Source organism: Pipistrellus hanaki (assembly GCF_964339955.1).
Source record: "Pipistrellus hanaki genome assembly, chromosome: X".
Taxonomy (NCBI): domain Eukaryota; kingdom Metazoa; phylum Chordata; class Mammalia; order Chiroptera; family Vespertilionidae; genus Pipistrellus; species Pipistrellus hanaki.
This window is the reverse complement of record NC_140524.1, coordinates 53,055,591-53,118,618: the sequence shown is the minus strand read 5'-3', so window position 1 is coordinate 53,118,618 and position 63,028 is coordinate 53,055,591. Positions and strand designations below refer to the sequence as shown.

The following is a 63,028-nucleotide window of genomic DNA, read 5'->3' as shown; positions in this document are numbered from 1 at the left end:
TCACCTACTATCTACTAGATATATAATCTTGAGGAAATTACTTAAATTTTCATTTTGAAAATGGGATGATCCATTTTGAATTGTTTTTTATACATGAGGACAAACTGTAATCTAATTTCTTTTTTTTCTTTTTTTGCATATGGTTTTCCAATTTTCCCAGCACCATTTATTGAAGAAGCTTTCTTTACTCCATGGTGTGTTTTTGGCTTCTTTGTCAAAAATTATTTGCTCATATAACTTTTGCTCCATTAGTCTGCATGCCTGTGTTTCTGCCAATACCATGCTGTATTGATTATCGTAGCTCTGAGGTCAACTAGCTATAAGGTAGTGTAATACCTTTGACTTTGTTCATTTTTCTCAGGATTGCTTTGGATATATGAGTCCAGAAATAACCTACATATATATGAGCAAATAATTTTTTACAAAGGAGCCAAAAACACACCGTTGAGAAAAGATGATGCTGGGAAAATTGGATGCTGGGAAAATTGGAAAGCCACATGCAAAAGAATGAAACTAAATTATAGTTTGTCCCCATATTTAAAAATTAATTCAAAATGGATTAAACACCTAAATATAAGATCTAAAACAATAAATTACATAGAAGAAAAGATAGGCACTAAACTTATGGACCTTAGTTGTAGAGAACATTTTATAAATTTGGCCCCAAAGACAAGGGAAGTAAAGGAAAAAATAAATGAATGGAACTATATCAAATTGAAAAGATTCTGCATAGCAAAAGAAACTGCCAAAACAAAATGACAATCTACCAGAATGGGAGATGATATTTGAAAACAATAGCTCTTACAAGAGGTTAATATCCAAAGTATATGAATAACTCATACGACTAAATTCCAAACAAACAATGCAATTAAGAAATGGGCAGAGGACCTGCATAGATACTTCTCCCAAGAAGACATACAAATGGCCCACAGATATATGAAAAGATGCTCAACTTCACTAGCTATTAGGGAAATGCAAATCAAAAGTACAATAAGATACCACCTCACCTGTTAGAATGGCTATTATCAACAAGACAAGTAATAATAAACGTTGGAGAGGTTGTGGAGAAAAGGGAACCCTCATTCGCTGCTGGTGAATGTAGACTGGTACACCCACTATGGAAAATAATCTGGCAGTTCCTCAAAAAATTAAAAATAGAGTTACCATATGATTCATCAACTCCTCTTCTGGATATCTACCTGAGAAACTAAAAAAAACCCCACGTTTATTCGCAAAGAATGTGTGCACCCCTATGCGTATTGCAGCATTATTTATGATGGGCAAGACAAAGTGCCCTTAATAGAGGACTGAATAAAGAAGAAAAATGAGGTACATATGTACAATGGAATACTACTCAGCTATAAGAAATAATGAAATACTGCCATTTGTGACAGCATGGATGGGCCTTGAGAATATTGTGCTAAGCAAAATAAGCCAATCAGAGAAAGCTAAGAACAATATGATTGCACTCATATGTGGGCTATAAAACTGAAACTCATAGGCACAGACAATAGTATGGTAGTTAACAGATGGAAGAGAAAGGGGTGGTTGGAAGGGTGTAAAGGGGGCCAAATATTTGGTAACAAGACAATTTGCCTTTGAGCGGTGGATACATAAGGCAATATATAGATCATGTACCATAGAAATGTATGTACACATGTATCATGAAACCTGTATGATCCTATTAACCATTCATCCCCATAAATTTAATGCAAATAAATAAAAATAAAAATGGGATGGTGGTAAGTGAACCAAACCTGCTGGGTTGTTATGATTTTCACTGTGAAAATCTTTAGGATCATCTAAACTCTTAGGGATTTTTAAATAAACATAATCATTGTTCTGCTAAAAGTTATCAATTAATGGAGATATTTGTACCTTCTCTCTTATGAATTTAATGTTTCTTTTTACATAGTCATTGAGGAGGAGGAGTATAGGAGTGTACACTTTAGGAGTTATGTATACAGCATCTCATTTGATCTTTACAACCAATCATGAAATGGATATAATTTTAACTTTTCATACAAGAAAACTGAGGCTGTAGGGAGGTTAATTTTTTTGCAGGTAACATAGCTAGTAATTGGACAAATCAAAGCGGCTTGATCACCATTGCATTAACTACACTTATTTGCCGGAGGATGATGAACAAATATGTGCAAATAACCACAGCAGTGGGCAGTCAAATAATAATGCGGGATTTAGAGCAACTGACACCAGGACACGTCATATGATCCACCCTGGCACAATCCCCAGCTCTTTAACACCCATCCCTTGTTTCCAGAAAGGTCAGAGGAAGCTGGAGAGACCTCTGATTGCCTAGAACTCTGACGTTATGCCGGAAGGCAGTGCCGCTGAGTCACAAAGGCAGCTACTAGGAACCACCCGGGACAAAAACAAGGGCGGTGTCTCCCTGGAGGACAGTGCGCAGCCGCAGAGCTCCACCCGCCCATCGCTCCGCCCCCGGGAGAGTCGGAAACACGATGGAGGAGTACCATCGCCACTGTGAGGAGGTATTGCTGCTCTGCTGCCTTAGAGCGACCCCAGCCCCCGCCCGTCTCAGTGCCGTGCTCTCCCAGCGCCCGGAGGCCGGGAGAATTGGGTCTTCTCCGCCAGGCCGGGAATTCACCCCTCCTGTCTCCCACACCTAGGCCTGGAGGGTGGGCTGAGAGGCCTGGGCGGTCAGTGGGGATTGGGGTTGGCGGTGGGGTTAGGCCAAGGGGTGGAAACCTGACTGGGGATGTGTTAGGTGGGATGGGTGCCGGACACCGCTGTCTGCAGGGACAAGCTTTGTAAACCCGTCTTCCTGGGCGCTGCCTCTGTCCCTTGGCTTCCCCAAAGTAGGTGCCGCTGCCCTGCTAGTGAGGCCCTGGTTGCAGAGCCGCTCCAGCTCCCTGTCTCTCTGACCTGGGTGCCTGAAAGGAGGTGCTTTATGGATTAAGAACTCTTATTTACTGACTCAGACTTCCTGAAACCTCACCATAATCCTATGGTGTCGGTTATTTTCCTGTTACTGATGGCAACTCTGACTTTAATGGTGAAGTTAAAACTGCAAGGAATGCCAGAAGCTCCATTTTGAACTCAGGCCTCTGATCTCCTCCCAACAACTCTTACTTCACATTAACCAAGACAGGCCTGCAAGGGCAGAAGAGACAAAGACATTTTCTGTCTCACAGAAAATACAGCCACAGTTGAATGGTGCGGTGAAAAGAAAGTAGGCGCATAGTGGAGGGACAGCATAAAATAATATATTATTAGACCCCCCGGAAGGGATTTATGGTTTATCCATCTTTAGGATGTGGGCTCCTATAGAAGTTAAAACTACATTTAAATTAATTAGTTCTGTGATGCAGGTAGCAAACATACTTACAGATTAGTGCTAATTTATTCTTATTTTAGAAATTGAGCCACAAAAATTTCACCCTCAGGCATATACCCCAGCAAGTGCTACTCTGACTTAAGAGGCTTCTGTATGGCATTACTTCCTAAATACTTATATTTAAAAAGAAATGAAATTACTTGTCACCATGACCATACCATACATCCTGATAATATATTTGTGACCTTCCAAATCAAAGTGAAATGGACACCCTTTCCTTTGTAGACCACTTTAAAAAATAGATGACCTATTTTAAGGTGAAATTAACATTTTAAAAGGGTCAAAATGTGTGGGCTGTTTTCATAATATTCCTAATAACTTAGGGAATTTTTATTCCTTTAGTGGGGAAGTCTATGGTGTAACTGAGTTGAAAATATCTATATTCAAGATGATACTTATTTTCAGAATTTACTTGTTTTTTAAACCATTTTTGAATTGTATAGTGGGATTTCCAAAAATGCTGATGTCAGAAAGCTCCATGGATTAACCTGAAGTATTTTGGTGTAAATTTCAATCTTATTGCATAGCCTAGATCTCTACTATGCGACAGACACTTGGATGTCATTAATAATTGCTTTTAACTCATGAGTCAATCAAGTCACTCCAAAGGAAAGACTAAGTTGCCAGACCTATTATATAGTACTAGAGGCTCGGTGCATGAAATTCGTGCACAGTGTGGGGGTTCCCCCTGCTCTGCCTGCACCCTTTGCAATTCGGAACCCCCTACACTTTTTTCTTATCTAGCTAACCTCTTCACATTTAAAAAAAGTAACTGAAATATCACCTACTCTAGCAAATCCTCTTTGAACAAATGTCTTTACAATCTGTATGAAGTATTTTCATAGTATAACATTCTTTTTCTTTAACAGCTACTTAGAGTGGATGCAATATGGTTTTCATTCTTGCATCTGAATTTTTCTTCTTGCTCTTGTAATAGCAAAGCTTATCCAATTTACATTTCCCCTTCAAGGGCTTATGTTTGGTTCAGTTTCTAGTTGGCTCCCTGCTTTTTTTCAAGCAATAAATTTGGGTTGTGATAGTAAGCCTCACTTGTAATCAAGCCTGTAGGTCTCTCTGTAATACCTATTGCTTTAGCATACCAGAGATTGTGTTCATTTATAGAAAATAATAATAAATGTCAACTGATCATTTGATCTTATAGTAATATTTCATAGCTTAGCAAGATGTATTATTCTATTATAGTAATTTAACTATTACAAAACTGAGGCGTACAGAAATAAATTACATTGAACAATAAAGAATGACTCAAATACAAAGTATAGTACACTTAGGGCCTCCCATGTCCTGTGCCTCAGATATCATAGCATAGTACACATGGAACTCAGCTTCTTTTAAAATAAGAAAGGATGCCATACTCATGAAGCAGCTGATTTTTATTTAAGGGCCTCACTTGCTCTGCACCTTTACAGAGGGGTAAGTAGGGGCTGAGGGAATTTGAGGAAACCCAGACAGAATTCTCCAAAAAGATTTTGCTAAGCTGGCCACCGGGACCGCCGGGCATTTGTCCAATTAAAACCCAGACACAGCAATAACAAAGGCACTGGTCTCCTATTGCTAATGCATAAGGGTCAAACCTCAGCCTGCAGGAACTCACCCCCGCAGTCAAAACCAGGCTGCTTGGTAGACCTGGGCTGGTGCTCCTAACTCTGGGGGGAGGGAGACTTCCCATGGCTACAGGCTAGAGGGGAACAGGTCCATAGCACAGGTTGGTCAGCAGGGTGGCTTCTTCGCCTGGGATTGCAGGGCAGCTTGGCTAGGCTGTGCCTGACCTGTTCACCCCATGATCGTAGGTCAGCTTGGCCTGGCCTGTTCTCACCATGATCGTGGGGGTCAGCTCAGCCTGGCCTGTTCACCCAATGATCGCAGGTCAGCTCAGCCTGGCCTGTTCTGTTCTCTCCATTATCGTGGATCAGCTCGGCTTGGTCTGTTTGCCCAATGATTAGGGAGTGGCTTGGACCTGCGCTTTTTGCCTGCAATCGCAGGGTGGTTTGGATCCAGGCTTTTCGCTCCGTAATCACAGAGCAGCTTGTGCCCAGGCTCTGCCCCGTGATCGCAGGGTGACTTGGCCTGCCCTGTTGGCCCTGTGATTACAGGGCGGCTTGGACCCAGGCTCTTTGCCCCACAATTGCAGGGCAGCTTGGATCATGGCTCTTTGCCCCTTGATCACAGGGCAGCTTGGACACAGAAAGGTGGTATGCCTGCCTGGGTCCAAGCCACCTGATGCTGCCTGCCCAGGTCCCCATCTCAGCTTGGATCCACCGGTGGCTTCAGGCGCTGCCTCCTGTTGCCTGTCCATGTCCCCAACTCCATCAGTCGCATAGGGCCTCTGCCTCCTCCACTGCTTGCTTATGCAAATTTACCTGCCATCTTTGCTGGGTTAATTTGCATATTACTCCTGATTGGCTGTGGGCATAGCGAAGGTACGGTGAGTTAGCATTTTTCTCTTTTATTAGTGTAGACTAGAGACCCATTGCATGAAGATTCGTGCAATAAGCCTTCCTTCTGCTGGCTGACAGCACCAGTTTTCCTCCAGCACCTGGGACCCAGGCCTTCTCTCTGGTGACCACCTTCAGTCTTCGCTCCCGCAGGAGCCTTCAGTCTTCTCTACTCCAGCCAGAGCACCATTCCTGTAGCTCCCTCCACCCCCGTCCTCCCCCTCATAGCTGGTGTCTCACCCCACCCTGCCACTCCATGCCTATGTATGCAAATTAACCCACCAGCTTTGTTGAGTTAATTTGCATACTTGCTCTTGATTGGCTGGTGGGTGTTGAGGTATGGTCAGTTTGCATATTTCTCTTTTATTAGTATAGATTAAAGGGTCATTAATTTACAATGGTCACAGTATTTTCATAATCCTTAATTCTGACAAGCCATATTTTTGCCTACCATGTTAAAAACAAAATTAAAGTAATAAGCATTCTGTTCTCATTGACCACCTCATTCTCACTTCACTGCAGCCATATCCTGTATACTGATGACACATCTTTATATCCACCTCCTGCAGTTTCCTGCACTCTCCAATTCAATGATTCTCAATCTAGTGTGTTCATCAGAATCACCAGTAAAGCATTTTTAAAAATGTAGTTGCCCAGGTTCTGCCTCAGACCAAATGAATCAAAATCTCCAGGGAGGTAGGTGTGAAAAGCATTCTATAATTTAAGTGTTTGAGGTAGGATTAGTAGCCTCAGTAGAATGGATTTCCCTTATATTCACTAACATCTGTCTAGGCCCACCTAGGGAATTCTGTTTACTACCAATAAGATGAAGTCTGTGTTACAAGCAGGTTTGTCTTTTATTTTCCCCCTTTAGGTTGGCTTCAATGTGGATGAAGCCCACAACCTTGTTAAAGAGGTAAGTTATACATCTTGTTCATTTTGAGGGCTGCTGCATTGGATTGCCCTTTAGAAAGCTGTGTTTGACTTTCAGTACAAAGAAACTTTAGTATTAAAACAAGATTTTTAAAAGTTTTTCACTAACTCTTACAGGAGTGCTCCTACATTCGTTTGTTTTTTAATCCTCACCCAAGAATATGTTTTTGTTGATTTTTAGAGAGAGGGGAAGGGAAAGAGAGAAACAGCGATTGGTTGCCTCCATGACTGGTGATCGAGCCTGCAACCTTTCAGTATATGGCATGACTCTCCAACCAACTGACCCACCCGGCCCATGATTCTTTGTTTTATTGTATGCTGCCAGGCATCCTGGAGCTTATTCTGAAAGTGATGTTTAAGTATGAATCTAGAAAACTGATTTACTGTTTTCTAAAATTAATGTCTTTTGAACAAAATAACTTTATCTCAGCAGGCCAAATATTACTTTAAATGCTAATGCTATATATATATATATATATATATATATATATATATATATATATATATATATATACATACACACACACACACACACACACACACACACACTTTTATATATGTAAATTTATATATTTACTAGTGGCTGGATGCATGAAATTCATGCAAAGGTAGTGCTTCCTTCCCCCGACTGCCACTCTCACAGCCCCTGTTCTTACAGCCCTAGCGCCTTCTCCCCACCCAGACCCGCCCTAGCCTAGCACTGCCCCAATCTGCCATCACACACCCTTAGTTCCTGGGTTCCACAGAACCCCCCAATCTATTGCCCTGAAGAGGGTGGCCTAGGCCTCCCTCAGAGGGGCAATCATGGGGTGATGGTGGGGCCCTCTACCAATCACATGACACCCACCTTGGGTGGCCTGGCGCCAGTATGTGTCATAGTATGATCATCAGAAAGGTTGTCTAGATCAGCGTTTTTCAACCGCTGTTCCGCGGCACATTAGTGTGCCGCGAGATGTTGCCTGGTGTGCCGTAGGTGCAGACAAGACAAGAATTTTATAATTTTTCACTATTTTGTTTACTTAATATTTCATAATAAAGTAATTATAAAATACTTTCTTTGTGTTTATTTGATTCCTATTCAAGAGAATTACTTTATATATAGTCAATATAGGCACAGAGTTAAATTTTTTAACATTTTCTAATGGTGGTGTGCCTCGTGATTTTTTTCATGAAACAAGTGTGCCTTTGCCCAAAAAAGGTTGAAAAACACTGGTCTAGATGGTCTTTCTGCTGTTCGATCGTTTAGTCAATTTACATATTATGCTTTTATTGTTATAGATATATGTCATATATACCAAAGAAATAAGAGACCGTAGAAATATCTGCCCTTGGTCATTATATGTGTTTTTTTTTTTTTTAGCATTGTATTGGAAATTATATTATTGGAAAAATAATCACTTGACATCTTTTAGACACTATGTGATGGTAAATTAAAATATTAAGAATACTTGAAATATCAACCTGGCCCTCCTGTTAGGTAAATAGACAAGTAGTTCTCTTTGGGAATCAATTCTGGCAGAGGAATTAGTCTGGTGGCATCTGCACTATGGGTAAGGTATTTATGAACGCTTTTAATAGTCCTGAGTAATTTTTAACTGTGCCAAATCCTAGGGAAAGAATGAGCTGGCCTAGGAAGCAGGCTTGTTTTGTGGGTATGGCTCTTAGGGTCTGTGTCCTAGCCAAACCTACCTGCCTTTAGTCTAGGCATTGAACACCTTATTAGCCTGTCCTGAGACAGTGCCTTACCTATCTGAAATTTCTGGTTTACAAGTTCACCCAGAACTCAGTCAGTACTGGCTTTGTACAACTAGGATCAGCTTGAGGCCTAGATAAGCACCTGAAAATCCTGCCATATTTTAATAGTTCAGAAACATGTATTAGAACTATTAACCCAGGAATATTTAATTTTTAAAACAATACAAATGTTTTCAATGCATTAACAGTACAAAAGCAAAATGTGGTCAGCTGGGAGGAACAGGAGGGCAAAGAGGTCATGGGAAGGGCAGGAGTGATAAACTCATTTTTTCAAAGTGTTTGTGGTTGATGGAACATAAATAAAATGATGCTGGATTATTTGAGGAGCCTTTTAAATAGACCTTGTTCTTTACTAACATTCTGAGCCAAATGAAAAGACAAAAGTCATTAGAAAGAGGATAAAATATTATCTTTATTATAAAGATAAAGAATGGTTTGGAGATTGGACCTTGTTTTTGCTAACTGTCTACCTGTTCAATTCAGACCTCGGTAGACGCATCCAAGGGAAAGATTGAGTCAACAGAGAGAAACACTTAGCCAGGCTGTTGCCTTTTGTTGGTCTGGATAGAGAGGAAAGAAGAAAACAAATACTTAAGTCCAAGGCATTTGGGAGATTAGTTTTTCCAAATGAGAATGCTGGATCAATGGTTGTCACTCGTTAAACAAGTAATTCGCTGTACCTCCATGAGGAATAATGACAGGTGGGCCAAGAAGCCAGGAATGTTAAGGAAAAATCCTGTGTATGGAAGGAAACGCCAGGACTAGAAAAGAAACATGCTCCTAACAGTATAAATATATTGAAGTAAAAATACTGAATTCACTATTGAGGGAAGAAGCAGGTGATCTGATGAAACTAAATTTTCATCTCTCATAGCAAGAACTCTAAGGATGTTGTCTATAATTCATAAATCAAGAAACGGTGGTATAAACATTATTTGGAGATATGTAAGTAATCGCTTAGAAAATAAAAACAGTTGTGCACTGATGGGATTTCCTTTAGGGAATGGTACTGAATATGGGAAAGGGTGGGGAGGGGATTCTTGCTTTTCATTGAAAGATTTTCTGTTCTGTTGGATTTTTAAAACTATGTGCATGTGCTGTTTATTAAATAAAAAGAACTATGCTTCATAAACTGGGATACGCATACTTGGTGGTGGCTAGGTAGAGCTATGAGCCACTAGGTGTGTTTTAGAGCATCAGTTTTACTTAAGTACTTGCAAGAAGGAGTTAAGTAATGTAAATAATTTCACCAAAAACATTTTAAACAAAAAACAAACTCTGATACATTATAGATTCAAAAGCAGGCTTCATTTGAAGTTTTTATATGAAATAAGAGACTTCAAACAAATCTCAGGTTTGCTCCAGGTGACTTTCAGCTCCATGTCTATCCTCTTCTCTGTTCCAGCATTGGAAAGGCGAGAGAGAGAGAGAGAGAGAGAGAGAAGAGAGAGAGAGAGAGAGAGAGAGAGAGAGAGAGAGAGAGAGAGAGAGAGAGAACTATTTTAAAACATTTAAGTACTTTCTCCATAGTTTCAGCAGGTTTTTATGTTTTCCTTATTTCTTTCTAATCTTTATTTTCTGTCCTTAGATTTCTTACTCTGAGCCCCTATGCTAATATGTTTCTTTCTGAAGTCTTAGGACCACTCACTCATCAGTGATATGCATACATTTTATCTGTTGTCAGTAATAGAATTTTCCCCCACATAAATTCTCATGGAACTTAGTCTAAAGTAGATTGATTTAGGATATCCAACAAATATATAAAAGCCAATATTCAACATTTACTGAGTGCCTGCTATGTGTCCACTTTCTCAGTTTGACCCTGGGAGTAGACAGGTTGAGGACCTCATTATGTAATGGGCCTCCTGGTTAATGCTAATTAAGAAGTCTAAATATTAATTAATAGTAATTAGCTATTTACAGGGGGATCCAGAGCCCCATGATGTTTTTCTGTTGTTTAGATAATCTAAAAGAAAAATGAGTGCTCGTAGTTTCCCATTAAGGAAAAACAGTCTAGGGAGAATAGGAGGTTTGCCTAAAGTTATCAGCTTGGGATGGTAAAGACAGAATTAAAACCCCGTTGTCCTGACCCCTGGTCCACTGGTCTTCCTAACTCTTATGCTATTGCTTATTCTAGGAGAATAATTTGAGCCCCGTTCTTTCTTAAACTCCTCTAAATTTAACTTTTCTTTCTACACTTTATCATTAATGAAAATTTCATACTTCCCAGCTTAACATTTCATATTAATTTGTGCCTTTCTGGATTTTAATTACAACTGTGGTAAATGAAAGCTGCATATATGCACATGCTTGTGTGTGTGTGTGTGTGTGTGTGTGTGTGTGTGTGTGAGATTAAGCTGGATTCTACAAATTAATTGAATGAGTGCTTTATTATCCAGGCTCTTATCACTCGAATATAAAATAATAGCAAAATTAGGGAAAGACAAATACTGTATACTCACTTATATGTGGAATATAAAAAAGTTGAACTAATAGAAACAAAGAGTAGAAAGGTGCTTTCTGAGATCTAGGAGAGCCGGGCGAACAGGGCAATGTAGATCAAAGGGTATAAACTTCCAGTTAAAGATGAATAATTTCTGGGAACCTAATGTACAGTATGTAATTACAGTTAACACTGTAATGTATACTTCAAAGTTGCAGAAAGTAGATCTTAAATGTTCTCAACACACATGCAAAAATAATAACTGTGAGAAGATGGGTTTGTAAATTCACCTTGTCATAGTAATTTTTTCACAATGTATACATGTATCAAATCATCATATTATATACATTAAAGTTACGTATTATATGTCAATTATATTTCAATAAAATTGGAAAAATAAAATAAGCAGTAATAATGATAATAGTAATATCTAGCATTAGTTATTGTGCTTACTCTGTGGCCATCGGTGTGTTTGAGCACATGGCATTTATTATCTCCTTCCAGTCTCACAACAACCTGCTGAGATGAAGCTGTTATATCTTTAAACATTAGGAAAATAGGGGCTTCAAGAGATTAAGTCACTTGCAAAAGGATACACAGGAAGTAGATGGCAGTGGTGATCTTAAAACCTAAGATTGTGATTCTAAACCAGTGCTCTTAATCAAATATCAGAAGTGAATAGAAGTAAATATTGTGGGAAATTATTTAACTTTCCCTTTACAGGGCACCCCCAAAACAGTGTTTTGTTTTGTTTTATGATTTACTTTTAATAGCAAATATTCTAGTTTTTTAGCTAAGCAATTCCGTAACATGAAAGAGAATGTAATTATTAGTATACACTAGGAGCCCAGTGCATGAATTCCTGCACCTTGAAAGGAACTGTGTGCTGCAAGGCTGCAGTGGGCACAGGGAAAGGTCTCGGCCCATCCTCCATGCCCCCACCCAGTCCCTCCTGCCACTGCCCCTAGTCCATTGTCTAGCAATCCTGCTCTGCTGCAGCTGCTCCCATGCACTGACTGTGCCAGCCCGCTCGCCCCTGCTGAGGGCGCAGAAAGTTGGAGCTGGCACCAGCAGCGCCAATTGCCTAGGAGCAGTGGGAGGTGGAGAAGCCCAGAGGGGCTATCAGGGATGGCAGCCATAGCTCGCACCCACTGATGGTGCCAAGCGATCTGGGCCGGTGCGAGCACCAGGCAGGACCGTGGTGTGCATGTGGGAGCAAAGAATTTTCAGTAACCACCAGAGGCTCTCCCTATGACAACGACCTGTGCCCCACCTTTGTCTAGCACCCCTGCTCACCTGCTTCACTATCCTACCGCGGCTGCCAGTTGCCAATGCCCACCATGTTTCATGTGCACCCCCTGGTGGTCAGCACATGTCATAATGACTGTGTGATTGTTCCGCCATTTGACCTATTTGCATATTAGCCTTTTATTATATAAGATAATTAAATTTTAAATTGGTCTCACCCTTTGTTTTCAGCATCTGAAACATAGTTCAAATCCCAACTGTTTGACCTAGCCACTGTGGTTCAGTGGTTGAGCATGGGCCTATGAACTGGGAGGTCACAGTTCGATTCCCAGTCAGGCCATATTCCTAGGTTGCAGGCTCGATCCCCAGTGTGGGGTGTGCAGGAGGCGACCAGTCAATGGTTCTCTCTCATCATTGGTATTTTTATCTCTCTCTCCCACTCCCTTCCTCTCTGAAATCAATAAAAATATATATTTTTAAAAATCCCAACTGTTTCAAAGCCATTCTTTTTTTAGTGTTTGTGCATATTGTTTTTATTCATTTTTTATTTATCTATCTTTTTATTTATTGTTTAAGGTCTTACAAATAGTAGTATATATGTCTCCTTTTTTACCCCCATTGACCTCCTCCTAGCCTCTTTTGCTCTCCCCTCCTTCCCCAGTGTCTTGCATCTTTTGGTTGTGGTTATATGCATGCATAAAACTCCTTCAGTTGACCTCTTACCTTTCCCTACTTCCCCCTGTAGTTTCACAGTCTATTTGATGCTTCTTTGCCTCTGTCTATTTTTGTTCAACAGTTTATAATGTTCTTTATTATCCATAAATGAATGAGATCATGTGGTATTTATCTTTCACTGACTGGTTTATTTCATTTAGCACAGTTGTCAGCAAACCGTGGTTCACGAGCCACATGTGGCTCTTTGGCCCCTTTAGTGTGTCTCTTCCACAAAATACCACGGCCTGGGCGAGTCTATTTTGAAGAAGTGGCATTAGAAGAAGTTTAAGTTTAAAAAATTTGGCTCTCAAAAGAAATTTCAATCGTTGCACTGTTGTTATTTGGCTCTGTTGACTAATGAGTTTGCCGTTCACTGACTTAGCCTAATGCTCTCCAGTTCCACCCATGCTGTTGCAAATGGTAAGAATTCCTTATTTTTTTACAGCAATTTAGTATTCCATTGTGTAGATGTACCACGGTTTTCTAATTCATTCATCTGCTGATGGTCATTTAGGCTATTTCCAAATCTTAGCGATTGTAAATTGTGCTGCTATGAACAGGGGTGCATATATCCTTGCTGATTGGTGTATTTGTTTTCTTGGGATATATTCCTAGAAGTGGTATTACTGGGTCAAATGGAAGTTCCATTTTTAATTTTTTGAGGAAACTCCATACTGTTTTCCACAGTGGCTGCATCTGTCTGCATTCCCACCAGCAGTGCACTAGGGTTCCTTTTTCTCCACATTCTTGTCAGCATTTGTCATTTGTTGATTTGTTGATAGCCATTCTGACAGCTGTGAGATGGTACCTCATTGTTATAATTTGCACCTCTCAGATGATTAATGATTTTGAGCATGTTTTCATATGTCTCTTGGCTTTCTGAATGTCCTCTTTCAAAAAGTGTCTATTTAGGTCCATTTCTCATGTTTTGATTGCATTGTTTAACTTCCTTTTGTTAAGTTGTATGAGTTCCCTGTAAATGTTGGAGACTAAACCCATATCGGAGATAAAATTGGCAAATATATTCTCCCATGCAGTAGGCTTTCTTGTTGTTTTGTTGATCATTTCTTTTGCTGTACAGAAGCTTTTTGTTTTGATGTAGTCCCATTTGTTTATTTTCTCTTTAGTTTCCATTGTCCTAGGAGCTGTTATCGGTAAATATATTGCTATGACAAATGTCTGCTATTTTGCTGCCTATGGCTTATAATATTTTAATGGTTTCCCATTTTACATTTAAGTCCTTTATCCATTTTGAGTTTATTTTTGTGTATGGTATACGTTAGTGGTCTAGTTTCATTTTTTTGAAAGTATCTCTCCAGTTTTCCCAACACCATTTATTGAAGAGACTGTCTTGTTTCCATTGTATGCTCTTGACTCCTTTGTCAAATATTAATTGAGCATAATGGCTTGTGTCGATTTCTGGGTTCTTTGTTTTATTCCACTGATCTATATGTCTGTTCTTGTGCCAGTACCAGCCAGTTTTGAGAACAGTGACTTTATAATAGTATACATTGATACTGGTATTATGATCCCTCCAACATTGTTCTTCTTTCTCAATATTGCTGCAGCTATTTTGGGTCTTTTTTTTTTTATTCCAGATGAATTTTTGGAAAATTTGTTTAAGTATGCTGTTGGTATTTTAATGGGGCTTGTGTTGCATTTATAGATTGCTTTGTGTAGTATGGACACTTTACGGATGTTGATTCTACCAATACATTAACGTGTTATATTCTTCCATTTGTTCATGTCTTCCTCTAATCTCTTTTTTCAGCATCCTGAAATTTTCTGAGTACAGGTCCTTTGTCTCCTTGGTTAAGTTTATTCCTAGGTATCTTAATTTTTTTGTTGCAATGGTTAATGGGTTGCTTTTTAAATTTCTTTTTCTGTGAGTTCATTATTGATGTATAGAAAAGTCATAAACTTCTGGATGTTAATATTGTACCCTGCTGCATTGCCGAATTCATTTATTTATTTTTTAAAATATATTTTATTGATTTTTTGTAGAGAGGAAGGGAGAAGGATAGAGAGCTAGAAACATCGATGAGAGAGAGACATAGATCAGCTGCCTCTTGCACACCCCTACAGGGTATGTGACCGCAACCAAGGTACATGCCCTTGACCGGAATCGAACCTGGGACCTTTCAGTCCACAGACCGACGCTCTATCCACTGAGCCAAACCGGTTTCGGCTGAATTCATTTATTAAGTCTAGTAGTTTTTTGATGGAGCCTTGGGGTTTTCTATGTATAGTATCATGTCATCTGTGAATAAGGACAGTTTTACTTCTTTTCCAATTTGGATGCCTATTATATCTTCTTTTTGTCTGATTGCAAAGGCTATTATTTCCAATACTATGTTGATCAGGAGTGGTGAGAGTGTGCATCCCTGTCTTATTCCTGTTCTTAGTGGAAATGGTTTTAGTTTTTGCCCATGGCTATGCTGTGGGCTGTGGGTTTGTCATATATGACTTTTATTATACTTAGGTATGATGCTCCTATTCCCACCTTGCTGAGAGTTTTTATCAAGAAAGGGTGTTGGATTTTGTCAAATGCTTTGTCTCTGTCAATTGATATGATTATGTGATTTTTGTCTATCAGTTTATGTGATGTATCACATTTATTGATTTGCGGATATTATACCATTCCCGGATAAATCCCACTTGGTCATGGTGTATGATCTTTCTAATGTGATGCTGGATTCGATTTGCTAAATTTTGTTAAGGATTTTGGCACCTATGTTCATGAGGTATATTGGCCTGTAATTCTCTTTCTTTGTATTGTCTTTATCTGGTTTTGTTATTAGGGTAATGGCAATTTATAGAATGAGCTTGGAAGTGCTGCTTTTTCTTGAATTTTTTGTAATAGTCTGAGGAAGATAGGTTTTATTTCTTCTTTGAATGTTTGATAAAACTCCCTTCTGAAGCCATCTGGTCCAGGGCTTTTGTTTGTTGGAAGTTTTTTTTATTACTGCTTCAATTTCCTCCATAGTTATTGGCCTAATCAGATATTTTTTATTCCTCCTGGTTATGTTTTGGAAGATTGTATTTTTTAAGGAATATGTCATTTCTTCTAGGTTGTCTAGTTGTCAGAATAGAGTTGTTCATAGTATTTTTTGACAATCGGTTGTATTTCTGTGGAGTCTGTTGTAATTTTGCCTCTTCTGTTTCTGATTTTATTTGTGTCCTTCTCTCTTTGCTTTTTGGTGAGCCTGGCTAGAGGTTCATCAATATTGTTTATCTTTTCAAAGAACCAACTCTTGGTTTCATTGATCTTTTGTATTGTGTTGGGTTTTGTTTTTATTTTGTTTTTGTTTTGTTTTTTTTGTCTCTATGTCATTTATTTCCACTCTGATCTTTATTATTATTTTTTTCCTTCTGCTCACACTGGGCTTTTCTTGCTCTCTTTCTAATTCTTCAAGTTGCAGAGTTAGGTGGTTTATTGCCAGTCTCCCTACTCTCCCTCCTTTTCCTCCCTCCCTCCCTCCCTCCCTCCCTCCCTCCCTTCCTTCCTTCTTTTCTTCCTTCCATGAGGTAGGACTGTAATGCTATGAACTTCCCTCTCAGGATTGCTTTCACTGTGTACCAAAGAGTTTGGATTGTTATGTTTTCATTGTTGTTTGTTTCCAGGATATTTTTTAGTTCTTCTTTGATCTCTTTGATAACCCACTCATCGTTTAATAGTATGCTATTCAGCCTACAAGTGTTTGAATTTTTGTTATTGTTTTTACTATAGTTGATTTCTAATGTTATGCCACTGTGATATGAGTTGGTACTTGATATGATTTCAATCCTCTTGAATTTGAAGAGACTTTGCCTGTGTCCCAATATGTGGTCTATCTTTCAAAGTGTCACATGTGAGCTTGAGAAGAATGTATATTTTGTAGTTTTGGGGGTAGAATGTTCTAAAGATGTTGATTAAGTCCACCTGTTATAGTGAGTCCTTTAGGATTGAAGTTTCTTTGCTAATATTTTGCATAGAGGATTTATCCAGTGATGTTAATGGGGTATTAAAGTCTCCTACTATGGTTGTGTTGCTGTCAATCTCTCCCCTGATATATTTTTTAATTTTTTATTAAAATATTATATGTGTACAGATCATACCATTGTCTTCCCCACCCCACTCCCATACATGCCATCATGCCCCAGTGTTTTGAATTCATTGGTTATGCTTATATGCATGCATACAAGTACTTAGATTGATCTCTTAATCTCCTCCACCTCTCCCTAAATTTTCCACTGTAACTTGATGCTCTGTTTGATGCTTTACTGTCTCAGTATCTATCTTTTTGTTCATCAGTTTATAATGTTCTTTATTATCCATAATGAGTGAGATCATGTGGCATTTTTCTCTCATTGACTGGCTGATTTCACTAAACATAATGTTCTTCAATATTATCCAGGTTGCTGCAAATGATAAGAATTCCTTCTATTTATGGCAGCATAGTATTCCATCGTGTAGATATACCATAATTTTCTGATCCAGTCATCTGCTGACGGTCACTAAGGCTTCCAAATCTTACCTATTGTAAATTGTGCTTCTATAAACATAGGGGTGCATATGTTTGGTGTTTCTAGTTTCTTAGGATATATTCCTAGCAGTGGGATTACTGGGTCAAATGGGAGTTTTCCATTTTCAGTTTTTTTAGGAAACTACATACTGTTCTCCACAGTGGCTGTACCAGTCTGCATTCCCACAAGCAGTGCACGAGGGTTCCTATTTCTCTGTATCCTCACCAACACTTGTCCTTTGTTGATTTGTTGACAATAGCCATTCTGACAGGTGTGAGATGGTAACGCATTATCGTTTTGATTTGCATCTCTTGGATAATTAGTAACTTTGAGCATGTTTTCATGTGTCTCTTGGCCTTCCTTCTGTCTTCTTTTCAAAAAGATTCTATTTAGGTCTGTTCCCATTTTTTTTTATTGGATCATTTATTTTTCCTTTATTAAGTTGTATAAGCTGCCCATAGATGTTGGAGATTAAACTTTTATCAGTGATAACATTTGAAAACATGTTCTCCCATATAGTGGTTTTTTTTGTTGTTGTTGTTTTGTTGATGGTTTCTTTTGCTGTGAAAAAAAAAGCTTTTTATTTTGATGTAGTCCCATTTGTTTATTTTCTCTTTAACTTCCATTGCCCTAGGGGCAGTATCAGTGAAGAACTTCCCTAGGCATATGTCTAAGATATTGCTGCCTGTGGATTCCTCTGGTATTTTTATGGTTTCCTGTCTTATGTTTAGGTTCTGTATCCATTTTGAGTTTATTTTTGTGTATGGTGTAAGTTGGTGATCTAGTTTCATTATTTTGCATGTATCTGTCCAATTTTCCCAACACCATTTATTGAAGAGACTGTCTTGACTCCATTGTATGTTCATGCCTCCTTTGTCAAATATTAATTAAACATAGTGGTTTGGGTCAATATCTGGATTCTGTATTTTATTCCATTGGTCTATATGTCTGTTCTTGTGCTAGTACCAGGCTGTTTTGAGAACAGTGGCTTTGTAATACAGCCTGAAATCTGGTATTGAGATCCCTCCTACATTATTCTTCTTTCTCAGGATTGCTGTGGCTCTTCGGGGTCTTCTTTTATTCCAGATGAATTTTTAGAGAGTTTTTTCTACAATAGGTCTGTGAAACATGCTGTTGGTATTTTAATGGGGAGTGCATTGAATATATAGGCTGCTTTGGGTAGTATGGACATTTTGATTATGTTGATTCTACCAATCCATGAACATGGTATGTTCTTCCATCTGTTTATGTCTTCCTCTATATCTTTTTTCAGTGTCCCATAGTTTTTTGCATATAGGTCTTTACCTTCTTAGTTAAGTTTATTCCTAGGTATCTTAATTTTTTTTGGTGTGATGGTAAATGGGATTGCTTTTTCAGTCTCTCTTTTCGTAAGTTCACTATTGGTGTATAGAAATGCCATAGATTTCATGGTGTTAATTTTGTATTTTGCTATATTGATGAATTCACTTATTAAGTCTATTAGTTTTTTTATGGAGTCTTTCGGGGTTATGTACAATATCATGTCATCTGCAAATAAGGAAAGCTTTACTTCTTCTTTTCCAATTTGGAAACATTTTATTGGTTCTTCTTGTCTAATTACAATGGCTAATATTTCTTTTACTATGTCAAACAGGAGTGGTGAGAGTGGGCATCCCTGACTTGTTCCTGTTCTTAGGGAAAATGCTTTTAGTTTTTGCCCATTGTGTATGATGTTTGTTATGGGTTTATCATATATAGCATTTATGAAGTTGAGGTATGATACTTCTATTCTCACCTTGTTGAGAGTTTTTATCAAGAAAGGGTGTTGGATTTTGTCAAATGCTTATTCTGCATCAATTGACATGACTATGTGATTTTTATCTCTCAATTTGTTTATGTGATGTATCACGTTTATTGACTTGCGGATATTGTACTAGCCTTGCATCCCTGGGATAAATCCTACTTGGTCATGGTGTATGATCTTTCTGTTGTATTGCTGGAGCCAATTTGCTAAAATTTTGTTGAAGATTTTGGCATCTTTGTTCATGAGGGTTATTGTCCTGTAATTCTCATTCATTGTGTTGTTTTTGTTTGGTTTTGTTATTGGGGTGATGCTGGCTTCATAGAAGGAGCTTGCAAGTGTTCCTTCCTCTTGGATTTTTTGGAATAGTCTGAGGAGTATAGGTTTTATTTCTTCCCTGAATCTTTGGTAAATCTCTCCTGTGAAGCCACCTAGTCCCGGGCTTTTGTCTGCCAGAAGCTTTTTGATGACTGCTTCAGTTTCTCCCAAAGTCACTGGTTTATTGATATTTTTAGATTCTTCCTGGTTGAGTTTTGGAAGATTATATTTTTCTAGGAATATGTCCATTTCCTCCAGGTTGTCCAGTTTGTTGGAATAGAGTTGTTCCTAGTAACAATCCTTTGTATTTCATCGGGGTCTGTTGTCGTTTTACCTCTTTCGTTTCTGATTTTGTTTATTTGGGTCCTCTCTCTTTGTTTCATGGTTAGCCTGGCTAGAGGTTCATCAATCTTGTTTATCCTTTCAAAGAACCAGCTCTTGGTTTTGTTGATCTTATGTATTGTTTCTTTGGTCTCTATGTCGTTTATCTCCACTCTGATTTTTATTATTTCCTTCCTTCTGCTTACATTGGGCTATTCTTGTTGCTCTTTGTCTAACTATTTGAGTTGTAGGTTTAGGTAATTTATTAACATTGTTACTTGTTTTTTGCAATAGGCTTGTAGAGCTATGAACTTCCCTCTCAATTCTGCTTTCGCTGTCTCCCATTGATTTTGGATTATTGTGTTTCATTGTCATTTATTGCCATGGTGGTTTTTTTTGTTTTGTTTTTTTATTTCTTCCTTGATCTCCTTGGTAACTTAGTCATTGTTTAATAGCATGCTATTTAGTCTACAGGTGCTTAATTTTTTTGGATTGTTTTTCTTGTAGTTAATTTCCAGTTTTATGCCATTGTGATCTAAGATGTTTGATATGATTTCTATCTTCTTGAATTTGAAGAGATTTTGCCTGTGTCCCAACATATGGCCTATCATGAAAATGACCCACGTTCACTTGAGAAGAATGTATATTCTGTGGCTTTGGGGTGAAATATTCAATTCCATCTGGTCTAGAGATTCATTTCGGATTGAAGTTTATTTGTTGATTTTTTTCTTTAGAGCATTTGTCCAATGGTTATAGTGGGGTATTAAAGTCTCCTACTAAGATTATATTGCTGTCAATATCTCCCTTGATATCCTCCAGGAGGTGTTTTTTTTTATGTATTTGGGTGCTCAAGCATTAGGTGCATATATGTATACCAGTTATTTCTTGTTGTATTGATTCCTTCAGTATTAAGTGCCCTTCCTTATCTCTTGTTACGTCCTTCACTTTGAGATATAATTTGCCAGATATAAGTATTGCTACCCCAGGTGTTTTTTTTTTTTTTTTTTTTCATTTCTATTCTCCTGGAAAACCTATTTCCATCCCTTCACCCTCAGTCTGTGTGCATCTTTTTTTCTGAGGTGGGTTGCTTGTAGACAGCAGATATATGGGTCTTGTTTTCTTATCCAATCCGTTACCCTATGTCTTTTGAGTAGGGCATTTAATCCATTTACATTTAAAGTTATTATTGACAAGTACTTATTTGTCACCATTTTTATTCTTTACCCTGTGTTCCTTCTTCCCTTCTGATTTTTTTTTTTTTTTTTTTTTTTTTTTTTTTTTTTTTTTTTTTTTTTTTTACAGCAGACACTTTAGTATTTCTTGCTTTGCTGGTTTGGTGGTGATTAATTCCCTTAGTCCTTTTCTATCTGTGAAGCTCCTGATTTTACCTTCAATTTTGATTGATAGCCTTGCTGGGTACAGTATTCTTGGATTCAGACCCTTCCTTTACATGGCTTTGTATATTTCATCCCATTCCCTTCTGGCCTAATTAGTTTCTGTTGAAAAATCAGTTGCTATTCTGATGGGGGCTCCTTTGTAGGTAACTTTCTCTCTCTGATGGTTCTTACTTTGTCGTTGGTGTTTGCCAATTTAATTATAATGTGCCTTGGCATCTTTCTTTTGGGGTTCATTTTGCTTGGGATTCTATGCATTTCTTGGATTTGTGTGTGTGTGTCCCCATATTACGGAAGTTTTCCGTCATAATTTCTTCAAACAGGTGTTCTCTTTCTTGATCAGTTTCCTTTCCTTCTGGCTCCCCTATTTTGTGGATATTGTTTGGTTTAGTGTTGTCCCAAAGTTCCCTTAGGCTCTCCTGTTTTTTTTGTTTTGTTTTGTTTTTTTCCCCTCTAGAAGCTATTTTACTTGGGTATTTTTCCAATCTTGTCTTCTAGCTCATTGATGCGGTCCTCTGCTTCTTCTAGTGTACTCTTAATGCTTTCTATTTAGTTCTTTACAGCAGTGATGTCATTTTTCATTTCTTCTTGGTTCTTCATTTCCTCTTTGTTCTTACTCATATTGTCAAATTATCTTCAGCCACCTCATGAACATTTCTCTGAATTCTTTCTCTGGCAGGTGTCTTGTCTCTGTTTCGTTTACTTCCTTTTATAGTGATATCTGCTTTTCTTTCATATGTGGGCTGTTTCTTTGTCTCTCCATGGTTTCTCTTTTCTGTATGTCTGGTTATGTAGTTCCATCTCTCCTGAATTGATTTAAAGGCACAGAATACAACACAACCAGATATAGCACACAAGGCACTGAACAGAAATGTATTCATGATATTAATAACCTCCAATAAAGGTGACCACCAGAGAAAGACAAATTAGGGGATAGAAGAGAAAGAAGAAGAGTTAAAAGAAAGAAAAAAGTAGTATCAAAATGAATTGGGGATAGGAAAAAAAAGTAAGAGAGACAAGAATGAGACTAAGAGAGAAAGGGAGAATAAACTATATGGGGAGAATACTCCAATAGAACAACCACTAATCCCAACCAATGCCAGCAACAGGTTAATACAAACTATAACACCACGGAATATTAAATGAGGTAAGGGAAATCAGAAGTAAAAAACAAATAAAAACAAAGCAAACAAACAAAAAAGAATAAGCAAAACAATCTCACAAAAGCATATAAATTCTATATAATCAACATTAAAGTAAACAGCAACAAAAGGACATAGAGAAATACAATTTTTTGGATAGTTAAGACAGTGAAGAAAGAGGTGTTTATGGACTTGGAGCAGTGGATTGGAAATTAGATATATAAGTAGCATGAAATTTTAGCATGGGGTAAACAGAAAGAATAGGGAGAATATAAAGCAGGAAAGGTTAAGATATACAGGACAGCAAAAGGGGAAAGGTTAGGAAGAGAGTGATGGTAAAAGGTAGAGTTGAGATAGGGTAAAATGATGCTAAAGGAAAGATGGAAATAGAATTTAGAACACTAATCCCAAAGTAAAATAAAGAGAAAATAAAATGACACTTAAGAAAAAGGTAAAATAGTAGTAGTAGTAATACTGATTGAAAATAAAAACGTAATGATTAAAAAGGTAAAATCAAGTGAGGAAAAAAGAAAAAAAAATTAGTTTCATAAAAGATGCAAAAAATGAGAATAAAATATAAAAATTATAAAATAAAAATAAAAAAAATAAAATTTGCAATAATGAAGGTCATTCACTTCCTCTATTGTTCTGTTTGGCACTCCTGTTTCCCAGTCTGGACAATATTGCAGTTCCCTGCGTTCCACTGTTCCTCAGTGTTGTAAGACAGTCCTAATTTTTAAGCAGGTGGTGTCTTAATTTCTCATATTCCTTTATTTTTTATTACACAAGAGTCAATTCGTGTTTCAGCCCCTGGGTGGCAGTGTTTTTGGATTGACTTCAGGGTCTCTATGCCTTCTCTAGCCTTCTTTCCCTATGGCACTCAATACCTGTTCGTGGAGGTGGGCTGCCTGAGAGGTGGCTCTCCAATAGTCACTCTCTGCTCCGATCCCCAGGTTTCAGAAAAACAGCTTCCCCCTGCAGTCATCCAAGGTGTCCCCAACTGGGTGATCCTACCCTGTTTCCCTGAAAATAAGACAGTGTCTTATATTAATTTTTGCTCCCAAAGATGTGCTAGGTCTTATTTTCAGGGAATGTCTTGAAATGTCCATGAAAAAGAATACGGTACACATTTATTGTTAAATGAAAATAAAGGAAGTTTATTACCTGTATACGGTAAGGTAGTATGGTAGTTGTCAACACAAACCAGACAAACTGTGAATCCTACAGTATCAAGAATTTACTCATTTATTCCATGACAATCATGTCATCATCTTCTGGAACATCATCATAACAATCCAATTCCTGAATTTCCTGGTGAATTTCTTGTGACTCCATTTCTTTCAGAATCAGTGGACCAAATCTCTCATGTTTAGCCTAGGGGGAGCCTTATTTTCGGGGGAATGCCTTACATTTCACTCAGAAGGAAACCTGTAAGTAGGTCTTATTTTCGGAGGATGTCTTATTTTCGGGGAAACACGGTATGTATTCAGCTTAGTAATCAGAAGCAAGGAAATGAAGAGGAAAAAGCCCAAGTGAGCAAATAATGGGTCGGCGCCCAAGACTAAGCAGCCTGCACTCCTTTGAAATTCTTAGGCTGTCCTTCAGAGTCAGATCAAAATGGGATGATTTGTAGAGATCCCTCCCATTAGCAGCTTGGAGGACCCCCTTCCACAATCAAGGATTAAGCCAGCCACAACAGCCACGAACTTTTCTAGGCACAGACTTCCCTAGTCCTCTAGCTCCTGGAAAGTACTCGTTTCTCTCTTTTGCTGGGACTAGTAACCTCACCTTACCCCAGGCAAAATATGACCTTTCTGTGGTGGTGTGAGGAGCTCCTTTGAATCCATGTGTTTGTGCCAGTTGAAGACCAGTGTTCTGGGGTTCCCAGGTGTTCGGTGGTTTCTGCAGTTGTGGATTTTCAGGCTTCCAAAAGATCTACTTGCCCTTTCAAGATGACACGGTTTCCATGGCCAAGCCTCTAGCTCCAGGAGGGGACCCAGCCCCAGTGGGGGCTGCCAGGTCAAGGGAATCCCGTCTAACAGTCCCCCCGTGCAAACCTTAGCTGTTCTTTCTTTCTTTGTTCCGAGACAAAGCTTGGAACACGTCTGTCTATTCTGCCTCCATTTTTAAAAGTCTCTCCCTTGACATCTTCAAGAAGTTTTTAAAATATATTTGGGTGCTCCTGCATTGGGTGCATAAATGTTTACCAGAGTTATATCCTCTTGTATCAATTTCGTTAGAATTGAAGTGGCCTTTCTTGTCTCTTATTATGGTCTTCATTTTGAGGTCTATTTATTTATTTGCCTGATAGACTTTTTTTTCTTTTCTTCCCTCTCAGTCTGTGTGAGAAACTTGTTCTGAGGTTGGTCTCCTGTAAGCAATATATATATATATATAATGGTTCATGTTTTCTTATCCATTCAATCACACAATTTCTTTTGATTTGAGCATTTAATCTATTTACATTTAATGTTATTGATTGGTACTTGTCTGTAGCCATTTCTGTACTTTATGCCTTTGTTCTTTCCTCCCTATCTATTTCTTCTTTTTATAGCATTCCCTAGCATTTCTTGCATTGCTGGTTTGGTAGTGATAAACTCCCTTAGCCTATTTTTGTCTGTGAAGCTCCCAATTTCCCCTTCAATTTTGATTGATAGTCTTGCTGGATAGAGTATTCTTGGACTCTGTCCTTTGCTTTGCATCACTTTGTATGCTTCTCTCCTGTCCCTTCTAGCTTGATGTGTTTCTGTTGAGAAATAATTTGATAATCTAATGGAGGATCCTTTGTAGATCCTCTTTCTCTCTCTTACAGCCTTTAAAATTATTTCTTTGTCATTAACATTTGCTATTGTAATTATGGTGTGTCTTGGTGTGGGTCTTTTTGTAATCATCTTTCTTGGGACTGTCTGTACTTGCGAAATTTTTTTCTTTCCCATATCAGGGAATTTGTCATTTTTTATTCTAATAGATTTTCTAATCCTTGCTGTTCTTGTCCTTCTGGCAGCCCTATTATACGTATGTTACTTCTTATTGTGTTGCCCCAAAGCTCCCTTAGGCTTTCCTCCTGGTTTTTAACTTTTTTCTCCAATTGCTGTTCAGATTGGGCTTGTTTCTGTTCCGTATCTTCTAATTCACTAATTTGGTCCTCTGCTTCTTCTAGTCTTCTGTTGAAACCTTCCATGGTATTTTTATTTTTTATTGTAGCTATATAACTTTTGATTTTTTCCTGATTTTTGCATAGGTTGTTGATTTTCTCATACAACCATTATTCTGAATTCTTTTTCTGTCATGCTACATGCCTCCATTTCACTTATTTCCTTTCTTGGTGATTCTTCATTTTCTTTCCTCTGGGAATTGTTTTGTTGCCTCCCTATTCTAACTTTCACCAGAAGGTTCAAATGCCAAGTTGAGGGGGCCTGGGCTTTGTGCAGTGGGAGCTTCGCACCACCTGAGTGTCACTGAAGAGCTCCATCACCAAGGCATGTGGCCACAATGAGTTGGTTGGAGCCACGTTCACCCAGGATCAGAGCCACTGGCTCTCAGTACAGCCTCATGCGCACACCTAGAATCAGAGATACCCCTCCACCCCCCCCCCACACACACACACACACCTTGCTGAAAAAGAGACCCTGCTGCTGTGTACTAAATATCAGAGTCCCCTAACACATGCCAGGAGTCATAGTCCCCCTGTGCTCATGCCGAAAATTGAGTATCAGAGTTTCTCTTACTTGGTGCAGCCGCATGCTGAGATTCAGGGTCCCTGTGTATGCATGCAACCAGAATTGGAGTCACTGGCTCTTATTGTGCATGCACTGGGAATCAGGGATCCCAGGTGTGTGGGATGAGAGTCAAATCACTTGTGCTCAGTGCTACCTCTTTTATGGAGAATCATGGTCCCCGGTTTGCTTGGGGCACCAGGTTGCACAGCCAACCTGTGTCAGCAGGAGTTCCACTCCTACACTGCGAAAAATAGACGTCTGTGTGCACTTGCCTAGAATCAAAGTCAGGACTCACTGCCATACTTTGTGTGTGTGGGTTCTTGTCATGTGTGTACATGCTATGGAAACAGCCTTCCAATGTCCACACACCCAGGCTCAAATTCAGGTAGTGGAGCTGCCCTGTGTGGGCATGGGGTCTGGTCATGGTAGTGCATGCTGTGGGAAACATCCTCCCAGTGTCTGAGTGTCCAGGCTCAAATTCAGGTAGTTGAGCTGCCCTGTGTGGACAGGAAGCCTGCTTGCATGGAGCGGGTCTAGCAGTTCTTATGGTGCTGCAGTGAGCCTGAGTGGTGGGGAGGGGCTCTGTGAGCCACAGAAATCTGTGGCCAGGATGTCCTGATTCTTAGTATCTGTGGGTCTGCAGCCAGGATGTCTGGATTCTTGGTGTCTGTGGGTAGCAGGTATTTGTCCCTAGAGGCTGTAAGGTCCTGGTTTGCATCTGAGATAAGATTGGGTGGTGGTGAGGCTAGGACCCTAGTCTCAAGCAGTTCTGTTTTTCAAGATGTGGTCTCTATACCTGCGCTAGCTGCCCCCGAAGTGTCTGCAGTGGCAGAGGGGTTTCCCCATTTAAGACTTCGCAGTTTAGCAGCCCCTTAGATGACTAAAGAATCAAACTGTCCCTAGCGCGTTCTCTCTCTCTCTCTCTCTCTCTCTCTCTCTCTCTCTCTCTCTCTCTCTCTCTCTCTCTCTCTCTCTCTCTCTCTCTCTCTCTCTCTCTCTCTCTCTCTCTCTCTCTCGTGCACACATCCACACACACCACACATCCACAAACTCCTCTATTGCTTCCTCACTCTCTCACAATCTCTCCCTCCCTACCTTCTTGCTGGTTGCCATCTTTTCTCTCTCAAAGTCATTCTTTAACCAATTGATATTACCCTTTTAAAATCTCTACTGGCCTAATTCTTTTATGATATAACTTAACATCCTTGATTAGTCTTCCTTGTGTTATAGAATTATTAGCTTCTTTGCTAGATTAAATTCTTTACAACTGGTCCATGTCATGTTTATCTGTATGTGACCATTGTATCTCATAGTGAGATAATGCATGTGGACATGCTTTGAAAATTCTTAAACAATTAGAGACACTGCTTACTAAATACTTACTATATGCATAATTTCTAAGATGCTCTATTGGGTTACAAATGCATTTTGTATTTTGCATATATTTTTGCTGCAATTTGTGTAATTTGTTAACTGTCCTTTGCCCTTTTAGTGTATAGATGGAGTTTTGGGTGGTGAAGATTATAATCAGAACAACATCAACCAATGGACTGCAAGTATCGTGGAACAATCCTTAGCACATTTGGTCAAGTTGGGAAAAGCTTATAAATATATTGGTAAGTGTTACTATCCTTCCTTAGAAGTTTACTCACCTTTGTTCTTGTAATTTTCTCAGAATTTAGAGAATATAACTGAATGATAGACACCATAGTTGGATATTAATAGGGTATAAAGGACTTCTGATATATTCATCTAAAGATAATCCTATATAATAAAGAGGTGATATGCAAATTGACCATCATGCCCTCATAAGATGGCTGCCTACAACCAGGTCAACAGTGGGGTTAGTGAGGGATGACTAAACAATTGAACAAGCAGGCTGCGTGGGGCAACCAGGCTAGCAGGGGGGTTAGTGAGGGACGACCAAACAACCAAATAAGCAGTCTGCATGGGGCGACCAGGCCAGCAGTGAGGGGCAGTTAGGAGTGACAAGGCTGGCAGGGGGGGCAGTGAGGAGTGACTAGGCCAGCAGGGGGCGGGGGGGAGCACTTGGGGGCAAACAGGCAAGCAGATTGGGGCAATTGAGGACCACCAGGCCAAAAGGGGGCAGGGGAGCAGTTAAGGGCAATCAGGTCGATACGCAGAGGCAGTGAGGGGCGATCAGGCCAGTGGGAGGGCAGTTAGGGGTGGCCAGGCAGGCAGGCAGGTGAGCGATTAGGTGCCAGTGGCCCAGGATTGTGAGAGGGATGTCTGACCGCCGGTTTAGGCCTGATTGTAAACCAGTAGTCAGACATCCCCTGAGTTGTCCCAGATTGGAGAGGATGCAAGCTTGGCTGAGGGGAACCCCCCTGTGCACGAGTTTTGTGCACTGGGACTCTAGTATATGATATCTAAAAGATAGAGATATCGCTTGCTCTTCAAAAGCCTTTTCTTGGTAACATCACCTTTTACATTTACATCAGTTAGCTCTTTCCACCATAACCTACTGGGCCCTACTATCTTCCTTTCAGTTACCCTGTGCCTCCTTACATGTAAGACTGTGAAGTACCACACAATAATTATTTCTAAAGTAGAATATTTTCTTTGACTGAATTATGCCCATGAGGCAGGGCACATAACCACTGGTTATGGAAATGGGCAACAAACAGACTGGATCTGGTGGGGACAAAATCGTGGTATTAGATAATTAAGGTGAGGGACTTTTTATTTTTTAAATTTATTTGCTTGCTAAATGCTTGGTTTTCTATTATTTTTGCACCTTTTAAAGCCAAAAATTCAAACACTTAGATCTTGGATATCTTTTCCTTTGTTTATAAACGTCCTTACTCTATGACTTTATTTTTAGTGACCTGTGCAGTGGTCCAGAGGAGTGCATATGGCTTTCATACAGCCAGTTCATGCTTTTGGGATACCACATCTGATGGTAAGAGACTATAAGCTGATTCAAACAAAATCCAACTACTAGCAAAGTAAAACAGTGTACTTATTATCAAATGCTTATTTATTTCTAATTCTGAAAAAAGCTTTATCAATAGAATTGCTTTGTATCTAACTATAATTAACAAGTATGTCTTTAGACAAATATGAAATATTAACATTTAACAGATTTCAGGAAATAAGATATTAAAACCTATGAAAATGCATAAATATATTATCTGGTAATTTCATTGTTTTGCTGGTATTTCAAATCCTTTTGTGTGTGTGTTTTCAGGAACCTGTACCGTAAGATGGGAGAACCGAACCATGAACTGTATCGTCAATGTTTTTGCCATTGCTATTGTCCTGTGACATACTAAAATTGTTTGGCTAAAGTCATTAACTTGAGAATTTGTCAGTGTATCCTTTCTAAAAAGAGTAAGTTACTTATTAATACTCTAGATGATAAGTGTGCAATATGCTTCAAAAATTGAATATTATAAGCAAGCAATCTCATACATAGTAAATTGGCAGATTCACACATATTCTATATATACAGAATCATTTCAATAGGAAAAAATTAATGTCAGCAAAAAACAACAACAACAACAACAACAACAAACAAATACAGAAACATGGCATTACTTGAAAATAGAACCTTATATTCACACCAGTTTTTCACTAACATTATGTACCTAGGGAGTTAGGGAAATACATTCAGATAATAACATTCTCTTTCAAAGAAGTTAACAGGGAAAAATATATGAACAAAAATCACTGCAAGGATAAATCTGGAGAAAATAATAATTAGTTAACACTTCTTAAGTTTGTATTTCTTCTCCTCAGTTGTACATATGATTTAGTAGAAATCAATTGTTCTTTTTTTTCTCTCAACTAATATTGCAGTAGCAACTACTATTAACTTGTTTACGTTTTTTGAGAACTGTTAAAACAGTTTTTAAAATTTCAAAATCTTGGATTTACATTTGAGGGCAAATTAAATCTGGTAACCTTGAATTCCCTTGTTAAACAAAATGAGTTATGGTGTATGGTGAAAAGTATCTGCCTAACAGCTGCCTTACAATTCACACATTCCATGTGTAATAAATACTATTGAATGCCTGTTTGTTATGAGCATATTTCTCTACTAGTCATTATGGTTATCAATCTGCTCTTCAAATACTAAGTTTCTTTTGGCACCTGTTCAGTTGGACTATTAACATGCTTGTGGGAAGAAAAAAACTTGTTTTACAAGAGAGGGAAAAGTGAATCTGGTTATTTATGTAGCAAAGTGAAAGGACTTATTGCTCACAGATAATCATAACTTTAAGAATTTTAAGAATTGCTCTTTAATAAGTAAAAAATGTATAAAACATGCAGCTATTAGTTAAAGACCTTATTAGGAGTCTTACTATACAAGTAGTAAACTTCATTGTTGCTTTAGTTGCAACCATCTGTAAATAATTTTAAATACTTATGTGGGGTTCAAATTAATTGTAAAGAAGTATAAATGAAAAGTATACAATCATTGGCAAGTTATTGAAAATCTCAGGATTTATGAAATGTAGTTAAATTTATTTAAAAAATAATATCTACAGCTGGCCACCAAATGCGAAATCAATCTGCTATTTAACCTTGAAAACAAATCAAGTTTCCATATTACCACTAACACACATAGATATGGGTAATAGAACCATGTTTCATTGAATGTGGGGGAAAGAATAGCTTGGTATAAATACTGACAATATTAAGATAGTATTCTTGTAGGAATATTATGTGCATGCTTAATATTTTTCTGAGTAGCAATTGTTTAATGTTTAAGAAGAATATTAAGAAAATACAGGGGTAGAATTTAATGCAGTGATATACATTTTTGGCCCATAGGAAATTTTCATAGTCATTACCTTTATATTAGTTTACGTTGTTGGCTTTTGTGCCCTTGAAGATTATAATAGTGACCAAAATATCTGTGCAACTGAGACTGTTTGATTAGTTATTGAAGCCTGATCGTAAAAAAAAAAAAAAAAAAAAAAAAAAATTACCGTGTGGACTTCCTATCTAGTCTGTTTCTGGTTACATTATAATAAAGATTATTTTCCTGTGCTGCACTTTTGCTTCTGGATGATTAATAAATAGTTAAAGAAATGGCATTGTGCTTTTAAGAAATTTTAAACTGGAGGAATGGGGAAGAGAAATGAATGTCAGACCATCTTATATAATAAAAGGCTAATTAACTGAATGGCAGAATGACTGGTCACTATGACACACACTGACCACCAGGGGGCAGAGCCTCAATGCATGAGCTGCCTCCTGTTGGTTAGTGTGCTCCCATGGGGGAGTGCTGCTTAGCCAGAAACCCTGATCCTGGCTCAAGGCTGGCAAGCGCAGTGGTGGTGGCAGGAGCCTCTCCACCTCTGTAGCTGTCAGACATCCCCCAAAGGCTCCCAGACTGCGATAAGCCTTGCTGAGGGAACCCCCCAAATGCACGAATTTTATGCACTGGGCCTCTACTATAGACATTATACAGAATAAACTTTGTTAAAACAGCAACCCAAACTCAGGATTCACCATTACAACATAATTAATGGCTTCTATTTTATGCCCTTTATTTTATGATTTTAATACAAATTTCATTTTAAAAAGTCAGTGTAAAATATATTATGTAACTATTAGATTTTAATGACTACTTTTGGCAAGGAATTTTGTCCTGTTTGTCAGCTTGCATTTGAGTTGTGTGTGTGTGTTTTGTTTTTTGTTTTTTTGACATAAAAATAAACATTTTATATTACTTTGAAATATGTAATGCCAGCCGAGACCGGTTTGGCTCAATGGATAGAGCGTCGGCTTGGGGACTGAAGGGTCCCGGGTTCGATTCTGGTCAAGGGCATGTACCTTAGTTGCGGGCATATCCCCAGTAGGGGGTGTGCAAGAGGCAGCTGATCCATGACTCTCTCTCATTGATGTTTCTAACTCTCTATCTCTCTCCCTTCCTCTCTGTGAAAAATCAATAAAATATATTTTAAAAAAAAGAAATATGTAATGCTAGATTATTTCAGTATTCCAAAAAGCAAACATCCACACTTGACCACTTAACGACATGCCTCAGAAAATTCTATTAGGTTCTCAACATTAATCTAGATGGAGGATGAGAGTGGCAAAGATGGAAGACCTAAGGAAAAAAAAAAAAAAAAGGGAAACAGAAATATATAGAACATTATGCATTTACAAATAATGAAAAAGAACTTGATCGCACATTTTTCAAGAAGTTATTTGTACACATTTTGAAATCCTATAAAAACAAGGTATATTGCAAACGGTTAAAAACAAAACCATTGATAAATGATAATTAATTTTAACAGAGTTCATGCAATTATCTTAACTGGAAAACTACTGTCCCAAGTCACAAGTTTATGTTCTGCCACATGACTACATATTAAAATCCTTTTTTTAAAAAATATATATTTTATTGATTTTTAACAGAGAGAAAGGAGAGAGAGATAGAGAGCTAGAAACGTCGATGAGAGAGAAACATCGACCAGTTGCCTCTTGCACACCCCCCACCGGGGATGTGCCCGCAACCAGGGTACATGCCCTTGACCGTAATCGAACCTGGGACCTTTCAGTCCGCAGACCGACGCTCTACCACTGAGCCAAACCGGCTTTGGCTAAAATCCTTTCTTAAAAGAAATTATATTTGTTCCTGACAGAGGTCTTGAGAAAGTGCTGTACAAATCAAAGGTTATAGAAATTTTTAAGCGATAATCTTAAAATACCATACAAAAAGTTGTAAACAAAAAAATGCTTTACAGTTGCAGAGCATTATAAAATCCATAGTGTGGATTACGACAAAGGATCACTTCTTGTGCATTTTTAAAAACTGTTAGCATAATCCTAAAAGTTCAAGGTTGCGTTTTTAGTCAGCAGCAAAGGCGCTTGGAAGCACCAGCGTGCTTCCAGCCTAAGGAGTAGCCGCAGACGTGCTGTGTCTGCTCCAGGACTTGGCCAGCACAAGCTCGCCACACTAAGAGGGACACGTGAAAAAGGTTTGCAACAAGGCTCACCTGAGAGATGACCTAGCACTAAAACATTTAAACTCTTTTATCTACCCCGTCAGAGAGGAAAACTGCTTTTAAAAGATATTATAAACAATATAAATTCGGATAGTAAAGCACTGTAAAAATTAGATATGATATTTTTTGGCACAAAACACTTTAAATCTCAGCTCTTTTGCAAAATATATGTCTGAAATTTCTTACTTGAAAATAAAAACTTTTAACATATACACAATGTGTAAATGATTCTATGAATGAATGAGATTCTGTTTCATTAAACACTGCACATACCTTCAATTTACTTCAATACCAAGTACCTGCATGCATACCTCCATACCCGAAATGGTACAGATATTGCACAGTAACATTGCCCAAGTACACACTAATGCAGTCTCACCAAATTTAGGGTTTACCTTTCGTTATTATTTTTTGTAAGTACTTGGGTTCAATACTATTTCTCAGAAAAGGTTGATGACTAATTTCAGAAAAAGAATGCTAACTTTTCTTAACCCATAACATTACAATCTGTACCATATATTTAGGCATTTCATTTATATTTTCCAGCATTTAAAATTCAGCAAAACCTGTTTTTGACATTTCTTACACCATTCTTTCCAAAACAGGAGAAGCTTCGTCTAATGTAAAAAAAATTAAAATGAGTCCACAGGGCAGTAATTTTTCCTCCAAAGATTTCAGTCCATTCTGAAAAGAACTGAAGATCAACATTTAAGTCTGTCAACTTTCAGAACCATTAGGTGCAAAATCTGCTAAAACCTTGTAACATACCATGTGAGCTGGATGTAGTTCTCACTGAATTGCACAATTTTTTTTCCTGCCTACAACATTTCAGGGTATGCTACAGCTGCTAAAAGGATTTCTGCTCTTCTTGGTCCTCTGTTTGTTGGGTCTAAGATTGATGACATCTCCACCATTAAGGGTACTTGAACTCTGACCCGAGTGACTTCCACCAGATGTGTTGAAGACACCAATTTTGTTACTACTTGAATGCTTTACTTCTGGATCCTCAGCTACTTGTTGTTTGAGCTTTTGAAGATACTTTTCAGCCAAATATTTAAAAACTTCATTCACATTTAGGTCTTCTTTCACCGATGTTCTGTAGAACCTTAGCTTTAGCTTTTTTGCCAGTGCTTCAGCTTCCTCGTTCTTTATACAAGAATCATCCAAGAGATCAATCTTGTTTTGTACAAGTACAGTTGGTATTATCTCCAACTTCAGCTACTACTTTCTCTCTCCAACTGGAAATTGCTTCAAAAGATTCCCTGTCTGTAGTAGAAAATACAAGCACACAAGCCTGGGCTCCTCGATAGTAGGCCTTTGTTGTTGCATCGAATTCCTCTTGACCTGCCGTATCCCATAACATTAATCTGACATCTTCGTCATTAACTTGGATTTGTCGCTCCAAAAAATCAACTCCAATGGTTTTCTTGTAATCTTTTGTAAAAATGCCTTTGCAATATCACTGAATCATACTTGATTTTCCAACTGCTCCATTCCCGACAACCACCATCTTGAAGGCCACTTCCATATCTTCCTCCAACATTTTTGGAGTTGAAAAGGTTTCTGTACCAACTTTAATTCCAGGTGATCAGATTTTTTTTTCTTTTTCAATTTTATATTTTTTTTGTTGTTGTTATTTTTTTTTAATTATTTATTTATTTTTATTTTTCAAATCGTCCCCGGCGGCCGCAGCTCCGCAGCCAGCCCGGCACGCCCGGCTCCTCCTGGTCGCGGCGCAACCACTGCCGCCGCCGCCGCCGCCGCCGCCGCCGCCTCCTCCCAGCGCGCCCACTCCCTCCTCCCCCCTCCCTCCGGCGGGCCGGGCTCGCGCCCTCTCTCGCTCTCTTAAGAAGGACTAGGATTTTTTTTTAAACGAACTTTAAGGGCGATGAGGGCTGAGAACGAGTGGCTCCGCGGCAACTCCGCCGGGGATGGCCGGGCGCGGGAGACTCCACTCCTGTTTTTTTTTTTTAATTAATTATTTTAAGTATAATATTAGGGTATTCAAATGTAAGTACTAAGTCAGACTTTTGTAAAGCAGTAATTTTATGTTTGTAAAGTACCAATGTGCTGTCATAAATGATGGCAACATCTCATATTCTCTCTAGTAAAAGTTACCTTTACTCTTCTTTCCAAGTTTGATGTTATCTGATTACGACTCACTAAAAGCATTTTCAATACCTACATTCATCATCACTTTTTACTTACATTTTATTTTTTTAATAAATCTTTATTATTCAAGTTGGTCCGAAGGTTGTGGGTTATTGTTAAGCTAAATCTTTACTATTCAGATTATTAGAGTTGTTCTCTTTTTCCCCCCCATAGCTCTCCACCATTCGGTTCCCATCACATCCTCTGCCCTGACACCCCACTGTTCTCATCCATACGTGTAAGATTTTTGTCCAGTCTCTTCCCGCACCCCACACTCCCCATTTCCCTGAGAATTGTCAGTCCACTCCCTTTCTATTTCGTATTCTATTATATTCGCCAGTTTATTCTGTTCCTCAGATTTTTTAAAAATATATTTTATTGATTTTGTACAGAGAAGAAGGGAGAGAGCTAGAAACATCGATGAGAGAGTCATCGATCAGCTGCCTCTTGCACACCCCCTACTGGGAATATGCCCGCAACTAAGGTACATGCCCTTGACCAGAAGCAAACCCGGGACCCTTCAGTCCCCAAGCCGACACTCTATCCATTGAGCCAAACTGGTCTTGGCTGTTCCTCAGATTTTTTTATACACTTGATTTTTAGATTCGCTTGTTGATATATTTGTATTTGTTGTCACTTTGTTGTTCATAATTTTTATCTTTACCTTTTTCTTCTTCCTTTTCTTAAAGAATACCCTTCAGCATTTCATGCAATACTGTTTTGGCAGTGATGAATTCCTTTAGCTTTTTCTTATCTGTGAAGCTCTTTATCTGACCTTCAATTCTAAATGATAGCTTTTCTAGGTAGAGTAATCTTGGTTGTAGATTCTTGCTATTCATCACTTTGAATATTTCTTGCCACTCCCTTCTGGCCTGCATAGTTTCTGTTGAGAAATCAGCTGACAATCTTATGGGTACTCCCTTGTAGGTAACTAACTGTTTTTCTCATGCTGCTTTTAATGTTCTCTCTTTGTCTTTTGCCCTTGGCATTTTAATTATGATGTGTCCTGGTGTGGTCCTCTTTGGATTCCTCTTGTTGGGGGTTCTCAGTGCTTCCTGGACTTGTAAGCCTATTTGTTTCACCAGGTAGGGAAAGTTTTCTGTCATTATTTCTTCAAATAGGTTCTCAATATCTTGCTCTCTTCTTCTGGCACCCCCAAAATTCTGATGTTGTTACACTTGAAGTTGCCCCAGAGGTTCCTTACACTATTTTCATATTTTTGGATTCTCTTTTCTTTTTGCTTTTTTGATTGGGTGTTTTTGCTTCTTCTTATTTTAAATCTTTGACTTGATTCTTGGGATCCTCTAGTCTGCTGTTGGATCTCTGTACATTATTCTTTATTTCAGTCAGTGTATGTTTAATTTCTAGTTGGTACTTTTTAATATCCTTGAAGGTCTCACTAAATTTCTTGGAAGTTTCTAGAAGATACTTGAGTAACCTTATAACCATGTTTTGAATTCTATATCCAGTAGTTGGCTTTCCTCCATTTCTTTCACTTGTGACCTGTTCCTTTGTCTCTGCATTTTGGTTGCTTCCCTGTGTTGATAGAGTGGCTTTGTGTGCTAGGTGTCTTATAGGGCCCAGTGGCTCAGCCTCCCTAATTACCTGAGGTGGACATTCTTGGTGCACCCCTTTGTGGGCTGCGTTCACAATCTTGTTTTAGTTAAGCCTTGATTGCTGTTGGTATCACTGGGAGAAATTGACCTCCAGGCCAATTGGCTGTAAGGATCAGTTGTGTATAATGGGAGAACTTCTGTGCTGGAATCACCCTAATTGGGCAAAACTTTCTTCAATGGGGTTCTGGCACTCACTGAGTCTGCCCCCTGAGTGTGTCTCTTATGAATGTGAAGAGTTGTAATCTGGATGGTCTCACTCTGACTACTGGGTACACTGGCTCTTGGATCTTCTAGGAGGTTCAAAATCAGCCACTGCCTGAGTTCACCCAGCAGCAGCTACAGAAAGATCTACAGATTCCTCCTCTTTTTTGCGGGTTTGCAGGTACGCAGATTAGGCCCAGCTATGAAGTAATGCAAGCTGCTATCCAATTTTGGGCCTTATTTGGAGGCTCTGGTGCTCTCTGACCCAGCTGCAGTTTGTTAGGTTTCAGATTGCAAAAGGCAAGGCCATTTATATGCAAAAACCTCTGTGCACAGCTTGGGTGGGTTTGTAAATTGGGTGGGGTCTCAGGGAATCACCTGAGTGGAGCAAACAGCAATGACTGACCGTCAGTCATGCCCCAAATAGGTCCCCGGGTCTCTGTGTACTGTGGCACTATGCAGGAACAATGATCACTGCAAGCACCTCTGAGAGAAAGCCGGCCTCATGTTCTGGCCTGATGCCAGACAGTCCAGTTTCTCCCTGTATGAGTCTGGGTCCTCAGAGTCTTGCCCAGGACTGGAGTTCAGAGCAGTCAGGATCTTATATCTCCCTCCAGATTGAAAAAGAAAACAGTATACCCAGTTGTCAGTACTTTTCCGTGCACGCCTCTGTACCTCCACACTTCACTTCCGCACCTCCACACTTCCTCCCAGTCTCAGTGTGCTTTTCTCTTTCCTTCTTGTTGTAGAACTTCCACTCAGCCAGCCTTCTCATAGTTCTGGATGATATGTTTTGTCTTTTAGTTGTAGTTTTGATGTGGTTGTGTGAGGCAGCAAGTTCAGGTGTTTACCTGTGCCAATATCTTGGTTCCTCCTCATCATCGCTTTTTAAGTGTAATTTTATGAAACCACATTATATTTTCAAAGTCTGAGAGAGAAAAAACCAAAAACACCCTGTCTATCTTTGATAACAGCTTTTTAAAAGTTGGAGAAAGATCTGTGACATTTTGTGGCAAAGAAACTAGGTCTTTATGACAGCAGACACCAAAGCAAAATTTGGGATGCATTGGAAATTTTACCGCATATGCTTGAATCTCCCCAAGGGGAATTTGTTTTATAATCCAGAAGGTGGAGCTATATTTGTGGCTTAATGTTGAGTAACTCAGTAAATTTGACCTTTGCATGTTTATTAAATTCTCTATAAAAGCATCATACCATTTAGTCCATACAAGATGTAGATGGCCACCATCAATATACATTAACTTCAGTGGTCCTGGAGATTCTAACCCACCTTATCTAATTGCACACCTTGTATTTCTCACTGTGGTTCCACTTATTGCCATTCCATGTAATCCTTGGATATATGTAGGGTATATTGATGATCCAGACCTAATTAGAAATGGCCTTTAACTGCTTCCTCAAGAGTGTCTTTTCCCAAAATGGTTTCTAAGGATCCCAGGGAGAAAGCTAGAACTTTGTACATTTGCAGCACCATTTTTATTGTAGGTTTCTTTCTATAGGACACAAAATATGGGCAAGTACCCCCACTCTAGGAACCTTTAATGGTGAAGGCAATTCGGGGAATTTTCTTTTCCGTTCTGCCTAATCAAGTCAAAGAATTTAATGCCTGGATTTATCCTGTACTATATATTAATTTTTTTTCATTCCAAAGTACATACCTTTTACTGAATGTTTCAGCTTTTAAGGCACATTTAAAGTATTCTAGCTTCTAACTTGAGATATTTCAATCTGGATTTTTCAGGGTAGAGTTTTATGTGAGATAGTATTATTTATTGCTTAAAGTTCTGTGGACAAATTTTCATCCCCAGTAATGACTTATGGAGAAAATCACCCTGAAAATTATTACATATCTAGAGGCCTGGTGCATAAAATTCGTGCACAGGGGTGGGTGTTCCTTATCCCAGCCTGCACCCTCTCCAGTCTGGGTCCCCTCGAGGGATGTCCAACTGTATATGTAAGCCTGATCCCACTAGGCAGTTGGACATCCCTATCACAATCCAGTACTGCTGGCTCCCAACCACTCGCCTGCCTGCCTACCTAATTGCCTCAAACTGCTTCTACCTGCCAGCCTGATCACCCCCTAACCACACACCTGCCAGCCTGATCAACACCTAACTGCTCCCCTGCTGGCCCGATTGCCCTGACTTCACTCCCCTGCTGGCCTGGTTATCCTCAACTATCCTCCCCCTGGCCCAGTCAACCCTAACTTCTCTTCCTTGACAGCCTGGTTGCCCCTAACTGCCCCCCTGCTGGCCTGATCACCCCTAACTTCCCTCCCCTGCAGGCCTGGATCCCTCCAACTGCCCTCCCCTGTAGGCCTGGTTGCCCCCAACTGCCCTCCTCTGCCCACCTGGTCATCCCTAACTGCCCTCCCCAGCTGTCCTGTTCACCCACAACTGCCATCCCCTGCTGGCCATCTTGTGGTGGCCATCTTATGTCCACATGGTAGTGGCCATCTTTGACCACATGGGGGTGGCCATCTTATGTGTTGGAGTTATAGTCAATTTGCATATTACCTCTTCATTATATAAGATGTCATGTACTGACTGACCTTTCCTTAACCTTTAACTTTTTTTTCATTTTATTTTTAAATTTTATATTGGCGACATGAACATGTAGGTTTCATGTGTGGATTACTAATTTACAAAATCTGTGGACAATGTGCCCACCTCCCAAAGTCATATCTCCTGTCACCTCATATTAGGACCCCTTTCTTACCCCACCCCCTTCCCTCTGGCAACCATCACACTGGTCTTTGTGTTCTTAAGTTCCAGTTTTATATTCCATATGTAAGTTAAATCATAGAGTTCTTAGATTTTTCTGTTTGACTTATTTCACTTCATATAATGTTCTCAAGGTCCATCCATGTTTTTGCAAATGATGCTATTTCATCCTTTCTTACGGCTATGTAGTACTCCATATATATATATATGTGTATATATACCACACCTTCTTTATCTAATCCTCTATCATAGGGCACTTTGGCTGTGTCCCACTCTTGGCCACCATGAATAATGCTGCATTGAACATAAGGATGCATATATTTTTGCATATAAATGATATCAAGTTTTTTAGCTTTATACCCAGGAGTGGGATTGTTGGGTTGTATGGTATCTCTATTTTTAATTTTTTGAGGAATCACCAGACTTGCTTTCCATAGTGGTTGTACCAGTCTACATTCCCACCAGCAGTGAATGAGGATTCCCTTTTTCCCACAACCTCTCCAACACTTGTTGCTTGTCTTGTTAATAATGGCCACTCTTAACTGGTGTAAGGTGGTATCTCATTGTAGTTTTGATTTGTATTCCCTTAATTTCCAGTGAGGTTGAATAGCTTTTCATATATGTATTGGCTGTTTGTACCGTATGTCTTGGGAGAGGTGTTTTTTCAGGTCCTCCACCCACTTTTTGATTGGATTGTTTATTTTTTGGTGTTGAGTTTTATGAGTTCTTTATATATGTTGGAAATTAAACTTTTGCCAGAGCTACTGTTTTGTTTTCAAATATCATCTCCTATCTGTTTGGCTGCCTGTTTGTTTTGTTGTCCATTTCTTTTGCTGTGCAGCTCTTCAGTTTGATGTAGTTCCATTCATTTATTTTTGCCTTTTGGGTCAAGTCCATAAAATGTTCTCTACCACCCAAGTCATCAGTTTGGTACCTATATTTTTTTCTATGTGATTTATTGTGTCAGGTCTTATGTTTAAGTCTTTGATCCATTTTTAATTAATTTTTGTACATGGGTACAAACTGCAATCCAGTTTTATCCATTTGCATCTAGCTTTCCAATTTTTCCAGCACCATTTATTGAAGAGACTATTTTTACTCCGATGTGCATTTCTGGCTCCTTTGTTAAAAATTATCTGTCTATATATGTGTGGTTTTATAGCTGGACTCTCTATTCTGTTTCATTGATCTATGTATCTGTTTCTTTGTCAATACCATGCTGTTTTGATTATCATAATTCTGTAGTATATTTTGAAGTCAGGTAGTATGATGCCTCCAACATTGTTCTTTTTTTCAGGATTGCTTTGGCTATTCTGGGTCTTCTGTGGTTTCATACAAATCTGATGCTTTATCATTATATTTTTTAAAAATGTGACATTGGGATTTTGATGGGTATTGCATTAAATCTGTATATTGCTTTTGGTAAAATGGCCATTTAACTATGTTGATTCTTCCAATCCATGAACATGGGATATTTTTCCATTTTTTGTGTCCTTTTCAATCTCTTTTAGTAATGTTTTGTAATTTTCAGTATATAGGTCTTTGTTAAGTTTATTCCTGGGTATTTTATTCTTTTGGTTGTGATTGCAAAAGGAATTGTTTATTCCATTTCTTTTTCTGAAGTTTTGTTTTTGGTATACAGGATGGCAGTGGATTTTTACACATTGATTTTTTATCCTGCAACTTGACTGTGTTTATTGTTTCCAATATTATTTATTTATTTATTTTTGGTAGAGTATTTAGGGTTTTCTCTATACAGCATCATGTTGTCTGCAAAAAGTGACAGTTTGATTTCTTCCTTCCCATTTGGATGCCTTTTATTTATTTCTCTTGCCTTATTGCTCTGGCTAATACTTCCAGTACTATGTTGAATAAGAGTGATGAGAGTGGACATCCTCGTCTTATTCCTGATCTTAGAGGGAAAGCTTTCAGTTTTTCACCATTGAGTATGATATTGACTGAGGGTTTATTATATATGGCCTTTATTAAGTTGAGGTACTTTCCTTCTATTCCTATTTTATTGAGTGTTTTAATCATAAATGAATGTTGTATCAAATGCTATTTCTGCATCTATTGACAAGATCATATTATTTCTATCCTTTCTTTTGTTGATGTGGTGTATTACGTTGATGGATTTGTCAATGTTGAACCATTCTTGTGCCCCTGGAATGAATCCCAATTGATTGTGATGTATCATTTTCTGGATATACTGTTGTATTTGGTTGGCTAGTATTTTGTTTAGGTTTTTTTGTGTTTGTATTCATAAGGGATATTGGTCTGTAGTTTTCTTTCCTTTTTTAATATACAATATTTTATTGATTTTACACAGAGAGGAATTGAGAGGCTAGAGAGTTAGAAACGTCGATGAGAGAGAAACATCGACCAGCTGCCTCTTGCACACCCCCCACTGGGGATGTGCCTGCAACCAAGGTATGTGCCCTTGACCAGAATCGAACCCGGGACCTTTCAGTCTGCAGGCCGACGCTGTATCCACTGAACCAAACCGGTTTCGGCATGTAGTTTTCTTTTTTGTGTGTTATTTTTGCCAGGTTTTGGTATTAGGGTTATATTGGCCTCATAGAATGTGTTAGGAAGTATTGCCTCTTCTTCACTTTTTTGAAAGAGTTTGAAAAAAATAGGCTTTAATTCCTCCTAGAACGTTTGCTAGAATTCATTGGTGAAGCATCTGGTCCTGGACTTTTGTTTTTGGGGAGATTTTTGATGATTGTTTCAATTTCCTCACTGCTGATCAGTTTATTTAGATTTTCCAGATCCTTCTGATTTAGTTTAGGAAGGTTATATATTTCCAGGAACTTATCCATTTCTTCTAGGTTACTGAATTTGGTGGCATAAAGGCTTTCATAAAATTCTAGTAGACCTTTGGTATATCTGTGATGTCCATGGTGATTTTTCCTCTCCCATTTCTGATTTTGTTTATGGGTCTTTTCCCTTTTTTCCTTAGTAAGTCTAGCCAGGGGTTTGTCAATTTTATTAATCTTTTCAAAGAACCAGCTCTTTGTTTTATTGATTTTTTGTATAGTCTTTTTATTCTTTATTTCATTTAATTCTGCTCTGATTTTTATTATTTCCTTTCTTCTGCTAACTGTGAGTTGTTTTTGTTCTTCTTTCTCTAGTCTTTTAAGGTGTGATGTTAGGTTGTTTACTTGGAATTTCTTTTGTTTCTTGAGATAGGCCTGTAGTGATATAGCTTTCACTGTACCCCAGAGATTTTGATATGTTATCATTCTTGCTTGGCTCTATATATCGTTTGATCTCATCTTTTATTTCTTCTTTGACCTAGTCATTTTTTAGTAGTATATTTTTTAATCTCCACATATTTGTAAGTGTTTTTTTTGTTTTTTGTTTTTTTTACCTCCTTTTTGCAGTTGATTTCTAATTTCATGGCACTGTGATCAGAAAATATACTTGGAATAATTCAATCTTTTTAAACTTGTTGATGCTTGTTCTGTGACCCAACAGAGTGTTCCATGTGCACTGAAGAAGAATGTATAGTCTGATGTTCTGTAAATGTCAATTATATCCATTTGGTCTAATGTTTCATTTAAGTGATATTTCTTTATTGATTTTTTGTTTGGTTGATCAGTCTACAGCTGTCAATGGAGTATTAAGGTCTCCAATTATAATTGTGCTTTGATCTGTTTCTCCTTTTAGTTCTGTGAATAGCTTTTTAATATATTTTGGTGCTCCCTAGCTGGGCGCATATATATTAAGAAGTGTTATGTTTTCTTGATGTAGTGTTCCCTTCATCATTATAAAGTATCCATCTTTGTCTCTTGTTATCTTGAAATATATTTTGTCAGATATAAGTATGTCTACACCTGCTTTTTCTGTGTATGTTATTTGCTTGAAGAATCATTTTCCACTCTTTTACTTTGAATCTACCTTTTTCTCTTCTGTTTAGATGTGTCTCTTGTAGGCAGCATATGGTTGGGTTTTGTTTTTTATCCACTCTGCTACTCTGTCTCTTTGCTGGTGAATTTAGACCACTGATATTTAGGGTAATTATTGATGTATGAGGGTTTCCTTTATCTCTTGTTTTCTGATAACTCTGTGCTTCCATTGGTTCTTTTCCTTTATGCTTCTATCTGTTGGTTTGGTTTGGTGGTATTCCATACATCTCTCTTCTGTTTCCTCTTTTTTTTTTTTTTTTTTTTTTAAGCTACATGTCTTGTTTGGGGAATTTCTGTGTGCGATTGTCATTTATCTTCCTTTGCTTGTTCATATCTGTCTCTCTTCCCCTTGTATGTTTTTTTAAAATATATTTTTATTGATTTTTACAGAGAGGAAGAGAGAGGGACAGAGTTAGAAATATAGATGAGAGAGAATCATCAGTCAGTTGCCTCTTGCACACCCCCTACTGGGGATGTGCCCACAACCAAGGTACATGCCCTTGACTGGAATCGAACCCGGGACCTTTCAGTCCGCAGGCCAACACTCTATCCACTGAGCCAAACCGGTTTTGGCCCCCTTGTATGTTTTTATTGTCACAAATTATCCCTATTTATGCTGCGAGTTTTTGGCAATCCTGCTGATAGTATTATGACTTTATGTTCTTTGTTCCAGGTAGAATAACTAACTCCCTTGAGTATTTCTTGTAATGGAGGTTTTTTAGTGATAAAATCATTCAGCTTCTATATATCTGGGAATGTTCTTATTTCTCCTTCATATTTAAAGGATAATTTTGCTGGATAAAATGTGCATAGCTGGCAATTTCTCTAAGACATGTGAATACTTGGTTCCACTCTCTTCTGACTTGTAGAGTTTCTGCTGAGAAACTGGGTGAAATTCTGATGGGTTTTCCTTTGTAGGTCACTTCCTTCTTTTCCCTGGATGCTTTAAGGATTTTTTCTTTGTCAAAAAATATTTTTTAGGAGAAACCAAGATGGCGCCCTAGGTAAGCACCTATGCTGCCGCCTCGCACAACAATTTCAAAACAACAACTAAAAGACAGAATGGACATCATCCAAAACCACAGGAAATCCGGCAGAGTGGGAAACCTACAACTAGAAAGAAGGAGAGAGGCTCATGGATTGGATTGGGAGCTGCAAAGTGCTGAGGTAGGGAGACACTCGGGCACAGAGAGGAAGGACGGCCGAATGCCTGGCTGGCGGGAAGAGAAAGAAAGCCCCTGCTACACTGAATCCTTTCCAACTGCACTGAACCCCAACCCCGGCTGAAACCTTGTGGACCCAGGCTCATACAGGTGGAATCCAGACTGTAGAGAAAGGCACCTGGTGACTCAGAGACTGGGAGACCAGGGAAGCTGGGAGCTGCAGCGGGCAGGGTCTAAAGTCACGTGCTAGTGAGTGCGCTCAAAGAGGTCTGACCATGGAGGTTGCCGCAGCCTCTCCATCTTGGAAGGACTCAGAAGCTCCAGACTACAGAGACCCAACCCAATTCTGGGAGAGCCCCTGGGGCACCTGTGCTATTGTACGGGGAATCGGATGGTCAAGTAGAAACTCAGGCAAGCGCACAAGGGCACGGCTGATGGGAAGCCAAGACTGTCAACTGAGCCCTGAGACTCCACCCCATCTAAGCTGAGCACAGAGGCTTTTTCAATTTTTCAAGTCTCATCCTATAAGACTGTTTCCAATACAGAAGGTATCCTGGAGTAGACACGGCTGATACTCACATCCAATGGGCCTGGAGGTCAATTCCTCCCAGTGATACCAACAACAATCAAGTCTTAACTACAACAAGGCTTTTCACGCAGTCCACAAAGGGGAGCACCAAGAGTGTCTACCTCAGGTAACTGGGGAGGCTGACCCACGGGGCCATATAGGACACCAAACACACAAAGCAATCCTACCAACTCTGGGAAGCAGCAAAAATGCCAAGACAAGGAAATAGATCTCAAATGAAAGAGGTGGAGGAGAACAAAAGACGATCTAGAGTTCAAAACCATGGTTATAAGGTTTTTCAAGAATTTCCTAGAAAAGGCCGATTAATTTAATGAGACCCAACTAGAAATTAAACATAAACTGACTGAAATAAAAAATATTATACAGAGATCCAACGGCAGAATGGAGGAACACAAGAATCAAGTCAAAGATTTGGAATACAAAAAGCCAAAGGACACTCCTCTGGAGAAGCAAGAAGAAAAGAGTATCCAGAAAGTTGAAGATAATGTAAGGAGCCTCTGACAACATCAGAATTATGGGGGTGCCAGAAGAAGAGTGGAAGATACTGAAAACCTATTTGAAGAAATAATGCCAGAAAACTTCCCCCACCTGGTGAAAGAAATAGACTTACAAGTACAGGAAGCGCACAGAAACCCAAACAAGAGGAATCCAAAGAGGACCACACTAAGACACATCATAATTAAAATGCCACAGGCAAAAGACAAAAAGAGAATCTTACAAGGAGCAAGAGAAAAGCAGTTGCTCCGGGACCGGTTTGGCTCAGTGGATAGAGCGTCGGCCTGCGGACTAAGAGGTCCCGGGTTCGATTCCGGTCAAGGGCATGTACTTGGGTTGCAGGCACATCCCCAGTGGGGGGTGTGCAAGAGGCAGCTGGTCGATGTTTCTCTCTCATCGACGTTTCTAACTCTCTGTCCCTCTCAATTCCTCTCTGTGTAAAATCAATAAAATATATTTAAAAAAAAAAAAAGAGAGAGAAAAGCAGTTGGTTACCTATAAGGGAGCACCTATATGACTATCAGCTGATTTCTCAACAGAAACTATGCAGACCAGAAGGGAATGGCAAGAAATATTCAAAGTGATGAATAGTGAGAATCTACAACCAAGATTACTGTATCCAGCAAAGTTATCATTCAGAATTAAAGTGCAGATAAAGAGATTCGCAGATAAGAAAAAGCTAAAGGAGTTCATCACCACCAAACCAGTATTACCGTATTTTCCAGCGTATAAGACGACACTGTGTTCTAGTAAAAAGCCTGCTCAGATTGGCCAGAGTCAGAGAGGCGGTCTATTAAAAAAAAGAACTGGTGTTGCCTCGGAAGTGGGGGGCAGTCTTATACAGCAAATGTAGGCCTAAACCTATGTTTTAACTGTAAAATTAGGGGGTCGTTTATACGCCGGAAAATACGGTATATAAAATTCTTTAAGATGAGGAAGAAGAAGAAAAAAGATAAAAATTACGATCAACAAATACATATATATCAGCAAGTGAATCTAAAAATCAAGTTAATTAAAAATCTGAGGAAGAGAATAAACTGGTGAATATAATAAAATCGGGGGCAAAGAAAGGGAGTGGATTGATAATTATCAGGAGGAAAGGGCTGTGGGGGGTGCAGAAAAAGACTGGATTAAAATCGTACACCTATGGATGAGGACAATGTATTCAGACAATGTATTCTTTATTTCTTATTGATCCCTTTCTATTTCTTGTTGATCCTTTATTATTTCTAGTTGATCCCTTTTCATATCTTCATAGGTCTTGTTTATTTTATCGGCCTTTTCTAGGAAATGATTGAAAAAACTTATAAGCGTGGTTTTGAACTCTATATTCAGTTGCTTTTTGTCCTCCATTTCTTTCATTTGTGTTCTGTTTCCTTGTCTGGGCATTTTCACAGCTTCCCTGTGTTGGTAGCCTTAAAAGTCTCTTTGTTCAGCTTGGATGGGGCGGAGTTTCAGGGTGGAGCCTACAGCCTTGGCTTCCGTCAGCCCCGCCCTATGAGGCTCCTGAGTCTCAGTGTTCCTCAGTGTCCTTCTGTACTCGCCGCAAGCACTTTTGAGAGAAAGGTGCCCTCGAGTTTCGCCCACTACCAAACAGTCAAGGCTCTCCTCCAATGAGCCCGAAACTGGGGTTCAGTTCAGTTGGAAGTAGGGTTCAGAGCAGTCTGGAGCTTTTGTCTCCTTTCAGCTAGGGCAATCTAGTGGCACAGTCAACCGTCCATTCTCTGTGTGCAATGTGCGCGCCTCCAGGACCTTCTTTCACCGCTCCCCTAGATTTTCCGCCTTACAGCCCAGGCTCCCTCCATATGAGCCTGGGTCCCCAGGGTCTGGCCTAGAACTGGGGTTCAGTGCTGTCGGATCTGGGGTTCAGCACAATCCAGAGCTTTTATCTCCTTCCCACTAAGGAATGCCAGCCAGGCACTCAGCCTCCCCTCTGGCTCCATCCTCTCCCTGCATGCACCGTATCTTCGTATCTTAGGCTTTTATGGCTCCTCTGGTTTTCCTTCTGGTTTTCTCTTTCCTTCCAGTTGTAGAATTTCCAGTCAGTCAACTTTCCTGTAGTTCTGGGTAATGTACATTTTGTATTTTAGTTGTATTTTATTGAAATTGTTGTGTGAGGCTGCAGTTAGGTGTTTACCTATGCCGCCAACTTGGATTCCTGTTGTTATCTGCTATATTCTTTTTTAAAAATTCAGTTTCTTTGGATAAATATTCATTTTGTTCATTGATTTGTTTTCTGAGTGAGCTGAATTGCCTGTTGGTTTTTCTCGCATCTCAGTAAGTATTTTCAGAACCACAATCTTGAAATCTCTGTCAGTCAACTCGCATAATTCCATGTGTTCCAGCCTGATTTCTGGGATATTTCTTTTTCTTTTTGGTCATCCTTCCATCCTTGTTATGGTTTGTCATGGCTTTCATTGTTCTTTGTTTTCTCATTTATTTTGGAGAAAGTTTTTCTACTCTGTTACAGTAGGTGGCACTGAATGGCAAGATTTTTTTTTTTCCTCTGTGGCCTCACAGTTTTGAGCCTCTGAGGCTTCCATGGGGCAATACATCCTTTGGTGGTTGGGGGTGAAGTTTGTTTTGCCCTAACAGTAATGGCAACCCCTGCCCACCACAGGTCCATCCCAAGATCCCCACCTGGGGTTCAGTCACAGAGGGAGACTGCGTTTCTGTTGCAGCAGCTCTTGGCCTACAGATCATACACTCCTGTAGTCAACTCCATGGGCAATGGGAAGTGAGATTTCAGGTTCTAATCAGTGGCAGGGCTCTGCAATTTATTTTTATTTATTTTTTAAAATTAATCTTTATTATTCACATTATTACAAATGTTCCTCATTCCCCCCCCCCTCCATTGCTCTCCTCCACCAGGTTCCTACCCCACCCTCTGTCCTTTTCCCACCCCCCATTGTCCTCATTCATAGGTACCCAGTTTATGTTCAGTTTCTTCCCACACGCCCCTCTCCCCTTTACCCCTGAGAATCGTCAGTCCACTCCCCTACCATACCTCTGATTCTATTATATTCACCAGTTAATATTGTTCATCAGATTTTTTTTTAATTCCCTTGGTTTTTAGATTCACTTGTTGATAGTTACGTATTTGTTGTTCATAGTTTTTATCTTAATTTACTTTCTCTTCCGAAAGAACCCCCTTCAGCAATTCATATAATTCTGGTTTGGTGGTGATGAACTCCTTTAGCTTTTTTTTTAAATATATTTTATTGATTTTGTACAGAGAGGAAGGGAGAGAGATAGAGAGTTAGAAATATCGATTAGAGAGAGTCATCGATCAGCCGCCTCTTGCACACCCCCTACTGGGGATATGCCCGCAACCATGGTACATGCCCTTGACTGGAATCAAACCCGGGACCCTTCATTCCCCAAGCCAATGCTCTATCCATTGAGCCAAACCGGTTTTGGCTCCTTTAGCTTTTTTTTTTCAAGGGTGAAGCTCTTTATCTCGTCTTCGATTCTGAGTGATAGCTTTGCTGAGTAGAGTATTTTTGGCTGTAGGTTCTTGCTATTCATCACCTTGAATATTTCTTGCCATTCCCGTCTGGCCTGCATGGTTTCTGTTGAGAAATCAGCTGACAATCATATGGCTGCTCCTTTATAGGTAACTACCTGTTTTGCTCTTGCTGCTTTTAATATTCTCTCTTTGTCTTTTGCTCTTGGAATTTTAATTATGATGTGTCTTGGTGTGGTCCTCTTTGGATTCCTTTTATTTGGAGTTCTGTGCGCTTCCTGGACTTATAAGTCTAATTCCTTCACCAGGTGGGGGAAGTTTTCTGTCACTATTTCTTTCAATATGTTTTCAATATCTTGCTCTCTCTCATCTTCTGGGACACCCATAATTCTGATGTTGGTTCACTTGAAGTTGTCCCAGAGGTTTCTTACATTATCTTCAACTTTCTGGATTCTCTTGCCTTCTTGCTTCTGCGGAGGAGTGTCTTCTGGCTCTTTATGTTCCAAATCTTTGACTTGATTCTTGCAATCTTCCATTCTGTTTTTAGGACTTTGTATAATATTTTTTATTTCAGACAATGTATTCTTTATTTCTTGTTGATCCCTTATTAGTTCTTATTGATCCCTTATTAGTTCTTGTTGATCCCTTTTCATCTCCTCATAGGTCTTGTCGACCTTTTCTAGGAAATTCTTGAAAAACCTTATAAGCGTAGTTTTGAACTCTATATCCAGTCTCTTCTTTCCCTCCATTTCTTTTGTTTGTGCTCTATTTCCTTGTCTTGGCATTTTCACAGCTTCCCTGAGTTGGTAGGGTGGCTTTGTGTGCTAAGGTGTCCTATTTGTTTCAGTGAGTCAGCCTCCCAGTTACCTGAGGTGGACAGTCTTGGTGTAGCCCTTTGTGGGCTGTGTGTGCAGTCTTGTTGTTAAGCCTTGCTTGTTGTTGGTATCACTAGGAAGTATTGATCTCCAAGCTAATTGGCTATGAGGATCAGAAGTGTCTCAGCTAGGAGGGTTTCTGTATTCCACTTGGATGGGCGGAGTCTCGAGGTGGCACAGCCAAGCTTTGTTGAATCCCGCACAATTGGTTGCAGGCGCGCACACCTCTTTGGTATAGGCACAGACAAGCTTTAGATTCCTGTCTTCCCCTCCCTAGGAGAGTCCTATTGGCAGCGAATGAGGAAGCTAGCCACTGGAAGGGCTTCTGTGCTCTGCTTGAATGGGGTGTGGTGCAGACAAGCTTTATTCAGCCCCTCCCTATGAGGGTCTGGTTTCTGAGTCCTGCAGTAATGGCTGCTGGCCTCACACACCTCCGAGAGATCTCTGCCCACATCCCAACAGTCTGGCCTCTCCCTGTCTGGGTTCGTCTATCAGAGCAATAGGGTGGTTCTGTTTTCCTCTCGAACAAGAAAGCCAGCCACACATTAGCTGTCCGCCCTCTCTGTACACTGTAAGCCAGCCGGCAGCAAAGTCAGGCGGCCTCCTTTTCGTGCGCACAGTTTTCCATACCTTCACAGTTCCTGAGGTTCAGCACGCCTTCTTTCTCCTTCCCAGATGGTAGAGCCTCCCCTCAGCCAGCCGTCTGGTGCCTCAAGGTGATGTTTCCCCTGTTTTTCAGTTCTAAATTCAAACTTGTTGTGGTAGGCTGCATTCGGGTGTCTGCCCTATGCCGCCATCTTGTTGAGTCTCTCTGCAATTTATTTTCTTTGCCTGAAAGCCTACAGCCAAACTCAGTCATGGGAGCGACTCTGTAAAGAGGTTGTCTGCTGACTGGCAGCTCATGCATGTAACTCAGATCCCATTCACAAAGTGTCCCCACGGTTCAGATACTCTTTCACTGTTTGAGTGCACGACCACACAATTCTGCTGCTCATATGGCTATTCCAACAGTCAGCCACTTGCTGGGTCAGCTCTCTGTTTGTCAAGACTGGCTGAGGAAACTGCCCATAACTATTTCTCTCAGTGTTTGGCTTCCCTTCCATCTCATCTCTCTGCGTATTCTAAGGAGCCAACCTTAATTGTTGCAGTATGAAGGTCTCTCAGGTGGGCATCTGTATTGAGCAGGGACTTATTTGTTGGATGATAGGTGGTTATTTTGTTGAAATGTTAGGGGGAGAGGATAGACACATCCTTACGCTGCCATTCGTATGATGTCACTTGTAACCTTTAACTTTGAGGCTAAGAATGTGGGTTAAACTTACATAGTTAATGCTCATGCAGAATAATACCCAAAATGCTTATGATTAGAATAATGGTCTCTTGAATTATCAATTATTAGAGAGAAACCAATTTGGCAGCATAGGTAACTCCTAACTCCAGACTCATACAACAATTTCAAAAAATACAACTAAAATATAAAGTGGACATTATCCAGAACTACAGGAAGTTGACTGACTGGAAATTCTACAATGAGAAGGAAAGAGAAAACCAGAAGGAAAATCAGAGGAGCTGTAAAAGCCTAAGGTACGAGACATGTTGCGCTCGCGGAGAGGAAGGAGCCAGAGAGGAAGGGCGGCTGAGTGCTGGCTGGTGTTCCCTAGCGGGAAGGAGATAAAAGCTCCGGACTGTGCTGAAACCCAGATCTGACAGTACTGAACCCCAGTTCTGAGCGAGACCCTGGGGACCCAGACACATACAGAGGGAATCTGGGCTGTAAGGTGGAAGCTCAGGGGAGCTGCGAAAGGCAGAGCCCCCAAGTCGTGCACATTTCACGCAGAAGACAGACTATTGATTGAGCCGCTGGATTGGGAAGGAGATATAAGCTCCAGACTGCTCTTAACCCTACTTCCAACTGCACTGAACCCCAGTTGCGGACTCATTGGTGAAGAGACTACACTGTCTGATAGCAGGCGAAACTCTAGGGCACCTTTCTCTCAGAGGTGCTTGCAGCAAGTACCAAAGGACACTGAGGAACACTGAGACTCAGGAACCTCATAGGGCGGGGCTAACAGGAAGCCAAGGCTGTAGGCTCCACCCTGAAACTCTGCCTCATCCAAGCTGAGCAGAAACGCTCTTGCAGTTTTCTAAGTCTAGTCGAATAAGGCTATATCCTGGCATAGATGCAGCTGATCCTCCCACCCTACCAACTCAGGGAAGCAGCAAAAATGCAGAGACAAGAAACAGATCACAAACAAAAGAAATGGAGGACAAAAAGCAACTGGATATAGAGTTCAAAACCACGCTTATAACGTTTTTCAAGAATATCCTAGAAAAGGCCGATAAAATAAACAAGACCTATGAAGATATGAAAAGGGATCAATTAGAAATAATAAAGGATCAACTAGAAATAAAGAATACATTCTCTGAAATAAAAAAAATATTATACAGAGTCCTAAAAACAGAATGGAAGATTGCAAGAATCAAGTCAAAGATTTGGAACACAAAGAGCCAGAGGACACTCCTCTGCAGAAGCAAGAAGACAAGAGAATCCAGAAAGTTGAAGATAGTGTAAGAAACCTCTGGGACAACTTCAAGCGAACCCACATCAGGATTATGGGCATCCCAGAAGATGAAAGAGTGCAAGATACTGAAAACATATTGAAAGAAATAGTGACAGAAAACTTCCCCGACCTGGTGAAAGAAATAGACTTATAAGTTCAGGAAGCGCACAGAACCCCAAACAAAAGGAATCCAAAGAGGACCACACCAAGACACATCATAATTAAAATTCCAAGAGCAAAAGACAAAGAGAGAATATTAAAAGCAGCAAGAGCAAAGCAGTTAGTTACCTATAAAGGAGCACCCATACTATTGTCAGCTGATTTCTCAACAGAAAACATGCGGGCCTGATGGGAATGACAAGAAATATTCAAGGTGATAAATAGAAAGAACCTACAGCCAAAAATACTCTACTCAGCAAAGCTATCAATCGAAGGCCAGAGAAAGAGCTACACAAATAAAAAAAAAAGCTAAAGGAGTTCATCACCGCCAAACCAGAATTTTTTTTTATTAAATTATTATCTGTGTACATATACCATTGTCCCCCCCTCCAATATCTGTCCTCCCTCCCCAGAGTTTTATGTCCATTGGTTGTACTTATATGCATGTATACAAGTCCTTCAGTTGATCTCTTATCTACCACAGATCTCCCTATCCTCCCTGCTGTAATTTGACAGCCTGCTTGTTGCTTTACTGTCTCTATATCCAATTTTTGGTTCATGAGTTTATAATGTTCTTTATAATCCACAAATGAGTGAGGTCATGTGGTGTTTCTCTTTCATTGACTGGCTTATTTCACTCAGCCTGATGTTCTCCAATTCCATCCAGGTTGCTGCAAATGATGAGAATTTCTTCTTTTTTATGGCAGTATAATATTCCATTGTGTAGATGTACCAAAGTTTTTGATCCAATCATCTGCTGATGGGCACATGGCTGTTTCCAAATCCTAGCTATTGTAAATTGTGCTGCTATGAACATAGGGGTGCATATATCCTTTCTGATTGGTGTTTCTAGTTTCTTGGGATATATTCCTAGGAGTGGGTTTACTGAGTCAAATGGGAGTTTTCCATTTTCAGTTTTTAGAGGACACTCCATACTGTTCTCCACAGTGGTTGCACCAGTCTGCATTCCCACCAGCAATGCACGAGGGTTCCTTTTTCTCCGCAACCTCGCCAACACTTGTTTGTTGATTTGTTGATGTTGGCCATTCTGACAGGTGTAAGATAGTACCGCATTGTTGTTTTGATTTGCATCTTTCGGATAATTAGTGACTTTGAGCATGTTTTCATGTGTCTCGTGGACTTCCTTCTGTCTTCTTTTCAGAAGATTCTATTTAGATCCATTGCCCATTTTTTAATTGGGTCATTTATCTTCCTTTTAGTAAGTTGTATAAGCTGTCTATAGATGTTGGAGATTAAACCTTTATCAGTGATAACATTTGCAAATATGTTTAACCATACAGTGGGCTTTCTTGTTGTTTTGTTTATGGTTTCTTTTACTGTAAAAAAAGCTTATTATTTTGATGTAGTCCCATTTGTTTATTTTCTTTTTAGCTTCCACTGCCCTAGGGGCGGTATCAGTGAAGAAGTTCTTTTGCTGCCTGTGGATGTCTCTAGTATTTTTATAGTTTCCCGTCTTATGTTTAAGTCCTGTATCCATTTTGAGTTTATTTTTGTGTATGGTGTAAGTTTGTGATCTAGTTTCATTTTTTTGCATGTATCTTTCCAATTTTCCCAACACCATTTATTGAAGAGACTGTCTTGACTCCATTGTATGCTTGTGCCTCCTTTGTCAAATATTAACTGAGCATAGTGATTTGGGTTGATATCTGGATTCTCTATTCTATTTCATTGATCTATATGTCTGTTCTTGTGCCAGTACCAGGCTGTTTTAAGAACTGTGGGTTTGTAATACAGCTTGAAATCTAGTATTGAGATCCCTCCTACTTTACTCTTCTTTCTCAGGATTGCTGTGGCTAATCGAGGTCTTTTATTGTTCCAAATGGACTTTTGGAGAGTTCTTTCTAGGTCAGTAAAATATGCCATTGGTATTTTAATGGGGAGTGCATTGAATGTATAAATTGCTTTGGGAAGTATGGACATTTTAATGATGTTGATTCTACCAATCCATGAACATAGTATGTTCTTCCATCTGTTTACATCTTCCTCTATCTCTTTTTTCATTGTCATGTAGTTTTCCGTGTATAAGTCTTTTACCACCTTAGTTAAGTTTATTCCTAGGTATCTTAAATTTTTTGGTGCCATGGTAAATGGGATTGCCTTTTTAGTCTCTGTTTCTGCAAGTTCACTATTGGTGTATAGAAATGCCATAGATTTCTTGGCATTAATTTTGTATTCTGCTACATTGCCAAATTCATTTATTAAGTCTATTCGTTTTTTGATGGAGTCTTTTGGTGTTTTTATGTACAATATCATGTTATCTGCAAATAAGGATAACTTTACTTCTTCTTTTCCAATTTGGATGCCTTTTATTTCCTCTTTTTGTCTAATCGCAATGGCTAGTACTTCCAGTACTATGTCAAACAGGAGTGGTGAGAGTGGCATCCCTGTCTTGTTCCTGTTCTTAGAGGGAATGGTTTTAGTTTTTGCCCATTGAGTATGATGTTGGCTGTGGGTTTATCATATATAACTTTTATTATGTTGAGGTATGATCCTTTTACTCCCACCTTGTTGAGAGTTTTTATCAGGAAAGGCTGTTAGATTTTATCAAATGCTTTTTCTGCATCAATTGATATGACTATATGACTTTTATCTTTCAATTTGTTTATGTGATGTATCACGTTTATTGACTTACAGATATTGTACCATTCTGCATTCCCGGAATAAATCCTACTTGGTAGTGGTGTATGATCTTTCTGATGTTCTGCTGGAGCCTATTTGCTAGAATTCTGTTGAGGATTTTGGCATCTAAGTTCATGATGGATATTGACCTGTAATTCTCTTTCATTGAGTTGTCTTTATCTGGTTTTGTTATTAGGGTGATGCTGGCTTCATAGAAGGAGTTTGGAAGTGTTCCTCATGAATTTTTTGGAAGAGTCTGAGGAGGATATGTTTTAGTTCTTCCTTGAATGTTTGGTTAAACTCTCCTGTGAAGCCATCTGGCCCTGCGTTTTTGTTTGCTGGAAGCTTTTTGATGACTGTTTCAATTTCTTCCCAAGTCACTGGTCTATTGAGGTCTTTATATTCTTCCTGATTGAGTTTCGGAAGGTTGTATTTTTCTAGGAATATGTCCATTTCCCCCAGGTTGTTCAGTTTGTTGGAACAGAGTTATTCGTAGTATTTTGTTACAATCTTTTGTATTTCTTGGGATCTGTTGTTATTTCACCTTTCGTTTCTTATTTTGTTTATTTGGGTCCTCTCTCTTTGTTTTTGGTTAGCCTGGCTAGAGGTTAATCAATCTTTTTTATCCTTTCAGAGCACCAGCTCTTGGTTTTGTTGATCTTATGTATTGTTTCTTTGGTCTCTATGTCGTTTATCCCTGCTCTGATTTTTATTATTTTCTTCCTTCTGCATACACTGGGCTTTTCTTGTTCCTCTTTTTCTAACTCTTTCAGTTGTAGAGTTATATAATTTGTTACCATTTTTTCTTGTTTTTTGCAATAGGCTTGTAGAGATATGAACTTCCCTCTCAAAACTGCTTTTTCTTTGTCCCATAGATTTTTTATTGTTGTGTTTTCATTGTCATTTGTTGCCAGGACATTTTTAATTTTTTCCTTGATTTCTCTGGTAACCCAGTCCTTGTTTAATAGCATGCTGTTTAATCTCTATATGTTTGATTTCTTTGGATTATTTTTATTGTATTTAATTTCCAGTTTTACCCTGTTTCCCCCAAAATAAGACAGTCTTTCATATTAATTTTTGCTCCCAAAGATGCGCTAGGTCTTATTTTCAGGGGATGTCTTACTTTTCCATGAAGAAGAATGCGGTAATTTATTACCTGTATACAGTACGGTAGTACGGTAGTTGTCAGCACAAACCAGACAAACTGTGAATCCTACAGTAGCAAGAATTTACTCATTTATTCCATGGTAATCATGTCATCATCTTCTGGAACATCATCATAACAATCTAATTCCTGAATTTCCTGGTGAATATCTTGTGACTCCATTTCTTTCAGAATCAGTGGACCAAATCTCTCATGTTTAGCAATAGCACTGTCTTTAAATGAGTACTTCTTATCAAGGTAGCCTGCTCGCAGTGCATTTGCAATGCAACTGTCAGTGATTTTTTCCCATGAATTCTTCACCCAAGTCACAACTTCTTGCAGTTTACGTTTCACAAAGTTTCCACATTGATTTCCCTCCATTCTATTTTCAATGTAGTCATTAATTTCCATGCACAAATTGTCTTTGAATGGCTTGTTTATTGCAATATCAAGAGTCTGGAGATAGGCCGTCATTCCTGTGGGAATCATTATCTGTTCTATTTTTCTTTCGTGAAGTAATGTCTTCATGTCTTTAGTGCGGTGAGTGCTGGCTGCATCCCTGTCTAGCAAACCTCTTTGGCTCCCTCGCATAACAAGCAGCAGCATTAAATCGACCCACTTCCTTATAACTGCTTGTGTGGCCCAGACTTTTTCAGTTTCAAGAATAAAAACGCCAAAAACACGTTCAACCTTTTCCTACATGCCCTTAGAAATGATTAAAGGTGGGATTTTAGTGCCATCCAGACGAATTGCCAAAATACAGGAAACACGTGCACTTTCTGAAGCAGTGGAGGGAATGTACACTAAGGAGGCACCCCGCTGTTCAAATGTTGTTTGAGATGATTGGCCCATAAACACTGCAGTTTCATGCACAGCAATCATGTTGGAAAGATTGTATTTAGAGAAGTCAGCATCATCAATAAAGGACTTGAATGCAAGTGCTCACTTAATAACTTGAGTATCTTCCAACCTAAACAATGTTGTAGATCTTCTTAAAGCAGTTCACTTCACTGAAGGAAATTATCCAGCCAGTGTTGTGATGCTTTGAAGTCTTTGGGGGCTATGTCAAACTGTGGTGCCATTGCAAGGGCAAATTCTTGAATCTGAGCCCTATTCACAACCAAAGCCTTTGCTCTCCAGTCAAGAATCCATTCACAGATCAGGTCTTCCAGCTCAGAAAATAATGGTTGCCGACCTGATCCACAATTGTGCTTTTTTGCATTTCCCTTGTCCACTTGTTCAATGAGGTTACCATACTCTGCTCACCATTTTCGGACCAATCGGATACTCAGCATCTTCTCTTTGCAAAAAGCAGTAAGATTTTGGCCCCAAGAGTCTTCCACAATTCCTTTCTTGTACTCCATGGAGTAGATTTTTCTTTTTGCGCTCATTTCTAGGGGTAAAAAAAGGAATTGGGGTATCAAGGTTGGGGGAGGGGGATCACTTAAAATGACACAGGGGGGATCAGAGGGTGGAATCAAAATGGCACAGGAGAATCAGAGGGGGGATTATCATTTTAGTAACCCCTTTTGATCCTCCTGTGTCATTTTGATTGCCCCCTCTGATCCTCCTGTGTCATTTTAAGTGATCCCTCTCCCCCCACCCCTGTGCCACTGAACACCTTCACCAGACATGCCCCCTACCCTTTTATCAGAAATTTACCCCCTGGGAACTGTCACTGGGCTTCCTGGGGCCTGGATCTGGGCTGGAGCAGGGTCTGCCACTGACTGAGAACCTTCAGTCATCATGAGGGCGGCCGTGAGCATCAGGTAGTGTCACCAGAGACAGACCAGCACTCGCCACCTTCACCGCATCCCGTCCACTCTAATCCTCCTGTTCTTGTACACGCATCTGTGAAAGTCTCCTCTCTCTTACCCAGTGCTCACTGCTCACTCTGACCTCCGCTACGCCTCCACACAGCAGTGAAGTCAGGAATCTGCATAATGTCACTGGTTGCTAGACGCCAGTTGGGGCGGCCCTAGCGACCAGTTTACGGTAAATTAATTTTCATTCTGAGACAGAGCCTAGGGGATGCCTTATATTTCACTCAGAAGGAAACATGTAAGTAGGTCTTATTTTCGGAGGATGTTTTATTTTTGGGGGAACACGGTATGCCACTATGATCTGAGAAGATGCTTGATATGATTTCTATCTTCTTGAATTTGAAGAGACTTTGCCTATGTCCCAACATGTGGTCTATCTTTGAGAATGTCCCCTGTGCACTTGAGAAGAATGTATATTCTGTGGCTTTGGGGTGGAATGTTCTGAAGATGTCAATTAATTCCATCTTGTCTAGTGAGTCATTTAGAATTGATATTTCTTTGCTGATTTTTTGTTTAGGTGATTTGTCCAAAGGTGACAGTGGGGTATTAAAATCTCCTGCAAGGATTGTATTGCTATTAATCTCTCCCTTAATGTCCTCCAGCAGTTTTTTTGTTTTGTTTTGTTTTGTTTGTTTGTTTTTTTATGTATTTGGGTGCTCCTATATTGGGTGCATATATGTTTACCAGGGTTATTTCTTCTTGTTGTATTGCTCCCTTTAGTATTATGAAGTGGCCTTCATTATCTCTTGTTATGTCCTTCACTTTGAGGTCTAATTTGTCAGATATAAGTTTTGCTACCCCAGCTTTTTTTTCATTTCCATTCGCCTGGAAAACCTTTTTCCATCCCTTCACCCTCAGTCTATGTAGGTCTTTTTTTCTGAAGTGGGCACTGAACAGAAATGTATTTGCAATATTAATAACCTCCAATAAAGGTGACCACTAGGGAAAGGAAAATTAGAGGATAGGAGAGAAAGGGGAAGAGTAAAAAGAGAAGAGGGAGCAAAAGAAAAAGATAGAAAAAAGATATATATATATATATATATATATATATATATATATATATATATATATTTAAAAAAGGAGTGTCAAAATGAAATTGGGAAACAGGGAGGGGAGAGAGAGAGAAAGAGAGAGAGAGAGAGAGAGAGAGAGAGAGAGAGAGAGAGAGAGAGAGAGAGAGAGAGGAAAGAGACTAAGAGAAAAAAGGGGAATAAATTATATATATGGGGAGAGAATTTTAATAGAACAACCACTAACCCCAGCAAATGCTGGCAGCAGTAGCTGGAGAATAATTCAATCTACAACACCCCCTAATTTCCAGCAAAGGAAGGGAAAACAGAAGTAAAAAAAAAATCCCAATCAAATAAGAAAATACCAAGCAACAGCAAAAACAAAACAATAAGCAAAATACTCTCATTAAAAAGCATAAAAATACAATATAATCAACATTCCCCCAAACAGCATCAAAAGGACAGTGAGGAAAACAATTTTTTTTTTTTTTTTTGCCAGTTAATACAGGTCAGAGACAGGTGTCTATGCACTTGGCACAGGGGATTGGAAATTAGATATATAAGTAGGGTAGAAATTTTAGCAGGGGGGAGACAGAAAGAATAAGGAAAATCTAAAGCAGGAAAGGGTTAAGATAAACAGGATAGCAAAAGGGGGAAGGTTAGAAAGAGAGTGATGGTGTAAAGATCATTTTGAGATAGGGTTAAACAATGTTAAAGGAGAAATGAAAATAAAATGAAGAACACTAATTCCAATGTAAAATAAAGAGAAAATAAAATGGCACTTAAAAATTAAAATAGCAGTACTAGTAATAATGCTGATTGAACCTAAAAATGTAATAATTAAAGATTTTAAATCAAGTGAGGAAAAAATGAAAAAATTTGTTTCTTAAGTAAAAGATGCAAAAAATGAAAATAAAATAAAAAATAAAAAATTTAGCAAAAAAAAGTGTGCTGTTGTGAAGGCCATTCACTTCTTCTGTTATTCTGTTTGGCATGCCTGTTTTTCAGTCCAGACAGTATTGCAGTTCCCTGCGTTCTGCTGCACCTCAGTGTTGTAAACTAGTCCTTGATTTTAAGATGGCGATTCCTTAGTTTCTTGGTTTTTGATAAAATAAAACTAGTAATAAACACAGTCAGTTTGTACTCCAGCCCCTAGGTGGCAGTGTTACTGGATTGATGTCCCCATCTTTTTGGCTGCTCTATTCTTCTTTTTCTATGACATTCAATACAGTGGGTTTTTTGTGTTTTTTTTTGTTTGTTTGTTTGTTTGTTTTTGCCTCGGAGCTGAATTCTGGATGATATCTCCCCACTCTGCTTCTCAGCTTCCAGAAGAGCAGTTTCCCCTGCTGTCTCTTAGGGCCAGCCAATCTGGGTGATCTCTCCTTTGTAATCAGAAGCAAAGTGCAGGGAAACCAGCCTAGGTGCTCAATGGGCCAGTTTGCGCGCACTTACAAACAGACTGCTTTCCAACTCCTATGTTCTCCCTCCGTGTCAGATCAGAATGGGTTGCTCCCTAGAGAACCCCACTGTTAGCAACCTTGGGGACCCCAGTCCACTCTCTCAAATCACGCCAGACCCAACAGTGGGGGGCTTTTGTGGACACAGATTTCTGCGGTCCCAGTGCACGCGCTTTTGCCTCTGCTGTGTGGCCACAGCTTCTGTGGCTGCTGCTTTCGCTGTTGGGACACAGATACCCCACATTATCTCCAGCAAAATCCAACCTTTCTGTTGGATCCGCGTGTCTGCACTGGTCAGGACCCCCACAGTTGTGGTTTTTTTAGGTCTCAGATAAGATCCCCAGTTGCAGCACTGATGTGGTTGTGAGAGGCAGCATGTACAAGTGTTTTCCTTGCTGCCATCTTCCAGGAAGTTCCCAAACCAGAATTATATGAATTGCTGAAGGGGGTTCTTTAAGAAGAGGAAGAAAATAAAGATAAAAATTATGAACAACAAATATGTAACTATCAACAAGTGAATCTAAAAACCAAGGGAATTAGAATAATGGTCTCTTAATGAGATTAAATTAAAGTAAACTTTTGTAGAAATTATAAATATTTGAGACTTCGAAGGCCTTTACAATTACTCAGGTATGCTGTCCTCGTGTGAAAGCAAACATCCTATATAATAAGAAGTAATATGCAAATTGACTCTCACGCTCTCACACAAGATGGCCATAGCCATGTGGTCAAAGATGGCCATGCCAATCTAGTCAAAGATGGCTGCAACAAGATGGTTGGCAGGGCAGGGTAGTTGTGGGTGATCAGGCCTGCAGGGGAGAGCAGCTAGGGGCGGCTAGGCCAGCAGGGGAGGGCAGTTGGGGGCGACCAGGCCTACAGGAGAGGGCAGTTGGGGGAAACTGGGCCTGCAGGGAGGGCAGTTGGAGGTAACTAGGGCTTTCAGGGAAGGATAGTTGTGGGTGACTGGGTCTGCAGAGGAGGGCAGTTGTGGGAGAACAGGCCTGCAGGGTAAGGCAGTTGGGGGCAATCAGGCCAACAGGGGAGGGTAGTTGGGGGCAATCGGGCTGAAAGGGGAGCAGTTAGGCATCGATTAAGCTGGCATAGGAGTGGTTAGGGGGTGATCAGGCAGGCAGGCAGGTGAGCGGTTAAGAACCAGCAGTCCTGGATTGTGAGAGGGGTGTATGACTGCCAGTTTATTCACGAACACACAGGGATTGGACATCCCCTGAGGGGTCCCAGATTGGAGAGGGTGCAGGCTGGGCTGATGGACAACACCCCCCCCCCCAGTTCATGTATTTCATGCACCAGGCCTCTAGTAAACAATAAAAAAATAAATGGGTGTGACTGTCTTCACATAAAACTTTATTTATAAAAGTAGGTGGCAGGCTGGCCAGAGTTTACCAGTCCCTGTATTAGAGTAAACAGTGTTTCTTAGCCACTTAAAAATTATATCTTAATGATCTGAGAACTTTTTTCTTATTGCTCTTCTGTTATAAACAATGGAACACAAAGCACTTTTTTATATTGTGTTTTTATTATCTTTGATACTGGGTGACTTTAGCAGCAAACCAAACATGTAATCTGTTTATTACAAAGTGGGGATAAAAAAGGGGCTACAAATTAACTTCTTTAAAACTAAAGTATTTCTTTTATAATATATATTTTTTAACTTTTCACTAGTTGGTAAATAATTTTAACCGTATTTTATTAGAGTTCATTTTACAACCTCATTTTAAAGAACATTATTAAAAGTTCAACATTTTATGTTTTATTGATATTTTCTTGTGGGTTTTTTTTGTTTGTTTGGTTTTGGTTTTTGTGGCTAAAGATGGGTATCTAGTCCAGCTAAAGAATCTTTCATGTATACTGGACATGGCAGTTATGGCCCATTCTGTGCATCCTTTAAGCAAATGTGCATGATTCACCTATAGA

The 63,028-nt window shown here is 39.3% G+C and overlaps 1 protein-coding gene and 1 pseudogene across 3 annotated transcripts; one reads left to right on the top strand and one right to left on the bottom strand.

Annotated features, from left to right (window-relative positions):
• Positions 1-2,292: 2,292 nt before the first annotated feature.
• On the top strand, positions 2,293-31,129 carry DYNLT3 (dynein light chain Tctex-type 3). Of its 2 annotated transcripts, XM_084870552.1 has the most exons (6): positions 2,449-2,510; positions 6,707-6,748; positions 9,395-9,465; positions 27,598-27,721; positions 28,951-29,028; positions 29,317-31,129. In XM_084870552.1, the coding sequence occupies exons 3-6, from the start codon at positions 9,409-9,411 to the stop codon at positions 29,391-29,393; spliced, it is 336 nt and encodes a 111-aa protein (XP_084726678.1). In that variant the 5' UTR covers positions 2,449-2,510; positions 6,707-6,748; positions 9,395-9,408; the 3' UTR covers positions 29,394-31,129. The 2 variants fall into 2 exon arrangements, with proteins under 2 accessions (XP_084726677.1, XP_084726678.1); XM_084870551.1 differs by lacking the exon at positions 9,395-9,465 and having other exon boundaries at positions 2,293-2,510.
• Positions 31,130-32,189: 1,060 nt separating this feature from the next.
• On the bottom strand, positions 32,190-34,687 carry LOC311615214 (ras-related protein Rab-23-like; annotated as a pseudogene). Its single transcript has one exon. The product of its transcript is annotated as a ras-related protein Rab-23-like (transcript).
• Between the last annotated feature and the right edge of the window lie 28,341 nt (positions 34,688-63,028).

Excerpts from the sequence above, each read along its gene's own strand:
- DYNLT3 (XM_084870551.1), top strand. The coding sequence starts at position 2,481 with ATGGAGGAGTACCATCGCCACTGTGAGGAG. Across the intron at positions 6,749-27,597 it reads CCCACAACCTTGTTAAAGAG|TGTATAGATGGAGTTTTGGG; the intron begins GTAAGTTATACA and ends TTGCCCTTTTAG. Across the intron at positions 29,029-29,316 it reads TTGGGATACCACATCTGATG|GAACCTGTACCGTAAGATGG; the intron begins GTAAGAGACTAT and ends GTGTGTTTTCAG.